Source organism: Ceratotherium simum, chromosome 2, assembly GCF_057802395.1.
Source record: "Ceratotherium simum simum isolate JZ-2026a chromosome 2, ASM5780239v1, whole genome shotgun sequence".
In the NCBI taxonomy this organism is placed as follows: domain Eukaryota; kingdom Metazoa; phylum Chordata; class Mammalia; order Perissodactyla; family Rhinocerotidae; genus Ceratotherium; species Ceratotherium simum.
In genome coordinates this window covers 74,918,846-74,979,793 of record NC_141901.1, presented here as the reverse complement: position 1 = coordinate 74,979,793, position 60,948 = coordinate 74,918,846, and the positions used below count along the sequence as shown (strand labels likewise).

Here is a 60,948-nt window from a genome sequence, read left to right as displayed (position 1 = left end):
TATAAAAGTTATAAATTCACAATGTAAAAATAAAACCCTGGAAGAATATATGCCAAAATTAACAGTATTTCTAGCTCATTGAGGAATTAAAGATTATTTTTTACACAGTTTGCTGTTTATTACAAATTTCTTTTTAGTGATATGGAATTATTATATTTTTACACCAAATACAATTTTATTAATATTTAAGCATTACAAGATGTGTTATACTACCTCTTCTACTCTATCTCATTGTAAAAAATTTTTATACTGTTGTGGTAAGCACTATTAACATGAGATCTACTCTCTTAACAATTTTTTAAAATTTTATTTATTTATTTATTTTTGCTGAGGAAGATTCACCCTGAGGTAACATCTGTTACCAATTTTCCTCTTTTTGCTTGAGGAAGACTAGCCCTGAGGCAACATCTGTTTACAATCTTCTTCTATTTTGTACGTGGGTTGCTGCCACATCATGGCTGCTGACGAGTGGTGTAGGTCTGCACCCAGGAACTGAACCCAGGCCACTGAAGCAGAGTGCACCAAGCTTAATCACTAGGCCATGGGGCAAGCACCCTCTTAACAACTCTTTAAGTGTACAATACATTATGGTTGACTAGAGGTACAATGCTGTACAGCAGATCTCTGGAGTTTATTAATCTGGCTTAACTGAAACTGTATGCCCATTGATTGATAACTCTTGATTTCCCCCTCCCTACAGCACATGGCACCATGATTCTACTCTTTGATTCTATGAATTTGAGCTTTTTAGTTACCTCGTATAAGCGGAATTATGCAGTATTTGTCTTACTGTGGCTGCATTATTTCACTTACTGTAACGTCTTCAAGGTTAATCCATTTTGTTGCATATTGCAAAATTTCCTTCCTTTTTTAAGGCTGAATGGTATTTTATTGTATGCGTATACCACCTTTCCTTATCCATTCATCTGTTGAAGGCCTTTTAGATTGTTTCCACATCTTAGCTATTGTGAATAGTGCTGCATGAACATGGGAGTCTTAATATCTCTTCCATGTCCTTATTTCAATTCTTTTGGATAAATAACACAGTGGGATTGCTGGGTCATATGGTTGGTTGACTTTGAATTTTTTGAAGGCACTCCATACTGTTTTCCACAGTGCCCGTGACATTTTGCATTCCCACCAACAGCATGCAAGTGTTCCCTTTACTCCACATCCTCACCAACACTTGTCTTTTGTTTTTTGGTAATAGCCATTCTGACAGGTGTGAGGTCATATCTCATTGCACTTTTGATTTGCATTTCCTTGGTAATTAGTGATACTGTGCATTTTTTTGTATGACTGTTGGCCATTTGTATGTCTTCTTTGAAGAAATGTCTATTCAGGTCCTTAACCCATTTTCTCATTGAGTTACTAGGTTTTTTGCTGTTGAGTTGTAACAGTTCCTTATATATTTTGGAGGTTAGCCCTTTATCAGATATATGGTTTGCAAATATTTTCTCCCATTCTGTAGACTGTCTTTTCACTCTGTTGATTATTTCCTTTACTATGTAGAAGCTTTTCATTTGATGTGGTCTCAATTGTTTATTTTTGAGGTTTTTTGCCTGTGATTTTGGTGTCATGTCTATGAAATCTTGCCAAGAGCACTGTTTTGAAGATTTTCCCCTAATTTTTTATTTTAGGAGTTTAATGATTTCAAGTATTACATTTAAATCTTTAATCCAATTTGAGTTGATTTTTGTTTATGGTGTAAGATAAGGTTCCCAATTCATCCTTTTAAATATGGATATCCACTATCTCAAACATCATTTGTTGAAGAGACTGTCCTTTTCTGCTTTTCTCATTGTGTATTCCTCTTTTTTGTTTGTTTTTGGTGAAGACCATGGCCCTGAGCAAACATCTGTGCAAATCTTCCTCCATTTTGTGTATGGAATGCTGCCACAGCATGGCTTGATGAGTGGTGCATAGGTCCGTGCCCAGGATCTGAACCAGTGAACCCAGGGCTGCTGAAGCAGAGTGTGAAAACTTAACCACTATGCCAAGGGGCCAGGCCCTCATTGTGTATTCTTGACAACCTTGCCAAAGATCAGTTGACTGTATATGCATGGATTTATTACTGCACTCTCTCTACGCTGGGCCCTGGGGTGGGTGAGTCCACATACACGAAGCCTGTAAGAGCTATTTCTCAGTTTGTTGTAGCCTTGTTGGTCTCATGAACATGAGCCCTGTTGGCTTTCACAGTTAGATGTTTTGAGGCTCGTCTCTCTGGTGCAGGTCTTAAAAGTTGAGGTGCTAGACATGGGGTTCAAACCCTTCAATCCTCAAGGAGAAGCTCGGGGTTTTGAGTCCCTTCCTAATTAAGGGTCACTGCTCTGGGGGTGAGGTTTATTGTGAGATTAAGATGTTAAACATCAACCATAAGGTCAGAAGACAACGGAATATTAAATTGCTGGAAGAAAATAACTGTCAGCTGGATTGCATACAGGCTAAACTAAATGATCATGCCACTGTTAGGGTAAAATACATTTTCAAACATGCAAATATAAGGAGAGTGCTTCCTACTAAGAAATCCTCACTAAACAAATTTCTAAAAGCCAAACTTTAAGATCAAGAAAAATGATATCAGAAGAAACGTCTGACTTGTAACAGGTCACCTAGAAAAAAGATAGTGAGGAAAATATGGGTATTCTAAACATATATTATAGCACTTTAAATGAAATTTTTACTCTTTCATGGAATTTTGAAGGGCCCCAAAGGGTATAAACAATAGTTGCAGTACCATCAATTGTGAGAGTCCTAAGAGATTTAAATAGTTTTTCATAGCTCTTAGACCAAATTTCAACTCATGGTTATATAAGAAGAAATGTGGAGACAGATCAGAAGAGATTAGTAGTGGAGAAATCCAATGGAGAGAGTTATTGGTGTGTGTTGATATCCCCTCCCTTTCTTCTCTCCTCCCCCTCCCCATGGAGCAATGAGGGGTGTTGTTTCTCACTCTCTCCACAAGTTAAGTAGAGTTAAGATCTTCAAAGATCCTACTAGAAAGCTAACATGTGCTCCTTGGAGTTTGGGGACATTCGCATCGGTGCTCGACTCATGCCTAAACACTTCCAGTGGTCAGAGGCTGGCTGGAGTGGTTTGTGGCAACAGAGGGCAGGGAGAGGATTAGAGCTGGGAGCAGCCTACCCTTCCAGTGTTAAGCAGGTGCATATGAGGTTTTCTCCTGAGTGGATTCACTGGGTGGAGGGGGAGGTGTCTCTGGACTTGGGTCATCTTGAAAGAAAGCCAGCCCAAGATGTCTCAATAGCAGGTGCAGTGACCTTAACACAGAGAGTAAATCTGTGGAAAAAAGTGAACCACAAGAAGAAAGTGCTACTGGGAGGTTTCAGCAGGGAGATCAGCAAAGAACTCAAATCATCCTTATAGGTAAAAGATGGAAGTCACACCCAGAGGAACCAAAGCCAGCTTAGTAATGTATCATGTAAGATGGTTTCCTTTTCCCTAATTCCCTGGACTTCAAAGTCACAACTCAAAAGTATCATAAACATGAACTAGTGTGCCTAGAGGGAGGTAGAGCTGGGAAATGAGAAGGAAACAAACATACTTCTTCTGTACTATGTGCTTGTAAAGCTGATCAGACCCTCGGGGGTGAAGAGGGGAGTTGGAAGCAAGAGGAAAATCTCTGAATCAAATTTGAGAGGGAGATTTTTAAATTTAGATCGAGTTGAACTTTTTATTTTATTTTGAAACAAAGATTATTCATTAACCTGAGAGTGACTAATAAACTAACGCAGGAAAGAATGATCCAATAAAGTAATTTAAAGGGGCATTTTTGAGCAAGAATAAAATTGTTTTCTGCTTATATAGACCTAGATACAAAATGTTAACTGTTTAAAAAGTAATAACAATATCTTATTTATTTATTTATTTTTTTGTGAGGAAGATCAGCCCTGAGCTAACATCCATGCTAATCCTCTTCTTTTTGCTGAGGAAGACCGGCTCTGAGCTAACATCTATTGCCAATCCTCCTCCTTTTTTTTTTTTTTCCCCCAAAACCCCAGTAGATAGTTGTACGTCATAGTTGCACATTCTTCTAGTTGCTGACTGTGGGACGTGGCCTCAGCATGGCCGGAGAAGCGGTGTGTCAGTGCGCACCCGGGATCCGAACCCCGGGCCGCCAGTAGCGGAGTGCACGCACTTAACCGCTAAGCCACGGGGCCGGCCCCAATATCTAATTTAAGGAGTAAAATAAGCTACAGCTTAAATAGAAACAAAATGATATGTCAGATGGTGTGTGTTGGGGGCATTTGTTCTGTGGTCTTTTAAGGCTTTGTTAAGTATGACTGTCAAAAGATAAGAGTAACCTAAAGAATGTTAATAAAGTGTATGACTTACAATACTGGAAAAGTTAAAAAGAATATTGAAATATCATGGTACAGAGAAAAGATGAAAGTGTTATATGTGATGTACATGAAAATACTATTAAAAGTATTTTTATTTTAGTCCTAACATAAGATGTCTTTCAAGAGATCTACCCAGAAGAATTGGTTGACTTTAACACAGATGGAAATTTCTCTCATTATGAGTCTCTATTTTCCATAGTAGAAGATAAACAACTCCCATTCCTAGACTTTCCAATGGTGAGGCATGAAATTTAGATTCAGCCACACAGATGCTTCTCTGTGAGACTGAGATGGAGAAGTGAGTAACCCAAAGGTGAAACTTTTCGTGGGGGAGTTTGTTTACTACAAACGTGAAGGTGGAGGCGTCCATTTACCCAGAGCTGAGATTGGTGGAGCTTCTGCCATTTGATCTGGAGATCTTTGTGCCAGGTATTAATGGATGTGCTGTTTTCTCTTGAGTTGCCTTCACTGTGTGTTTGCTATTGTTCCTGGTGAAATAGCAGTAGAGGTTGGCTCTCTTGCTGTCCTGGAGAATCTGTGTGCTACCTAATAGTCTTAAAAATCAATTTCTTTTTTATTTAAGTTAATGAGAAAATTCTGTTGGTTGCAATAAAGAACCCCTAAATGATACATATCCTGACAGAATTGTGGTAGGTTAGTATTTTTGTGTTAATGAATTATTCTTGATTTTTCCTCTGTTTCTTGTCCTTCGAGGCTAGATGGTTACCCCAAATGACTCCCAGGACATGAGGTCATAGCAGAGGGGAAGAAAGAAACTTGGAGTCAAGTTTTAGGTTTGAAGGATTATGCATCTCAGAGGAATGAAAAGGGATGCATTGAGCTTGAGTTAAAATTCCCTATCTGTGACTGCAGAAGTTATTCTCTGAATGAAAGTTTGGGGGAAAAACTAGGGAAAGGAGAGTAGAAGAGACAGATATAGAGTGGCCAGGAAATGGGACAGTAATTACCTAGAGGGATGTTATAGACAGAGAAGGAGGAGCATCCACTCATAAATCCATTTCTCACAGAGGCAAGCGCTTCCCCTACCAGTGTCCAGGATTCCCATCAGTGCCCACAGACCATGCAACTCTGCCCAACTGAGTACTGTGCACCATCTGCACCCTGAAGTTAATTGTCCCAGATCTCCCTTATTGGAAGTCATCAAGTAACCCAATGTCTACTTGGCAAGAGTAATGCTCAACTGTGCCCCATAGCTTTGTTCAGTCCCATCACATTTGTCCTGTGTTCACAACGCTCCAACGCTACCCTAGGACTAAAGTAAAGCCTTGAGTAATAGCATGGGGCTGAGGATATCTAGAAGGGTGGTGTATGTGTGGGAAAAATGTCTACCCTGAGCAGAACCTGGCTGGTATCTCCCCATTGTGAAATGCATCCCAATTATACAATTTAACGTCTCTCTGGAGTCAATATTGCATGCTTTCAAATATATGTTCCAGTTAGGGAAGACACTAATCACTAGCACTATAATCAAGCATGAATTGAATCACTCTAAGTAACACAGTACCTTGATACTTTATTTCATCTTTGCAAATTTTATGGCTCAAGGAATACGCAAGCATCATGATTTCAAGTTTAGTTTAGGGGTAATTGTTTGGTGTTCTGAAGTTGCTCATTCAACTTATTGCTAGTGGAGGAGAGCTGGTTAGGAAATTATGTTCCCAGGATTTTTAGAGTATGTTACATCCTGGAGATGATTCTCTGCTTCTCCTCCTCATAGCCTCTATCTCCTGCTGAAGTTTCCTGCTTTCGTTCTGGAATCCCTCGTTGAGAAGTTGTTCCTGTTCCTAAAAGAGAAAGTGGAGACTGAACTCGCACAACTTAAAACATTTCCCACACTTGCCAAATTATTTCCCCTGTCAGTACCCACATTAATCCCTCATGAGTTTTTGAAACTTATTTTTGAAATCCTCTCCTCCCTTAACTTCCATTATATCAATCTCTACTGAGTCTCCTATGCCTGCCAATAATTTTTGTGGGCTTTCTTTAGGTGTAGAAATGTTTTTTGCTTAGAGTTTCTAAAATATCAGTGATCCAGAATTATATTCTTAGCCCTCTTCACCTGCATACAGCACAGTTTTTCTGGAGATAAAATCATTTTTTCCCTTCAACTCTGATCTACATAGTGTGGACTCAAATATATATCTAAGAAGGTAAAGAAGATGAGTGAGCTCCAGTGGGAAGGTTACTACATGATTCAGAATCACGGCAGATGTTTAGTAGGGAATTTAGTACAAGTCTCCAATGTTTGGTGGCAGAGGTAATAAAAATAAGTAGAAGAGAACAGGGCCTGCATCGGTCCATACTGTATTTCTGAGTGTACATCCAGACTCGACATAGGCTAGGAGTAGGGCCTGGAGAACAGGAAGGAACTGGAGCCTGGGTATTTAATTATCTGGTTAATTGTGTAGACCGTCATGAAGTCTTCATATTTATCAAAGTGCCTTCAGAGATAGTCATAACAGGCATGGCAGAAACAAAAATCACTCTCGATGCCACTCAGTAGGAAAGACAGGCCAGATATTTTTCCACAAGATAAGACCAGAAAAGTTGATTATCTCTCATGAAATTTTAATTTCCTCATTTGAAAAATGAGAATGTAATAGTATCTGTAACATAACACGAGGATTTGATCACGAATGTCTGTGAAGCCATTGTGCAGTGCCTGGCAATGAATAGCTACTGTTTATTAATGACTTAGTAATGCAGGATTCTATGAGATTCTATCCTGCAAATAAATAGCCTTTAGTAACCAGAAATTGTCAGGGGCGGAAGCTGTAAGATACTGAAATGTCTACTAGTGTTTGGGTCAGAAAAGCCTTTAATCTGATGTAACGCTCTTAACTTCCAAGCAGTGTCTTTGAGTCAGCACAGTGGAAGATAAAGTGGAGATGACACAATCGAATACCTGAAGTTTGAGAGCAAGAGTCCTCTTTTGCTCTGCCATCAACTGGGCCCGATCGCTCTCCATCTTCTCAGTCAATTGTTTCAGATGTTCCTGATAACTCTTTTCTTTCTCTTCCATCATCTGCTCATTCATCTTTTGCATTTCCTCCAACAGTTTCTTTGCAGCTTCTGCAGATTCAGCCTTTATACGCTCCACTGAGGAAGAAAAATAAGCAGACAAATATGTGGATTAAATTTTTATAGCTTTATTTTACCTTTCACCTTTTTTTCTATGTTTGTTTTATTCCTATTTCTTTGGGAAAACATCTTATAGTTTTTGCACTGAGTAACCAGAAGACAGATGATCATAAATACCAATTAAGGAAAAAATCCCCTAGAACTACGAACTATATTTGCTATTTTTTGCTCTCCAATGATAATTCCATATGGACAATATGGCTAACATTAACATTTCTAGGGCTTTCCAACTATCTAGTGTGTTTTCAGCTATTCTTACCTTCAACCTCTTTTTCCTTTTCTGAGAGTGACTGATCAGTCTGTAGAATTGCGTCAGCCACATCCTCCTTGGACTCCAAATATTTCTTCAGTGTCTCTTCTGCCTAGTGATGCAGAGGAAGTTAGAATTAGGAAACTGTGGGTTAAAGCAAATGGAGCCTATGGGTTAAAGCAAAACCCAGCAATACATCTGTTCATTCAATTTAATTTTACCGCCCATGTAATAATCATTTTAGAATTTATACAGCATTTCAAACTAAACTGGCCTAAAACCCCACTCTGCATCCTCCCCTCAAACCTGTTTCATTCCAAATCACCCCAAGTTTAGTATTGTAATTAGCAACTCTGATCTTCTAAAAAAGCCTGTACAGTCACCCTTGATATTTTTTTTCCTCACACATCCCAAATAAATCATCAGCTAATCGTGTTTGCTCTAGCTTCAAAGTAAAACCAACCAGAACCCATCACTTGTCACCTGCTCCTCCCGAAAGCCCTGGTCGTAGAAATCGCCATTTCTGCCTGGACCACTGCATTAGCTTCATAATTGGTCTCCCTGCTTCCACTCTTGCTTCCCTACAGTCCACTCTCCTCAGAACAGCTATTATTATGCTATCTCCTTTTAAGAAAGATCACATCACTCTTATGTTCAAAACCCTCTGCTGATTTTCCAACGCTTTCCAAGTAAAGTTCATACCTTGCTCAGTGTCTCTAAGGTACTACCTTGTTTGGCCTCTGGCCTCTGACCACCTCTCTGACCTCATCTCCTGCCACCTTTTCGTTTGCTCACTGCCCTTCTGCCATATTTCTTGCTATTCCTAGAACAGAAATCATTAATTCTTCTGGAATTTTCCATTGTTTTAAATTTTCTTCCCCTAGATGCCTGTTTGGCTCACTCCCTAACATCTTTGAAGAGTCTACTGAAGCATCACCTCATCAGAGAGGACTTCTTTAAAAACATACATTCAAAATAGTACATTTCTTTGCTCTTCTCTACCCTCTTTTTCTTTTGGGCACTTGTTGTTGCTGTGATAGTGACTGCTAGAGTCATCCTAATGTTGTTCTCCCCTTTGTTCTTAGCACCATAACTCTGAATTGTTTCCCCACTGGGCACATTGTGGGCCATTATAAAATGTTGCATTTTTTATTGAACATCCCTGGTAGCTGAAATGCCCATATGATGAAATTCTGGCCAATACCACTTAAGCAGAGGTGTTATATGGTACTCTGTGCAAATCATCTTAAAAAGAGTTGACCCAGAGACCTTTCATCCTTCTGTTTTTCCCTTTTCTTTCCACCTGTAATGTAGAACTAAGGAGTGAAACTCCAGCACCCATCTTAGACCATAAATTGACCTTGAAGATGGAGGCCTTGTGCTAAGGTGCTGCAGGAGAAAAAGGAAGGGGCCTGGGACTGAGATGGTTGTGGAGTTGTCATAGCAACCTGGACTTCATCTTCCTCACTCTTGTAAACAAGAAAGAAAGAAACATTTGTTCTTTTTTCCGCCATTCTCATTTCTTTTTTGCTTTTTTTAAAATAATATATACCCAAACATACTTCTAACTTACATTACCAGATAGAACCTAATAGTGAAGAGCACAGAGTCTGCTGTGTGGATTTGTATTCCGGCTGTACCACTCTTTATCTGTATGTTCTTAGGTGAGTTCTTTTACTTCTCTGTGTCTAAATTTTCTTATTTATAAGATGAGGATATAAGATGAGGATGTATACTTCATAGGGTTGTTGTGAGAACTGAATGACTTAAGCCCATTCATTTCCTGAAATGTGATAAGCTCTACGTAAGTGTTAACTGTTGTTATTATCATTATTTTTGTCTGTAAGCTGTCATTTGTTTATTGCTGGTAAATAGTTTGATAGAACTTGTTTTTTAATTGCCTTAACACCAGAAACTTGACAAGACCTGGCATATAGTTAGGGCTGAATAGATAATTGCTGGATGATTGGGTGACTAAATTAATGAATGAATTCTACAAACATTTTTGAGGACTTCATCTGTGCCTCCAAGGAGGAATCTGCTCTTCATCCCATGGTTGCCTCTCTCATGGAATAAATCAGTGAATGGATGAAAGAAAGGCAGAGGCACTATGTACCAAACATATTTTGCTTGTTCCCACTGTAGTTTGAAAGAGTCATCTCAGCAAGTCCCAGAAATGGTGCTCAGTAGGCAGTTACCTGTATCCCCTTCCTGGGCACCTGGTAGTACTTATTCTTCAGCTCCTGTTTCTTCTGAATAAAGAGACGATAACCTCCTGGTTTAGAAAATGCCCCCTGCTTCACTTCTTCTTCTAGAGGACCGAAAATATCCTTAAGTAAGCCCAGGCAATAATCTGATGACACTTTCATGTTCTGCTTACAAAAGTCATCTCGCTTTGCTTCTAACCAGGCCTGTGAAGTGAGAAAAGAGCACAGATGGTACAGTAAGCCAAGAGGAGGCTATTAATCAGACACAGATTACTAAGAAATGCTTCTCCTGCAGAGACTGTGGCATATAACAGGGCCACACCCTTCACCTTGCTGTGAGATTCTAGAATATTCCTAAGAAGAGTGTTGATTTAAAAAAATATATCTACGTCTATGTTTGTGATGATCTGAAGCTCTTTTCCTGCTTCAGAGAACAAATCCCAAAGCACAGACACTGCTCCATATGAAACTTCTCTTTTCAAGTCTCTGATTTCGTGATAGTTTCAGGAGCACAAACGTCAAAGTAAGGCAGGCCTGTGTGGAGTTCCTGATTCCACCAGTTTGTGGCTTTGTGACACTTGATCTTTGTGAATTGTGGTTTCCTTGTTGGCAAAACAGGGGAAATTATATCCATTTCATAGATTTCATGTCAGGATTATATGCGGTGATGTAAAGTATTAAGCCCAGTGATTTTTCCATAAGTGCTCAGTAAAGGGTCAATGATTATTGGTGCATTCTTTAAAATGAGAATATTCTTGTATATTTGCTCAGTTTAAGGCTAATGAATCTTATGAAGATCGTACCCCAGGTATTTTCACTACTGAGAAAGTCTAATAGAACAGCATATTTACCTACATTGAATCATTCAAGAAAACTCAATTATCAAGCTTTTTTTTTTAGTCTAGAAGGATGTACATTATCTGCTGAACTTGACTATCTAGTTTCGTGAGAACCTCTGAACGCAGCAAGATGTAATTTGTAAACTCTTGCCTTGCATGCCAGGGTAGGGATTGTCACTTGTCAACTGACTATTTGCCATGCAACAATCCTTCCTTAATTTGGAAGGACTCAGACTTGAAAACATTTTCAAACAGCATTCTCACGATTGGTTTTTGTTTCTTGACTTTCTTAATGTTTTACTGTTGCGTTATATTAAACACAATTTAATTGTGCACTTTTAGGGTTTTCAAAAAGAATGAAATTCTCCCAGATTATTAGCAGGGAATACGAAAGCACTGTGTCTTTGATTAACTTTAAAAGAGAAAATAAATTAAAATAATCTGATATAAATAGAGTTTTACAATTTACCTATTTGTTTAAAATATGGCATCCAGAGGAGGAAAATAAACGTAGTCAGTTATGGTACCATAGTCCACAGGCCTAAGGCTAGGAGTGTTCTATTCTTTTAGCAAAGATTGCAAACGAATACACATAACTAAGTGCTATATCCTTGGGTCTAGGAAGAGCCACTCAAATCAAGGATGGCCCAGATTTTTCTGCCTCCCACAAACTAGAACAGCAAATATACCCCTAATTCTTTCTGGAACTTTTGGTCCACATCCTTGAAAGACTTTTTCATGAAGACTTCGATGGCCTCTTTCTCACTGGCCCTATGCAGGTCCAGCAGCTCCTGGAGGGTTTCCGTGGGCAGCTGCACCTTCTGGCTCATCTGCTGGTCATAGTGGGCCATGGCCTTTTGCACTGCGGCCGAGTTCTCTATCTGGGCCAAGGTCAGGACCGCGTTCTCCATGCAGGGCAGATCCCCGCTGCTGATGGCATTGACGTAGGTCAGCACCAGGTTCTCCAGACCTACCAAAGGGAATTAAAAAAAAAATAGTGAATATCTGTTGGTGAGAGAAAGGAATAAACCATATTCTGTTTAGTCCTGAGAATGTAAATTAAATTATTTTATTATTTGGAATCAACTGCTAGAGTATTTTGTATGCTTTTCAAGTGTCACAAACAATAGTTTTAAGGATTCTCTGAAGGAGAAAAGTGATGGAATATTTTGTTAACCTCTAGGTTCAGAAGTGTTTAAAGCTTCTCTTTGCTCTTCCTTCCCTCACCCAAAAGGAAGAGGTTGAAAGGAATAGATCAGAATAAGGATATTGTGGGACCAAAATACTAGGTCTTGATCTTTTCTTAGCCTTCTAATCTCTCTCTTTTTTCCTGCCTTCTTTTCCCCTCCTTCCTCACTTCTAATTCATGAAAACGGTCAAGGAGAAAACTTAGCTTGTGAGTGTGTGTGTGTGTGTGTGTGTGTGTGTGTGGTGCAGGCCACTAGTCCTGTGTCTGGCCTAGATAAATGGGTCTTCCTAGATACTCTCTCATCAGAGCTACATGAAGTGTTACCAACTCATCTAGGTTTATCCTGAAAACTGAAAATCTCACATCCCAGGAAATCTCAACCTTGGGAAAACTGGAGTGGTTGGTCACCCTACAACTAGCAGTGCTCTGGGACTCAATCCTGGGCCTTCTCTTCTCTTTCTATAATTTTTAGTACCATTTATATGGATAGTTGTAGATTTTGTTTCTGCTTTGACTTGATTTTTAAGCCTTAGATTTGTATATTGAAATATCAACACGATATCCATTCCTGAATACATGAAAGGAAAATTAATAGCAAAGAATCTAAATCCAAACTTTATCTACTCTGAAAAACTATTCTTCCCTGAGACATTCCTCTCAAATAACATCCATTCAAGCAGTTTCTTAAGTTCAGAACCCTGGAGTCAGGCTTGACACTTCCTTCTAATTTCCTCCACACTTCCATATTCTCTCCATTATCAAGCTTTATGGATTTGACATTCAAAATATGTGTGCATTCTCTCCATTTGGACCATCTCCATTGCCATAATCTTAGCCTGACATAATCCCCATTTATTACTAAAATATTGCATATATCATTCATCTTCTCATTGCCTCCTTTACATCCCTCCAACACATTATCTACAAAATACTCAGAAGGATAGTTTTAGTATATATGTTAAATATATATAAATTAGATAACTTTGTAAAGTTTCTTTTTAAATTAGATAACTTTACCTCTCAGCCTAAAATTCTTCAAGATCCTCCCATTGAGCTTAAACTCTAAACTCCTACCAGTCCTTCAAGTACTGCCCCCTGCATACTCTCCAGTCATGACACCACTCTTATTCACTGTACTCTTGTTCAAATCACACTGTTCTTTACTTTCCCGAATTTGCGGAGTTCTTTCTTGTCTCAGGCCTTCTCACATGATATTATCTCTGTCTGCAAAGCTTTTCTGACTGGTCTTCTGGTTACCTTCTACTCATTTTTAATTTATCATCTTACATGTCACTGTCAGAGACAAATATTCTTTTCATTTGAATCTAAATTATCTCCCACATGCTTACACTCCTTACTCTCTCATAGCAGTCTATTATTTTGATTTATTGTTCTTGTCACTATTTATCATTATGATTTAAAAAAATTAAATATCTTTTGCTCCTGTTGTGCTGGAATGAGGATAGAAATAAAATATTTTTATCTCCCACTACACCCCATGTTTAGTGCATCGCAGGCATTCCTAATCAATACAAATATTTCTGAACAGATGAAGAAGAGAATTGTGCTAGACTTAGTGGCAATGCCTCACATACATGGAATATTTACCTTTTCATGACTTAGTCAATCTATATAGGTCTCCTGGAAGGACAGAACATAATTAGGCAGCTGAGAAGTTGATGGAGAAGGTTACTACACTGGAATTGGATTCTGCTTCTTTTTCTTTATTCATCTTGCTTGTATGAATATTAGATGATATAGATAATAGTTTTCGTTCCCATGTAAAGTTCATAATGTGATCCTTGTGGTGTGTTTTCTTTGGCATCATTAGATTATGTTTTTGTCAGAAGTAACCCTTATGTCTCCCTCTTTGTTCTCTACAATGGGCAAAAGCAAAGTCCAGGTAAGAAGCGGGGAGTGAGAGGAACTTACGAGGTCCATTGACGGTGATGCCGCCGGAGAGAGTCTTGGGCGTGGAATGGTCGAGGATGTAGGAGCAGAAGTCTGCAACTTGTTCTCTGAATTCGGGGTTCAGATCTTCCTCCTGTAGCTGCTCCAGTTGGGCAAGGTACTTCCTCTGAGCAGGACGGTCAAAGATGAAGCACTTCTTCTTTGGGAAGAACTTTCGGATGCACAACCGAGGTTCATTAAAGCTTTTACTTTTTTCATCCTTACCTAGAGGAATGAAACCTAGAGGTAGTACAACTTCAGACTAACTACCTCAAATATACGACCCTTCAACTTTGTAATTTGCACAAACCCTGTGTAAAGAGATAAAAATTTACTAATAATGGATCAGAAATTAAAAAATTAAAGGGGTAGAGAAATTAAATTTCTTTCTCCAAGAAGAAAGAGGTAGCAAAATTAGAGCTGATTGATTCAGCCAAGGAATGTTTTCATTTCCTCTAACAGACCAGCCAGGGTAACACATTATGAAATTTTAATTTTAAGCACCTACACACAAATAGTCATTCTGATATTGTTTTCTCTTTTTATGTTACCCAACTATCAGTCCCAGTAACCTGGCTTTAGCTTCAGTGACAGCTCCAGGTACTCATCAGCAGTGATGGGTTGTCCATTTGCTTCTAGCTCCAGGGAGAAATCTCTGAGAGTCCACACAAAGGTTGGAAAGAAGCTAACAAATTCAGCTGAGTCTTCAACCTCACTGTTATCAGGTGAGGATTTTGCCTTGATTAGATCTGTCAGCTCTGTCACATAGCTGAAATGCAAACATAGGAAAACTGCAGAAAAGAAGTAGAACTTTTTATGCTGTATTTTCTCTGAATGCTTATTTAAGATAACTTTTTTCTTAATTAGCTCATGCATGCATTCATTCATTCATTCCACAAACATTTATTAAGCACTTATTTGAACCAGGCCCTGTCCTAGAGACTAAGAATATTGCAATGAATGTGACAATGCTACCATCATAGAGCTTACATTCTAATGAGGGAGACAGACGATAAACAAGCAAACAAAAATGTAATAAAATATGAGATATCGATAATAATTGTCTTGAAGAACAGTGAACCAAGCTAAAGATTAGAGAATAACTGTGTGTCTCTGCATGTGGTGCTGGTTTATGTGGTTGTTCAGGTGAATTCTCTCTGAGCTGATTGCTGAGCACTGATCTGAATGAATTGTAGGAGCCAGCCATGCACAAATCCAACGGAGGAACATTCCAGGCAGAGGAAATGGCCCTTGCAAACCCTTAGATAGGAAATCACTGAGTGTGTCTAACATATAGCAAGAAGGCCAGTGTGGCTGGGGCAGAAGTCCTAGAATGGATGGGGTCCAGACCATGTAAGCTCTGTAAGCCATAGAAAGAGTTTGAATTTTAACCTAAATTGAATGGGAAGGCTTTGATCTGAGACGAGATATGACCTGATGCTTGTTTTTAAAGCATTATTCTGGCTGGTGTTGCGTCTGTGAGAGGCAAGAGTGTAAGCAGAGAGAAGGGTTAGGTAGTTAAGGAGGTAACTCAGACGAGAGAAGGCGGAAGCTTAGACTAGAGGAAGTGGTGAGAATTGGTCAGTCTGGGTAAGTACCTTTGACAGTGGAGCTGACAGGACTTGCTGACTAATAGTTTCTAGAATATGAAGAAAGGAATTATCCAGGATGAATCCTAAGTTTTTGATCCAAAAACCTGTGTGAATGCTTTGGAAGTTTATCACGATGGTGAAGGAGTACTTTTGGACAGGAAAATTAAGAGTTCTGTCATTTTACATGTTAAATTTGAGATGTCTCTTACACATCTAAATGGAGACATGTAAGTGGCTAGATATACAAGTTTGCACCTGATAGCAGTGGTCATGATTGCATACACAAATGCTATGGCAATTGACACATAGGTACTACTGGATAAGATTGCTGGATGAGATTGCCTAGGGACTGAAAATCTAGGGAAAATAGATGTCTAAGAATTAAAGAATTATAATGTTTAGAAGCCAAGAAGAGAAAGAAGATGCGAGAAAGTAAACAGGAAAAGTATAGCCAATAAGGAATGTTTAATATTCAGAAAACTGTGGTATTCTAGACACCAAAAGAACCCAGTGTTTTAGACAAGAGGTAGAGATTAACTTCATACAATGCTATGGAGGGGTCAAATAATATGAAAACTAACCATCTGATACAGGATCATGTAGGCAATGTTGACCACAGCTAATTCAGGCTTGAAGCTAAATTTATAGAAATGTTGAAGTTGTTGGGTAATGATCAAAACTGGGTCATATAGGAGAGTGGAGGATAAAGATATGAAGATGTGATGGAACTGAGACGCCAGATGTTAGATGAATTTCTTTTGGTTGTTAAAGTCTCTAAGAATACAGTGAACTAGGAGCTAAAATTTTTAACAAGTTAAGGGTGTGTTTTTAGGGAAGTTGGCAGATGACTGCAAGCAAAGGATAGCATAGTCTCAGTGTATGTGCTTCAAAGAACTTCTCTTTCTTTTCTGCGAGGAAAGATTCACCCTGAGCTAACATCTGTTTCAAATCTGCCTCATTTATTTTCCTCCCCAAAGCTCCAGTTCATGGTTGTATATCCTAGTTGTAAGTAATTCTGCTTCCTCTGTGTGAGGGGCTGCCACAGCATGACAACTGACTGATGGGTGGAGTGGTGCGCCGAACTTTTAACCACTAGGCCATCAGGGCTGGCTCAAAGTTCCTCTTTTTAATAAGAGAAGAATGAGAAGGTATCTGGAAACTCTTATAGGGAACAAAGAGGTTATCTCACTTTTTTGGGACCTATGATATGCAAGCTATGGGAGAAAAAAAATTACCACTTAAGACCACTTGAGATGTCTATAGGGGAAACAAGGTCCGCAGGGTATAGACGGAACACAGTTAGAAGGAAATATTTAGAGAAGATGGTAAGGATATAGAGATTTGCTGAATAAGAGCATGAGTTCTAGAGTATGTTGAGGGTTTCTCAATGGAGATTAAGTCAGATAGAGAATTTGCAGAGCCTTGTACAGCTAAGTGCCTAAAGATAATGTGTGACCAGAAAGGCTTGGACTTCTGGGGGTGGTTGAAGTAAACTGAGACGTTGAGCATAATGGGATTAGTTAAGGAGGGGACATTTGAATTCTTCTGCAGTTGCCCACAGCTGTACCACGTAAAAATATGATGGTGTTATTTTCTAGATTTAATGTTGTTCTGGCCCACAAAAAGGATACTGCAGTTGGTCCATGGCCTGCTGGTTGATGGTTCCCACACTGTTGTATACAAAGGTGCTGCTCAGGAGGACAGCCAGGGCAAAGATCCAAGAATCATTCTGGTTGTCTCCCTAAAAGTCATTGTAAAAGCCATATAGAAGAGTGACTAAGAATACGTGATTTCAATTCAGATGGACAAAGTCTGAACTCAGCTCTGTCTCTATTTAACTGTAGAAACTTCTCGAGGCAAATGTTTTCCAACTGTACGATGAATTTATGAACTTTAAATTCCTGGTGTCGTGAAATTTAAATAAGGCATTGTGTATAAATATACATGATAGTGTAAAGCACATAAGCACTTAGTAGTAGCTATTATGATCAAGTAATAAAATTCAAACAGATCTCCCGAACTTAGATTCTGATCCTATTCCGTTCCCATGACATGTCATGGTAAGGAACTTTTCAGACAGTAGTTAAAATATGCCCCTTAATAAGAGTTTTCTAAGTCTAGTACCTTTAAGAATAATAATGTATGATCCTATATGAACATAGATGTTGTCATCAGATCTTATACTTCGCTTTTCTTACTAGTCGTGCAACTGTGTGTAAGGTCACTTTTACCATCTCTCCCATTGTGAAAAGTCTGACGTGTTTGTAAAATGTCTAATGAGGTGGAGAGTCACCTTTAGCAGCCTCGCCAAAACATTTTCCTACAATATTAAAGAAAAATGACTAAAAATATCATAGGCAATTATTTTGCGGGTTGCACAACCTATCATTTGGCCTTACTGTCCACTCTCAATGCTTATATGTGTGGCCAGGTGGGCTTCAGCATTGAAGGCAGGCAACAGCTCTTGAATTAACCTGTTACTCTCACAATTTATGCTTACTGTCCTCACATAAGGCTCCCTTTGGTTGGCTTCAAATTAGACCCAAAGTCAAACCTTGACCACTACCAAGTAAATGAAAAGAATAACACATTAATATAAGTTTGAAGCATAAATCAAGGTGGGGAGGGATAGTGCAAGGAGGGCTACTGATATGATATAAGTAGGATTTAAAAGATTTCTTTTTTACCTTCTCTACATCCCCCAGGCCCTCGGTGTCAAGCAGAACTAGAGTGTGGTTTGGCTTCTTGGGATGAGGCACACACCACATCCAGATTCCCTTCGTGTGAGACTGCACCGTGGACCCCAGGGAGAAGCCTGAAAGGGGGAGTGGGGATAAGAGGACGTGGAGTTTTAATATCAGGTGGATCAGGAAATTGAGATAAAAGTTAACAAAATCAAAGTTAAAAGAGATAAATGAAACCACGATCAGTATCAATCTTAACTACAACCAGAAAAATAGGGAAATTAGAATATCCAATACAAACTGAGATATTGATTTTATCTTAAAGATCATTATAAGCTTGATGTTAATACACAAACATTTTAGTAAGTATTTTCTAGTTTATTATTATGTGTATTAATTTTCTTTATTACTACCTTGTTCTTTCCAGAAAGACACATTTATACTTTAAAAGGGGAAATGAAAGCAAAGTGGGAGGAGTGAGTTGACTCCTATCTTCCAGTGCAGAGTAAATGTAAGGAGCCCATCAGTGCATTGAAAGTTAGGTTTCAATACTCCTCGCCATCTCCAACTTTCTCTCCTCGCATCACTGTACTCGGTGTTGGCAGTGTATGTGGACAGAGGGGACTCGGCAGAGCTTTGCTGGTGCCACTCACCCTTTTTCTTCCCAGCCAGCTTGTTCATCAGGTAGGACTTGCCTGTGCGGTAGAGGCCCACGATAGCCACCACCACAACAGGCTGTGAAATGGCAGAGAGGATCTTCAGAGCTTCCTGATTAGCCACTAGTCGCCCGTTAGTGTTCTCAATGAGGCACAGGGGTTCTGGCATGTGGATCTCTGAGGCCATGTTCACAGTGTTCCTTTGCCTGCAAGGGAAGAGATGGGATGACTTAGAGTTTCCAGTCTAAGTAGATCAAGAACTTTCACCAGGTTATTTTGCATTTGGAAGATAGAGGCATAAAATTCCCCAACATAGCCAAAAGTTTTGTGTGCAACAGTGAGATAGACAAGGGGAGCCATCATTTTAGAAAGTTACCAAAGTATTATCAAAATAGTCCATTGAAAAGAATATTGGTATGACAGTGACTTATCAACACTCAACCACTTTCACAATCAAAATTTTTTGTTTAATTTACCATCGAAAAGTTTCGTTTTGGATTCTCATTAAAACTTTACACTATACATTAAATGGAGAATACAATAGGATTTAAAGAAATTTATTTTACATTTTGGCTATATGTAAGAAATTCAATCTTATTTTATTTATTCATTAATTCTTAAAATGAATAAACACATACATGAATAAATGTTTCATTCTTTGGTGTGTGCCCTTTTTGACAATTTCCAGATATTTTAAATGTGTGTGTGTTTCCACTAGTTATGCTTTTTTTCGTTGGAATGAAGGTCCACAGAACTCCTCACACTGCCATTCTGGAAGTGGAACCACTATAACTCACCGTTCCAAATTTTATAAAAATATATAGCCATGTGAAACACATGACTAGGGACCCTTCCAAAGCCTTGGAATGGGCTTGTGCAAGCAAGGGGCGCTGAACCTTAATCTTCATTTACAATAAGTTAGCCTCCAACTAAGTGGGGGTATGACCGCACAGTTGCAAATACGGAATGTTGCTAAAAGTAATGTGTGTTTGTATGTGCGTGTAAGGGAACAAAAGACTGTGAAATATGAATGAAAATATCAGGAGGCAGATCAGGAGAGCTAGAGAGGAAGTTGTTCAAAGAAAAATCTATAATTTCCAGCTGTACAGTTCTAGGTTTTCTGTTTTGTTCCATTTTTCCATTTGGTAGAGGAGAAGGAGAATGAGGAAGAGGGATATGGGATAGGGTGGGATAGGGAGGGGGAGGGACAGGGAGAAGGGGAAAAGGAGATGAAATGAAGAGGGAAAGCCATCAAACAAGTAGGTGAATGAAGCTAGTTCTGTGCCAAGGAATTCAGGGGAGGTGTTTTCAGAAGGCAGGATCAAAACTGCATGACAGCACAGAGAGGTCAAGGTAAACAAAGATGTTGGCTTTAGTGATGGGCTCCCATAGAGTCTTGAAAGAGGAAGCTTTTGAGTAAGGTAGTTGGGCCCAATTTTCTTCAACAGCATCAGATGACTGTTGACACTGCATCTCATTTAATATTCTTTCCTTCTCATGAAAATAACACACTCATAGCCCTTTCAATTTCTTAGCTGCAGTCAGATCAGTATCAAGCAAGTTCCATCAAAGACAATGATAATTTAATTGTGTCTCCAGTCAACACGGACAATATCAACAAAGAAAAAGACAATCCTAATGCATTTCCACCTCTCAGTTTAACCCCACATCTGCCGGTGCCTAATTCAACACAAGCACAATAGTGACACGTAGGGACAAGTTGCCACTTGATAGTGCCAGGATTTCATCTGATCTCTTGTCTCACATCAGGCTCAGCTGCAGCCTTTCTTGATGCTGGTCATTTTTTAGTAAACGTAACTGGCCCTTATAAACCCTTTCCCACTTCTGCCTCAATCTTATCATAGGCTCCATTTCCCAGAGCAAAACTCCTTTAGTGCTCCATAGAAAGCTGCTTTGTGAGAAAATAGTAAGAATTCTTACCTGTTTTCTCCCCTCAGTTGATGTGGAGTGGTTATGCAATTTCTCTGTCTCTCACTGGAACGTTGGACTTTTATTTCAATCGTCCAATGTTGTGAGGTTTCTGGATTTCCTTTAGAGAACAGATACTTACAAGCAAAGCAACTTTTATAACAGATATAGAGGAATATGAAACTGAAAGCACTAAGTACAAACCAATAATTCAACAACCATAAAAGGAATTTATGGAAATTGTGTACAAGGGTTTAACACGATTTCTCAACTAGAATCTTTATATGTTTTTTTTAAAGAGATCTTAGCGATCATTTGCTCTTAAAAAAAAAGTCCATTAGATGTTTAAATATAGTAGAATGTAGTTCAAGATTGGGGGTCAGTTTGAGGAGCCTAGAATGAGGAAGCATCATATTAACTTTTAGGTCTAATTTCCTTTAATAATGGTCACACTCAGAGTGGAACTGGTTCCTTATTTATACACGCAGTAAGTGAGGACAAGGACATGTCTTACACACTATGTCATAAACACCCAGCACCTAGCCCAGCACCTGGTACTGAATATCCAGTGTATAGGTAGGAGGGGCCTCCATGATTTACACACATGTTCCAGGCTCGGTACTGACTTCTTCACATGGCTTGTATAACCCATATCTAATAACAAACATTTCCCCATGATTTTTTAGAAACTGAGGCACAGAATGATTTAACGTCTTGTCCAAAATCATAGGACAAAAGTAATCTGAAGCGAATCCTTCTTGATCCCAAACCCTCCTGTTAAGCCACTTTACTATAAGTTCTGTCTTTCTGTGTTTGCTGAGTGAATAGCAATAGTAGAAACAGCTTTATTTCCTGATTGTTTTCCAAGAGCTAGATATGTTACAGGTCTAATTTGATCCTGACTATAGTCATGTGAAATAAATGGCCTTGTCTCCATTTTACCTTGAAAACAGGGAAGCTGAGAGAGGCAGAACCAGAAATTGTAAGTAAGAAAGTTAATATAACTATCCCTATAAATTTATTCTTTTTCCTTCAGCTTCCTTAAAAGACATAAAGTTATATGAATCAATAATTATAGCAGCAGTATAGTATAACTCCAATATAGTATTACTAGAGTTGTAACATATATATATATATATATATATATATATATATATATACATATGTCAGCACAAAAAGGGAGAAGAGGAAATAGAGCTATGGAGTTATAGGAGTAACAATTCTGTGTCTTACTGGAATTAATTTAGCATAAATTTGAGACATATTCTGAGAAGTTATATATATATATAAATGGTTAGCCCTGGAGCAACCACTAACAAAACAAGGGATCTCAAACTAATATCCTTTCACTTTAAGACTCTGGTAAAAGAAGAGAAAACTAAATCTAAAGCAAGCAGAAGAAAGAAAATAATAAAAATTTTTGTAAATGAATGTACTGAAATTAACAAAATAGAGATAGAGAAAAATCAATGAAACCTAAAGCAGGTTCTTTTAAAAGACCAACAAAATTGACAAACTTTTAGCTAAACTGGCCAAGCAAAAAAGAAGACTCAAATTAGGAATGAAATAGAGGACATTACTGTTGACTTTACAGAAATAAAAAAGATTATAAGGCAATACTGTGAACAACTGTATGCCAAAAACTGTATGCCAACAAATTAGTTTAAAAAAGTGGACAAATTCCTAGGAAGACACAAACTACCACAACTGTCTCTAGAAGAAATAGCCCATCTGAATAGACATAACAAGTAAAGAGATTGAATTACTAATCAAAACACTACCACCAAGAAAAGCTCAGGCCCAAATGGCTTCACTGGTGAATTCCACCAAACATTTGAAGAAGAATTAATACCAAATCCTCACAAACTTGGCAAAAAATAGAAGAGGAATGTACCCCAATCCCCAAACGCTATCTTACCACATTTACTTTCACTCTGGATGAACTATTTGAGAGTTAGTTAGCGACATATTCCATCTTTACTCCTAAATAATCCAGCATGTATTTTCTAAAAAAAAATTATTTTACAGAAGCATAATATATTTATGCAATGTTCTTCTGAGATCATACACTTTTTTTGTAGGTGCTTTTGTAAAAAGCTGGAATTCTGCCCCTTCCCCTTGGGAAGGGACACCAAATGTCTGAACAGACATTTTAGACCTGTCATTGCAAATGTAAAATGGACATGTAGCTCTAAGAAGTGAGTAGTTAATATCTTTTATCTATATGCCTATCTATGTTATTGTGAAATGATGAATGTTTGAATCAAGACTTGTAGCATCCTTTGGTATCCTTCTTTAAGCTTCTAAGTCGAGGGATTGGAGTCATTCTGTTAGGACTACTTAGGTCTACATTTGTCCCTGAGCTAATAAACAATATTCAACTTTTAAAAACTTTTCAAATGATTATGAGATCCTAGCTAGCCTATTCCAGAAGTAAAATTTTGCATATGGTGTTCAGTTAGTAAATTATTTTCACCAGGACAGGCGTTACTTATAAGATGGTTTTCAACCTGGGTGAATATATCAAGAACCCTCAACTATGTTGAAGACTCTACAGGCTTGAGTTTACTTGAAAACCGTGTAAACCAAATATAAAAGCATTTACCAGTGCCTTAAAATTCACTATTATTTTGAATGCGTTGTTGCAATTATTACATTTTAAAATGAGGTTTGCTCGACTGGAGGTCATGATGAAAAGTGACGTTCTTCAAATAATGGAAATTTCATGGGAATCGTCAAACTACTTGCTGAATTTGATCCATTTATGCATGACTACTTGAAAAAAATGCCAAAATTAAAAAAACAAGTGTAGTACCTGTATCTAAAATAGATTATGATGAATTAGTCAAAATAAAAGGAAAACATGTATAAGGTGAAGTGTTAGAGTCCAAATACGACTCCATTGTTGTAGATTTTTCATGATTTTGAAAAATACTCATCAATTGGTGATTATTGTGTGCTTAAGTAATTTCAGAAAACCCTAAAAATTTTGTGTTTTCCCAACTGAAATAATTTATCTGTGACTTTATTCAGCAAAACGAAGCATGTTCTGGATAATGTAACTTGCCATTGAACAATATTTGTGGGCATTAGTATGACTATGTCATATGACAATGCAGCTACTATGAAAAGCAAGGACAAAGGGCTGCGTGCACTTTTTATACACAATAATAAATAGGTAGAATGTGCTATGTGGAGCTCACTAACTTTATCAGAGAATAAGCTAGACTTCTAGTACCTGAAGTTATTGGATCTTTAAGTATCTTTCCAGTTATGTTTTCTCTTTGGGTTAGTCTTGTGTTGTAGAAGGAATGTTTTAAGCACACAGCTCAACTTCTTTTCAATACCTTAAGTGGGAAGAATGCTTCCTTTTGGCTCTGACGAGGAAAATCTAGAATGGCTGGTGGAGGAGGGAGATGAAGGACATCAATTATAGCCTTGTGACAAGTTGCAGGAGCAAAGTGTATGACATGTACCACTAGTTCATGTGTATTAAGTCCTTTATAGAATTGCAGATGGTGACCAACTTGAAGATGTAGTGATGGATTGAATTTAACACAGGGCACAGTGATCAGAGTGGTGCAAGGGGTGAACAGTTTTAGATGCATCTGGAGCACTGACTCACATCCTCTCAGTCTCACCTCTGATCCCTGCTGTGTCTGTAGTGGACAGTGCAGAGAAGGGCTGAACTCAGCTCAGGCTGACAGCATCTTGCTTTAGGATGTGTAACACCCATCTCCTCACAAGAGATTACAGGGGTTATGAGATTGCGGTTTCCCACCCTCTAACTTCCCTCTCCTGGCCTCTCTCGAACATGCTAGGCATGATCTTTCCCTGGGTCCTTTGCACTTGGTGTTTCTTCTGTGACTTATGCTGTTTCCCCAGGTATCCAAGTGACCCATTCTCTTACAGCTTTAGGTCTTTGCTAGAATGTCAATTCATTGATGCTATTTCTGACCCCCTATATAAAAACTGGCGTACTCCAAATTGTCAGCACTTGCTCTCCGCTGTCCCTGCTTCACTGTTCTGTATAGCAGTTGTCATCTGACATTCTGCGTGTTTTACGTTTTAGTTTATTGCCTGCTAGAATGTTATCTCCATGAAGGCAGAGATTTTTGTCTCTTTTTGACCGCTGAATCCCTACTAATTCAAAACAGTGCCTGACACATAATAAGCCTTCAGTAAGTATTTGTTGATTGAATGAATCAAAACTGTGGAAGTGAACATATTGGTTAAAGGTTATATTCCTTTTTTTTTTTTTCCTGAGGAAGATTCACCATGAGCTAACATCTGTCGCCAATCTCCCTTTTTTTGCTTGAGGAAGATTAGCCCTGGGCTAACATCTATTGCCAATCTTCCTCTACTTTGCATGTAGGTCGCTGCCACAACATGGCCGCTGAGTGGTGTAGGTCCACACCTGGGAACCAAACCCAGGCTGCCAAAGCAGAGCGTGCAGAACTTAACCACTAGGCTATGGGGACACCCTCAAGGTTCTGTTCCCTTTAAAGACTTTTGAGACAAAATGAAATTTACCTCTGGGAATATTTACATCCCTCCTACTTCTCCAAGTGTGTATAAAAGCATCTGTACTCTCACATCCTCCTGAAGAGGTGGAATCACACTTTTTTTGTGTGTGTGCATGAGGAAGATCAGCCCTGAGCTAACATCCGATACCAATCCTCCTCTGTTTCTTTTTGCTGAGGAAGATTGGCCCTGGGCTAAGACCCGTGTACATCTTCCTCTACTTTATATGCGACGCTGCCACAACACAGCTTGACAAGCGGTGCATGGGTCCATGACCTGGAATGCGAACCCCCGGGCTGCTGAAGGGGAGTGCGTGAACTTAACTGCTATGCCACCGGGCCAGCCCCAGGACTTTTTCTTTTAAACGTTGGGTATAAGGAAGCTATATTTCCTCACTTTCCAGTGTACTTGGATTTGCAGTCTCTAGAATACTTATGTTATTCTAAAAGATAGTCACAGATCAAATTAATTTTCATGTTAGTATTATTACATTGAATATCCCTATATGTATACACGTTTAGTGGTTTCAAATGTCCAGAATTCTAGGTCCCAAGAACAGACTCTGAATTTCAAGTGTGGAATGTTTTTATATTAAGCTGCTTTTCATGTGAAGAACTCCATGGAGCAGGTTCCAGGGTACTCAGCAGCAGGGACTCATTTATTCAACTGGGGTCACTGACTCACATTCAATGGAGGCAAGACCAGCAAGTTAGAAAAACAATCTGCAATAAGTGTCTGTGTACAAAGAGTGTACGTATTGTGTGCACAGCACTGTGCTAGGTACTGAGGGATATATGAAGATTAGTTACATATAGTCATTGCCCTAAATATGACTTAATCTAGTGGGCGAGATTGACTTGCACTCAAATAATAAAAGCAAAGGAATGGATGGGAGAAGGAGGGAGGGGCAATGATGACTGAAGCAGCTAGTCTCAAGATCTCAAAATGGAACATTTGAAACTTTTACTTATGAAGAATTTACTTGGATGTCAGTTATATGAATTGGATTGAATTTTAGTTTTTTAAAAAATGGATGACAGTGGTTCTTATTGATATTTAAATTTATTTCTCAATTATCTATTTTGTTCTGTTGTCTGTCTATCCTAGTAAACTCAGTACACACTTTATTTTTTTATTATTTTTTTTATTGCAGTAACATTGGTTTATAACATTGTATAAATGTCAGGTGTACATCATTATACTTCTATTTCTGCATAGATTACATCATGTTCACCACCCAAATACTGATTACAACCCATCACCCCACACATGTGCCGAATTATCCCTTTCGCCCTCCTCCCTCCCCGCTTCCCCTCTGGTAACCACCAATCCAATCTCTGTCTCTGTGTGTTTGTTTGTTGTTGTTGTTATCTACTACTTAATGAGGGAAATCATACGGTATTCAGTACACACTTTAAATGACTATCATTTATATATTGTTTTAATAACATAGTGGATTCTTTTCCAATGCATTGTTTTGGCTCCTCTTGCCAACCAATTTTCCCCTGTGAAAATTAGGATCACTTTGTGCAGTTCCTCCAGAATTGGGATTATATTGGATACAACAGGCAAATAAGAACTGATTGAGAGATATTATATTTAGTTAATTGCTTTCATTTTGAAATATGGATAATTGCTCTATTTATTTAAAACCCTTTTTTAGTCTTTCAGTATTATTTGGTAGTTTTCTATATTTCTATTCAAATTCAAATTATTTAAGTATATTGCTGCATTATTTTTCCTTTTCTCTAATTGTAGTTAAAAAACCAATAACATAAAATTTACCACCTTGAGTTTTCAAAACACGCTGGCTAGTGCCAGACACCAGAGCTTGCAAGAATGAGCAACAAAAGCAGACTCTCTCAGCTTTGCCTCTGCTCACCCCCAGCAGTGGCCAGTGAAACCTGCAACCAGAGGATGCTAGAACCACAGCAGAACTGGTGACCCCACCCCCCCTGGTGGCACTCCCAACATCAGCTCCACCAGCAGCAGGTGCTGCAAACAAGCCCCCATGCCCCTGGGCCCCTGGCAGTGACAGTGACACCTGTGAAACCTGTGTCCCTGGCAGTGGTGCAATCAGCACCTCCAGACAACCTGAGAGAAGCAGCACAGTTGGTGCATGGGGCCACAGCATCCAAGCCCATGGAGGACCAATGGAGAGCCAGCAGAGGAACAAGAGACCGAGGTGACCCTTGAAGCAGGAGAAGTGCTCACAGCCTGGTGACCCTGGAGGCAATACCTGAGACTGCAGTGATATCATAAGCAGCAAGTCCGCAGCAATCTCAGAGGCACAAGCAGCACAAGGAGGGCACTGATGATGCCTCTAGCAGATGCAGTGGAGAGAGGAAAGTGAAGGCTCTCATATACAACCAGAAGCAGCTCAGAAACAAAGTAACCAAAGCCATACCCAAAGAAAGGTGGTTACTACCACAAATGCCCCAGCAGAGGATCAATTCATCAAATACCATGAAGAAATACAGTGACATGGCAGAACAAAAAGAGAATGACAACTCTCTAGGAACCAAACTTGAAGTCACAGAAGACTACAATCTGACAGAGAATTCAAAATAGCTGTCATAAAGAAACTCAACAAGTTACAAGTAAACTCAGAAAGACAGTTCACTGAGCTCAGGAATAAAATTAATGAACAGAAGGAGTACTTCATCAAAGAGATTGAAACTCTAATAGAAAACCAAAGAGAAATTCTGGAGATAAAGAAAACAATTAACGAGATGGGAAAGAATGTAGAAAGCATTAAAAATAAAGCAGACGATATGGAGGAGAGAATTAGTGAGCTCAAAGATAGACATCTAGAAATGATTCAGTTGGAGGACGAGAGAGAACTAAGATTTTTTGAAGAAATGGAGAAATTCTTCAAGAAATATCTGACTCAATTAGGAAAAGTAACATAAGGATAATAGGTATACCAGAAGGAGAAGAGAGGGAGAAAGGAGAAGAGAGCTTATTCAGGGAAATAATATCTGAGAACTTCCCAAACCTGGGGAAGGAATTAGACATGCAAGTACATGATGCTAATAGAACTCCTAATTACCTTAATGCAAAAAGACCTTCTCCAAGGCATTCAATATTAAAACTATCAAAAGCCAATGACAAAGAAAAAATATTAAGGGCAGCAAGAGAGAAGAAAATAGACTACAAAAGAGCTCCCATCAGGCTTTTAGCAGATTTTTCAGCAGAAACCTTACAGGCTAGGAGAGAGTGGAATAATATATTTGAAATACTGAAAGACAAAAACTATCAGCAAAGAATACTCTACTCAGTGAATTTGTCTTTCAGATATGATGGAGAAATAAAAGCTTTCCCAGACAAATAAAAGCTGAGGGAGTTCATTGCCACAAGACCTGCCTTATAAGAATTGTTGAAAGGAGCCCTCCTACCCAAAACAAAAAGGCAAAGGTTTACAAAGCTTTGAGTAAGGGGATAAATAGACCGAATCAGAAAATTGAAGCTCTATATCAGAATAGGTTAGTAAACACTTAATTATAACATAAAAGATAAAGGAAAAGAAATCATCAAAAATAACTATAGCCACTTTAATCCGGTCACAAACTCACAACACAAAAAAGGATAATTTGTGGCAACAAAAGCATAGAAGGGGGAGAGGGAAAGGATGGAACCTGCATAGGCTAATAGAGATAAGAGGCTATCAGAAAAAGGACTATCTCATCTATGAGATCTTTTATACAAACCTCCGGGTAACAAGAAAACAAAAAAGCACAGCAGAGTCACAAATCATAAATAAAAAGAGAACTGAGAGAAGCATCACAGAAAACCACCAAACTGAAACGGTAGTCAGAAATACAAGGGGAAATAAACAACGGAAATATAGAACAACGGGAAAACAAAAGATAAAATGGCAGTATTATGCCCTCATTTATCAATAATCACTCTAAATGTAAATAGATTGAATTCACCAATCAAAAGACACAGAGAGGCTGGATGGATTGAAAAACAAGATCCAATATATGCTACCTCCATGAAACACAGCTCAGCTCTAAAGACAAACATAGGCTCAGCATGAAGGGATGGAAGATGATACTCCAAGCAAATGGCAAGCAAAAGAAAGCAGGTGTAGTCATAAATATATCAGACAAAACAGACTTCAAGACAAAAAAGATAATGAGATGAAGGTGGGAATTATATAATGATAAAAGGTACATTCCATCAAGAAAGTATAACACATCTTAATATATATGCAACTAACACAGGGACACAAAAGTATATAAAACAACTATTAACAGACCAAAAAGGAAAAATTGACAGCAACACAATAATTGTAGGGGCCCTTACACCCCACTTACATCAATGGATAGACAATCCAGACAGAGTGTCAATAAGGAAACAGTGGCCTTAAATGAAACACTAAACCAGATGAACTTAATAGATATATATAGAGTATGCCATCCCAAAAGAGCAGAATACACATTCTTCTGTAGTGCACATGGAACGTTCTCAAAGATAGACCATATGTTGGGAAACAAAGCAAGCCTCAATAAATTTAAGAAGATTGAAATCATATCAAGCATCTTTTCTGACAACAATGCTATGAAACAAGAAATCAACTATGAAAAAAGCTGGAAAAGTCACAAATATGTGGAGACTAAACAACATGCTACGGAGCAACTATTGGATCAATGAAGAAAACAAAGGAGAAATAAAAAAATATCTAGCAACAAATGAAAATGAAAACACAACATACCAACTCTTAGGGGATGCAGCAAAAGTGGTCTTAAGAGGGAAGTTTATAGCAGTACAGGCCTACCTGAAGAAATAAGAAAAATTTAAAATAAGCAATCTTACACTATATCTAAAAGAACTAGAAAAAGAAGAATAAAAAAAGCCCAAAGTCGGTAGAAGGAAGGAAATAATAAAAATCAGAGCAGAAGCAAATGTAAAGAGACTAAAAAAACAGTAGAAAGAATCAATGAAACTACGAGCTGGTTCTTTGAAAAGATAAAAAAAAATTGATAAACCCTCATTCAGAGTCACTAAGAAAAAACTAGAGGAGACTCGAGTAAATAAAATCAGAAATGAAAGAGGAGAAATTACAATGGATATTGTAATTCCATTGTAATTCCATCGTGGAAAGGCAAAGGATTATAAAAGAATACTATGAAAGGCTATTTGCCAACAAATTGGATAACCTAGAAGAAATGGATAAATTCTTAGACTCATACAACCTCCCAAAACTAAATCAAGAAATAGAGAATCTGAATAGACCAATCACAAGTAAAGAGATTGATACAGTAATCAAAAACCTCCCAAAAAACAAAAGTCCAGGACCAGATAGCTTCTCTGATGAATTCTACCAAACAATAAAAGAAGATTTAACACCTATCTTTCTCAAACTCTTCCAAACAATTGAAGAGCACAGGATGCTTCCTAACTCATTTTATAAGGCCAACAGTATCCTGATACCAAAACCAGACAAGGACAACACAAAAAAGGAAAATTACAGGCCAATATTGCTGATGAACATAGATCCAAAAATTCTCAACAAAATGTGAGCAAATCAAATATAACAATACAGTAAAAAGATCATCCACCATGATCAACTGGGTCTTATTCCAGGGATGCAGGGATGGTTCAACATCCACAAATCAATCAACATGATACACCACATTAACAAAGTGAGGAATAAAAGTCACATGATTATCTCCATAAATGCAGAGAAAGCATTGGACAGGATCCAACATCCTTTTATGATAAAAACTCTCAATAAAATGGGTGTATAAGGAAAGTACCTGAATATAATAAAGGCTGTATATCACAAACCCACTGCCAACATCATACTCAATGTTGAAAAACTGAAAACTATTCCTCAGAGAACAGGAATAAGACAAGGAAGCCCATTATTGCCACTCTTATTCAATATAGTACTCGAAGTTCTATCTGGAGAAATTAGGCAAGAAAAAGAAATAAAAGGATCCAAATTGGAAAGGAAGAAGTGAAACTGTGACTATTGGTGGATGACATGATTCTATATGAAGAAAACCCTAAAGAATCAACGAAAAAACTAGTAGAAATAATCAACTACAGCAAAGTTGCAGGGGAAATCAATATACAAAAATCAGTTGTATTCCTATACACTAACAATGAACTATCAGAAAGAGAAATCAAGAATATGATCCCATTTATAATCATAACAAAAAGAATAAAATATATAGGAATAAATTTAACCAAGGAGATAAAAGACATATATTCTGAACACTATAGGACATTATTGAAAGAAATTGAAGATGACATAAAGAAATGGAATGATATTTTGTGCTCATGGATTGGAAGAATAAACATAGTCAAAATTTCCATTTTACCTAAAGCAATGTACAGATTCAATGCAGTCCAAATCAGAATACCAATGACATTCTTCACAGAAATAGAACAAGGAATCCTAAAGTTTATATGGAACAACAAAAGACCCTAATAGCCAAAGCAATCCTGAGAAAAAGAAACAAAGTTGGAGGTATCACATTCCCTGAATTCAAAATATGCTACAAAGATATAGTAATCAAAACAGTATGGTACTGGCCCCAAAACAGGCACACAGATCAATGGAACAGAATCAAGAGCCCCAAAATAAAACCACACATTTATGGATAACTAATCTTTGACAAAGGAGCCAAGAATATACAATGGAGAAAGGAAAGTCTGTTCAATAAATTGTGTTGGAAAAACTGGACAACGGTGTGCAAAAGAATAAAAGTAGATCATTGTGTTACATCATACACAAAAATTACCTCAAAATGGATTAAAGCCTTGACTGTAAGACCTGAAACCATAAAACTCATAGAAGAAAATATAGGCAGTACACTTTTTGACATTGGTCTTAACAGTATCTTTTTGAATACCATATCTGACTGGGCAAGGGAAACAAAATAAAAAATAGACAAATGGGACTACATCAGATTGAAAAGATTCTGCATGGCAAAGAAAATCATCAACAAAATGAAAAGACAATCCACCAACTGGAATAAAATATTTGCAAATCATATATCTGACAAGGGGTTAATTTCCAAAATAGATAAAGAACTCATACAACACGACAACAAAAAAACAACTTGATCAAAAAATGGGCAGAGGATATGAACAGACCTTTTTCCAAAGAAGATATACATATGGCCAACAGGCACATGAAAAGATGTTCAACATCACTAATTATTAGGGAAATACAGATCAAAATTACAATGAGATATCACCTCACACTTGTCAGAATGGCTATACTTAACAAGACAAAAAACAAAAAGTGTTGGAGAGGATGTGGAGAAAAGGGAGCCCTCATACACTGCTGGTGGGAATGCAAACTGGTGAAGCCACTATGGGAAACAGTATAGAGATTTCTCAAAAGATTAAAAATAGAAATACCATATGATCCAGCTCTCCTACTACTGTATCTATCCAAAGAACATGAAATCAGTAATTCAAAGAGATTTATGCATCCCTATGTTCATCGCAGCATTATTTACATTAGACAAGACGTGGAAGCAAGCCAAGTGTCCATCAATGGATGAATGTATAAAGAAGATGTGGTATATATATATATATATATATATACACTGGAATACTACTCAGCCATGAAAAAGACAAAATTGTGTCATTTGCAACTACATGGATGGACCTTGAGGGTATTATGCTAAGTGAAAGAAATCAGACAGACAAACACCACATGATTTCACTCATATATGGAAGATAAACAAACAATGGATAAAAACAATAGGTTAGTGGTTACCAAAGGGAGGAGGATGGGGAGAGGACATAAGGGGTAAAGAGGCACATACGTATGGTGATGGACAAAAACTAGACTATTGGTGGTGAACATGATGCTGTCTATACAGAAACTGAAATATAATAACATACACCTGAAACTTATACAATGTAATAAGCCAATATGACCTCCATAATATAAAATAATAATAATAATCAAAAAAGAAGAATGACGAAGTACAAAATAAATATTAGTGAGACATAAAACTGGTCAAAACAAAACAGAAAAACAAATTTAAAAAATGGTCAAATATTTTCAACAAACTTATGAAACTAAATACAATAATAGAATTGTTAAAAAATGAACTTTGCAATGTTGTCAAAGTTTAAAAACAATCTATAAGTCATAAAATATATCCATCAAACTAGAAAATGGGAGAAAGCAAGAAAACAGGCTAGACTTATGTTACATAGGGGATGGGTAGACTATAGATATTTTGACACTAAAATTGAGAAAATAGGTTTAAATATGTGTTGTGTATATATGCAATATGCACAGGAAATGAAGTTCCTAATGGAACAAAAATTGGATATTTAACTTCCAAATTATTAGAGCAACTATGATAGATTCACCTATGTGGTTCATATAGCAAATGAGAGGGAAGTAAAAGAAATAGCAAGGAATATATCTCTCTCTTCTTCCAGAAACAAGCCCCTTCATGTTTTGGGCAGATCACTTTTATTCATTGCTGCATTGTATTTTATTCGGTACTCCTGAAATTTACACAGTCTTATAAGCCAATATGACCTCAAGAAAATAATTTTTAAAATGTACAGCACGTTCATTTATGTACATAATACTTGATAATGATAATAAATGACCATGTTAGAGGTTTATGCATTTACTATATTATACTTTTTATTGTTATATTAGAATGTACTTTTTCTTATTTATAACACATGGACAGAGAGAACTGTTTGGTGGTTACCAGGGCCAAGGGAGTTGGCGGGTTGGCACAAGGGGTGAAGGGATACATTTTTATGGTGACTGACAAACAATAATGTACAACAAAAATTTCACAATAAAGAAAAAAGTTCATTGTAAAACATTATGCTGTGTTATGCTGGCAGAAGCCTCATACATTTCATGTTTACCATGTCTCTTGATTGCATCATTCTGTCTTGTGCTTGATTTAATCTCATGTTGTTATGTTCATCATGGCCCCTAAGTGTACAAAATCCATAGCTAATGTTGTCAGTCAGAGGCCACATTGAGTGATTGATCTGGAAATGAAATGAAAAGTGATGAAGGACTACAAAGTTGGAAAATCAGTGATGGTTATTGCTCATCAGATCCAGTCCACCATAGCTACGATCTTGAAGAATAAGAACAAAGTGATGGAAGCTGTTAAAGGATCTGCTTCACTGAAGGCAACGGACCAACAAAAATTTGAGAAGGGCCGGAAGAAGAATGCATAGCTAAAGAAGAGGCAAGAGAAAAGGCAACAGCAGAAGAAAAAGAACTCCTAAGAAAATTCACAGTGAAGGGTTTAGCAGAAGCTTTTGCAGACCTCAACAAGATCCTTAAAAAGTTTGAAAACATGGACTCCCCATACTGAAAGGTTTTCATTAAAAGAGAGGAATGTTCATGGTGCATTATCTGCTTAGAAGCAAATCTATGATGAAAAAAAGAAACAAACCAAGCAAACCGCTATGGACATATTTCTAAAAAGAGTGACACCTCCTCAAGAAGAGCCTCAGGCTGGATCTTCAGGAGCTATTCCAGAAGAAGGCATTGTTATCATAGGAGATGACAGCTTTATGAGTGCCATTGCCCCTGAAGACCTTGCAGTAGGGGGGCAAGATGTGGAGGTGGGAGACAGTGATATTGATGTTCCTGACCCTGTGTAGGCCTAGGCTAATGTGCATGCTTATGTCTTAGTTTTTAATTAAAAAGTTTAAAAAGTAAAAGAAATAAAAATTTTAGAAATAGAAAAAAACCTTATGAAATAAGGATATAAAGAAAGAAAATAGGGGCCGGCCTGGTGGAGCAAGCGGTTAAGTGCGCGCGCTCCACTGCGGCGGCCCAGGGTTCGCCGGTTCAGATCCTGGGCGGGCACCGACGCACCGCTTGTTAAGCCATGCTGTGGCAGCGTCACGTGTAGAGTAGAGGAAGATGTTGTAGATGCAGAGTATACGGCATGGATGTTGGCCCGGGGCCAGTCTTCCTCAGCCAAAAAGAGGAGGATTGGCATTGGATGTTAGCTCAGGGCTGATCTTCCTCACAAAAAAAAAAAAGAAAAGAAAGAAAATATTTTTGTAGAGCCTTACAATGTGTCTTTTAAGCTAAGTGTTATCACAAAAGAGTCAAAAGGTAAAAAAATGTAAAGGTTTATAAAGTAAAAATTATAGTAAGCTAAGGTTAACGTTGAGAAATGAAAAATATATATATTTTTATAAATTCAGTGTAGCCTTAGTGTACAGTGTTTATAAAGTCTACAATAGTATACGATAATGTCCTAAGGCCTTCATATTCACTCACCACTCGACTCACTGACTCACCCAGAGCAACTTCCAGTTCTGTAAGCTCCATAGATGCTAAGTGCCCTATGCAGGTGTACCATTTTTTAATCTTTTATACCATATTTTTACTGTACCATTTCTACGTTTAGGTATGCTTAGATACACAAATACGTACCATTGTGTTACATTTACTTCCAGTATTCAGTACAGTAACATGGTAGACAAGTTTATAGCCTAGGAGCAATTGGCTATATAGCCTAGGTGTATAGCAGGCTATACCATCTAGGGGTGTGTAAGTACATTCTATGATGTTTACACAACGATGAAATCACCTAATGCAACATTTCTCACAACATATCCCTGTAGTTAAGCAATGCATGACTGTATCTGTGCCTGATTTGGTATCAGGTAATTCTTGCCTCATAGAATGAATTTGGAAGTGAGCTCTCCTTTTCAATTTTTTGGGAGAGTTTGAGAGAGATTCCTGTTAATTGTTCTTTAAATGTTTGGTAGATTTCACCCATGAAGCCACATGGTGCTGGGCTTTTCTTTGTTGGGAGGTTTTGATTGTTAATTCAATCTCCTTACTAGTTATTGGTCTGTTCAGGCTACTATTTCTTCTTGATTCAGGCTTGATAGGTTGTATCTTTCTAGGAGTTCATCCATTTATTTTAGGCTACCCAATTTTTTGATATAATTGTTCATAATTGTCTCTTATAATCCTTTTAATTTCTGTGGCATCAGTTGTAATATCTCCTCTTTCCTTTCTCATGTTAGTTATTTGAGTTTTCTATCTTTTTTCTTAGTTTAGCTAAGGGTTTGTTAATTTTCTTGATCTTTCAAAAAAATACAGTTTTGTTGATTTTTCTGTTGCTTTTCTACTTCTATTTTGTTTATCTCTGCTCACATCTTTATTCTATTCTTTATTCTGCTAACTTTGGGCTTAGTTTATTCTTCTTTTTCTAGCTCCTTGATGTATAAAATTTAGTTGTTGATTTGAGCTTTAATCTAAGCATTTACCACTCTAAAATCCCTTTTAGTACTGCTTTCACTAAATCCCATAATTTTTGGTATGTCATGTTTTCCTTTTTATTTGTCTCAAGATATTTCTTAATTTCTCTTGCGATTTCTTCTTTGACCATTGGTGTTTAAGAGTATGTTGTTAGGGCCGGCCCCGTGGCTTAGTGGTTAAGTGTACGCCCTCCGCTGCTGGTGGCCCGGGTTCGGATGTCGGGCACACACCCATGCACCCCTTCTCTGGCCATGCTGAGGCCGCGTCCCACATACAGCAACTAGAAGGATGTGCAGCTATGACATACAACTATCTACTGGGGCGTTGGGGGAAAAATAAATAAACAAATAAAATTATAAAAAAAAAAGAGTATGTTGTTAAATTCCATAGTTGTTGATTTTCCAGTCTTTCTTGGAGGTTTATCCCTGTGTACTTGAAAAGAATGTATTCTGTTGTTGGGTGGAGTGTTCTATATGTCTGTTAGGTCCAATTAGTCTATAGTGTTGTTCAAGTCCTCTCTTTTCTTATGGATCTCTGTCTAATTGCTATTTACATTTTTAAAAGTAAAGTGTTGATGTCATCTACTATTATTGTGTTGCTGTCTACTTCTCCCTGCAATTTTGTCAATGTTTGCTTCCTATATTTGGGAGCTCTGTTGTAAGGCATACATATATTTACAACTGTTATATCTTCTTGGTGAATTGACTTTTTACAATTATATAATTTCCTTCTTTGTCCAGTTTTTGATTTAAAGGGTATTTTGTCTGATACAAATATAGCCACTCCTGCTCTCTTTTGGTTACTATTTGCATGGAGCATCTTTTTCCATCCTTTTTCTTTTAGCCTATATGTGTTCGTAGATCTAAATTGAGTCTTTTATAGCCAGCATATAGTTGGATCTTGCTTTTTTTAATCCATTAAGCCAATCTATGTCTTTTTATTGAAGAGTTTAATCAATTTCCATTTAAAGTAATTACTTATAGGGAAGGATTTACTATCGCCATTTAGTTGTTTTCTGTATGTCTTCTAACTAGTTTATCTCTCTTTTCCTCTCTGATTATGGTCTTTTTTGTTTCATTGGTTTTTTGTTGTGGCATACTTTGATTCCTTTCTCATTTCCTTTTGTGTATCTTCTACAGATATTTTCTTTGTGGTACCATGGAGAGTACATAAAACATCTTAAAGTTATAACAATCTATTTGAAACTGATATCAAGTTAACTTCAATTGCATATGAAAACTCTACTCCTTTTTATCTCGACTCCACCATTTTATGTTATTAATGTGATAAATTACATCTTTTTGTATTATGTATCTGTATACATAGATTTACAGTTATTCTTATATTTTTGTCTTTTAAATTCTATACAAGAATTAAAAGAGCTTTATGCAGCAACATTTCAACATTACAAGATTCTGTATTTGTCCATATATTTACTTTTAACAGAGAGCTTTATATTTTCATGTTGTTTTGTGTTGCTATGTAGTTTCCTTTTGTTTCACTTTGAAGGACTTCCTTTAGCAGTTCTCACAAGGAAGGTCCAGTGGTGATGAACTCCCTCAGGTTTTAAGTATCTGGGAAAGTCTTAATTTCTCCTTCATTTTTGAAGGATGTATTTTCTGAGTATATTATTCTTGATTTGCAATTTTTCAGTTTTAGTCCTTTGAATATATATTTTATATATATATATTTATTGCTTGTGGTTTTGGTGTTATACAAGACATTAGGGTTCACTCAGTTTTGTATGTTCTATTGGTTTGGACAAATATATAAGTGACATGTATCTACCATTATAGTATCATACTGAATAGTTTCACTGCTCTAAAAGTCCTCTGTGCTCTGCCTATTCATCTCTCCCTAACTCTAACCCATGGCAACCACTGATGTTTTTACTTCACACATAGTTTTGCTTTTCCAGAATGTCATATAGTTGGAAACATACTTTATGTAGCCTTTATTATTGTCTTCTTTCACTCACGTGCATTTAAGTTTCCTCCATGTCTATTCAAGGCTTGATAGCTCATTTGTTTTTAGTTCTCAATAACATTCCATCATCTGGACATATCACCGTTTATTTACCCACTCACTTCCTGGAGGACATCTTGGCTTCTTCCAAGTTTTGGAAATTATCAAGAAATCTGCCATAAATATCTGTGTGCAAGTTTTTGTGTATATGTAAGTCTTCAACTCCTTTGGGTAAATACCAAAAAGCATGATAGCTGGATTGTATGTTAAGAGTAAGTTTAGTTTTGGGCCGGCCCCATGGCTTAGCGGTTAACTGCTCGCGCTCCGCTACTAGTGACCTCGGTTCGGATCCCGGACGCACACCGACGCACTGCTTCTCCAGCCATGCTGGAGGCCGTGTCCCACATACAGCAACTAGAAGGATGTGCAGCTATGATATACAACTATCTACTGGGGCTTTGGGGGAAAAAAATAAATGAATCAAAAAAATTAAAAAAAAAAAAAAAAGAGTAAGTTTAGTTTTGTAAAAAACTGCCAAGCTGTTTTCCAAAGTGGCTGTACCATTTTGCATTCCCACTAGCAATGGATGAAAGTTCCTCTTGCTCCACTGCCTCACCAGCATTTGGTATTGTCAATGTTTTGGTTTTTGGCCATTCTAGCATGAGTGTTTGTATCTCATTGTTGTTTTTAATGTGCATTTTCCTAATGACATGTGATGTGGAGCACCCTTTCATATGCATATTTACCATCTATCTATCTTCTTTGGTGAGGTATCCCTTTGGGTTTTGGGACTATTTTTTAAATTGAGTTGTTTTCTTATCATTGAGTTTTAAGAGTTCTTTGCATATTTTGGATATCAGATATGCCTTTTGCAAATAATTTCTCCCTGTATTTTTCATTTCATTTTCTTGACAGTGTCTTTTGCAAAGCAGGTATTTTTAATCTTAATAAATTCAGCTTAATACTTTCTTTCATGGATTGTGCCTTTGGTGTTTATCTAAAAATCCACTGTCATACCCAAGGTCATCTAGGTTTTGCCTATGTTATCATTTAGGAGTTTCATATTTTTGCATTTTACATTTAGGTCCATGATCCATTTTGAGTTACTTTTTGTGAAGGATTCAAGGTCTGTGCATAGGTTTATTTTTTTTGCACGTGGATGTTCAGTTGTTTCAGCACCATCTGTTGAAATGACCATCTTTGCTCCATTGTTTTGCCTTTGCTCATAATGGGAGAAATAGACAGCAAAGTGATAATATTAGGACAATTTTATCAATGGATAGGTCATCCAGGCAGAAAATCCATAAGAAAACATTGGCCCTAAACAACACATTAGACCCGACGGATTAACAGACATATACAGAAAATTTCATCCAAAAGCAGCATAATACACATTCTTCTCAAGATACATGGAACATTCTCCAGGATAGATCATATGTTAGGTCACAAAGGAAATCTTAACAAACTTAAGAAGATTGAAATCATATCAAACATCTTTTTTTTTCATAGTCACATTTATTTTTGATACAAATGTATGTAACACATGTCTTGACAGTAGGCCCACCCACCACCACACAGGTAGAGCCTGGCCCACTGGCACAGAAGCAGGATGTGGAGAAGCACTGGTAGGAACTGCCATCTGCATCTCCAGCCTTTGGAGGCTGCAGCCTAGGTTCCAGATACCCAGAAACGCAGGTGCTGCATCTCGAAGGTTTCAGGGAGGAGGCTCTCAGCTGAGTTTGGGACTCTGGGGAGCCAGCCCCATGCTCAGGTGCTCTCAAGCATCTTTTGTAACCACAATGATATGAAACTAGAAATCACTTACAAGAAGACACCTGGAAAATTCACAGGTATGTGGATATTAAGCAACATGCTACTGGACAACCAATGGGTCAAAGAAAAAATCAAATGAAAAATAAGAATTAGGTCAAGATGGCGGCGTAGGCACTCTGAACTCACCTCCTCCCGTGGACACAGCCAATTTACAACTACTCGTGGAAAAATTACCCCTGAGACAGAACTGAAAACTGGATAAGAGGAACTCCTGCAACAACGGACAATCCTAACTGGGGTAGAAGAGGCAGAGACTCCCTTCTAGAGAAGAAAAATGCCGCCTTCAAAAGCCGCCAGCTTCAGGGCTGCCGGGAGCAGCTCACAGGTACGCAGCCTCCCTGGAGGCACGGGGCCCTGAGCCGGGGAGCGCCCCCGCTGTGGGCATTTTGTGGGCCCAGCACAATCGAGACCAGCGGCATAATATCTGACTTTGCCTGCTACTAAAGCATTGGGGAGCACCCCCAGAAAACCCGGTTCACAAAGAAACTAAAACTGGCTCTTAAAGGGCCCGCGCACAAACTCATCCGTTCCAGAAAGCATCCTAAAATCACCAGAAAGAAAGGTGCACAGTGCTTCGGTGACAAGAGACTCACCTAATAGGCCCTGAGTGCATCTCGGTGAGGGGTGAGACCTCTCCAGGGACGGGGACATTGGCGGCGGCCACTGTTGTGGCCTGGTGTGAGCGTGCTGACACAGACGCCATTGGAGTTCTCCCTGAGACCTGCTAGCCCAGGGTCTGCTCCACCCGCTAGAGCAACGATTTAATCCAGCTCAGCCAGGGCAGGCAGCCCACCCTAGAGACTGGCCCCACCCAACAACAAGCCCTCAGGCAACGTGTGGGCCTGCATAGATTGGTGACTGGATTCTCTGCAGCCTGGCAACTGAGCTGACTTGAGCGGGGCAGGGTGTGCACAAGGAGCGGGTGGAGAGTGTGGGGTGGTGGCGGAGTGTGTGGGGCTCCCGCCGTGGAGAGACTGGGTCCGCTTGGGGAGGTCGGGGCGCTCACACGGGGCAGGACTGTGTTGACTGTGTGTGTGGACCTGTGGGCAACAGGGCTTGTCAGCTGCAGAAGACTTGTGCTTCTCAAAGACCCACATAGGAGGTTTGCCCCACCTTCCAAAGCCTGAAACAATTGGGTGCTCCTGTGCCTAAGGGCAGCCCCACCCAGCTGCAATCCTCAGAGAGCTGACAAGAGACCTAATAGGCCAGAGGCTTACAGCAATTGTAAGGCCCTGAGCCTAACAACCTGCCACACTGGGGGCCTACTCACTTAAAAGAAATACTGCAACACAAATGTGGTATTAGAACTTGCAGCCAACTGTGCTGGGGCTCCCCACACCTGATAAAGAGACTGAAGGGCCCACAACAACTACAAGCAGCTGAGCATTACAACAGCTGGCCAGGAGCATAACTCAGCCTCCCTGGGCGCCTATAGGGAGAGCTAACAGGCCACAATAGAAGGACACACGTAGCCCACATAGGGGCCACCCCTGGAACATTGAGAACTGAGGGAAGCACACTGGAAGCCTCCTAAGGCATCACTTACATAAGGTCACCTATCCAAGAGCAGGAGACGTAGCTGACCTACCTAATACATAGACACAAGCACAGGGAAAGAGGCAAAATGAGGAGGCAAAAGAATACATTCCAAGTAAGGGAACAGGACAAAACCCCAGAAAAGGAACTAAGTGAAACAGAAATGAGCAACCTACCTGACAGAGAGTTCAATCTAAGAGTGTTAAGGATGCTCACTGATCTGGGGAGAAGAATAGATGAACTCAGTGAGAATGTCAACAAAGAAATGGAAGATATAAAAAAGAACCAATCAGAAATGAAGAATACAATACTGGAAATGAAAAATTCATTAGAGGGACTCAAAAGGAGAGTAGAGGATAAAGAAGAACGGATCTGTGAGCTGGAAGAAAGACTAGAAGAAATTACCCAAGGTGAACAGGTAAAAGAGAAAAGAATTAAAAAGAGTGAGGACAGTCTAAGGGACCTCTGGGACAACATCAAGCGCACTAACATCCGTGTTATAGGTGTCCTGGAAGGAGAAGAGCGAGACAAGGGGGCAGAGAATCTATTCCAAGAAATAATAGATGAAAACTTCCCTAACCTAAGGAAGGAAACAGACATCCAGGTACAGGAGGCACAGAGAGCCCCAAACAAGATAAACCCAAAGAGGCCCACACCAAGACACATCATAATCAAAATGTCCAGAATTAAAGAAAAGAGAGAATCCTAAAAGCCGCAAGAGAATGTCAAGTTACATACAAAGGAAACCCCATAAGGCTATCAGCTGACTTCTCAGCAGAAACCTTACAGGCTAGAAGAGAATGGCACGATATATATATAAAGTGCTAAAAGGAAAAAAGTTACAGCCAAGAACACTCTACCCAGCAAGGTTATCGTTCAAAATGGAAGGAGAGATCAAAATTTCCCCAGATAAGCAAAAATTAAAGGAGTTTGTCACCAAGAAACCAGTGTTACAAGAAATGTTAAAGGGACTGATTTAAGGGGAAAAGAGAAGACCACAAATAGGAAAAATTATCTATTTCCACGATTAGAACGTAATGGATACAAATGCACAAAAAAGAGGTTAGATATGATATCAAAAACATAAAAGGAGGGAGGAGGGTAGTTAAAGAGTACAGCTTTCAGACAGAGGTCAAACTAAAGTGACCATCAATTCTGTATAGAAGAAGTAAGGAACAGAGAAGGACTACTAAAACACTGAGAAAAAAAAAAGTTAAAAAATGGCAGTAAGTACATACTTATCAATGGCTACTTTAAACGTCAATGGACTAAATGCTCCAATTAAAAGGCATAAGGTGGCTGACTGGATACAAAAACAAGACCCATATATATGCTGCATACAAGAGACACACTTCAGACCTAAAGACACTCACAAACTGAAAGTGAAGGGGTAGAAAAAGATACTCCACGCAAATGGCAATGAAAAGAAAGCTGGGGTAGCAGTACTCATATCAAACAAAATAGACTTTAAAACAAAAACGGTAAAAAGAGACAAAGAAGGGCATTACATAATGATGAAGGGAACAATCCAACAAGAGGATATAACACTTGTAAATATCTACGCACCCAATGTAGGTGCACCTAAATATATAAAGCAATTATTAACAGACATAAAAACAGAAATAGACAGTAACACAATAATAGTAGGGGACTTTAACACTCCACTTACACCAACGGATAGATCATCCAAACAGAAGATCAATAAGGAAACATTGGCCTTAAACGACACACTAGAACAGATGGACCTAGTAGATATATACAGAGCATTCCATCCAAAAACCGAAGAATACACGTTCTTTTCAAATGCACATGGAACATTCTCCAGGATTGATCACATATTAGGCCACGAAACTAGTCTCCATAAATTTAAGAAGACTGAAATAATACCAAGCATCTTTTCTGACCACAACGGTATGAAACTAGAAATCAACTATAGGAAGAAAATCAGAAAAGCCACAAATACATGGAGATTAAACAAAATGCTACTGAACAATGACTGGGTTAACGAAGAAATCAAAGAAGAAATCAAAAAATACCTGGAGACAAATGAAAATGAAAATATGACATCCCAGAATTTATGGGATACAGCAAAAGTGGTTCTAAGAGGGAAGTTTATAGCAATACAGCCCTATCTCAACAAACAAGAAAAATCTCAAATAAACAATCTAACAATGCACCTAAAGGAACTGGAAAAAGAAGAACAAACAAAGCCCAAAATCAGTAGAAGAAGGGAAATCATAAAAATCAGAGCAGAAATAAATGAAATAGAGACCAAAAAAACAATAGAAAAAATTAATAAAACCAAGAGCTGGTTCTTTGAAAAGATCAACAAAATAGACAAACCTTTAGCTAGACTCACCAAGAAAAAAAGAGAGAAGGCACAAATAAGTAAAATCAGAAATGAAAGAGGAGAGGTTACAACAGACACCTCAGAAATACAAAAGATTATAAGAGAATACTATGAAAAACTATAAGCCAACCAACTCGACAATCTGGAAGAAATGGATAAATTCTTAGAATCATACAACCTTCCAAAACTGGATCAAGAAGAAGTAGAGAATTTCAATACACCAATCACCAGTAAGGAGATTGAAACAGTAATCAAAAACCTCCCCAAAAATCAAAGTCCAGGACCAGACCACTTCCCTGGTGAATTCTACCAAACATTCAAAGAAGACTTAATATCTATCCTTCTCAAACTCTTCCAAAAAATTGAGGAGGATGGGAAGCTCCCTAACTCATTCTACGAAGCTGACATTACCCTGATACCAAAACCAGACAAGGACAACACAAAAAAGAAAATTACAGGCCAATATCACTGATGAACATCGATGTGAAAATCCTCAACAAAACAATAGCAAATCGCATACAACAATACGTTAAAAAGATTATACACCATGATCAAGTGGGATTTATTCCAGGTATGCAGGGATGGTTTAACATTTGCAAATCAATCAACGTGAAACACCACATTAATAAAATGAAGAACAAAAATCACATGATCATCTCAATAGATGCAGAGAAAGCATTTAACAAGATACAGCATCCATTTATGATAAAAACTCTGAGTAAAATGGGTATAGAAGGAAAGTACCTCAACATAATAAAGACCATATATGAGAAACCCACAGCTAATATCATCCTCAATGGTGAAAAACTGAAAGCTATCCCTCTAAGAACAGGAACCAGACAAGGATGCCCACTCTCACCACTCCTATTTAACATAGTATTGGAAGTCCTAGCCAGAGCAATCAGGCAAGAGAAGGAAATAAAAGGGATCCAAATTGGAAAGGAAGAAGTGAAACTGTCACTATTTGCAGATGACATGATTTTATATATAGAAAACTCTAAAGAATCCACCAGAAAACTTTTAGAAGTAATAAACGAATATGGTAAAGTTGCAAATACAAAATCAACATACAAAAATCAGTTGTATTTCTGTACACTAACAACGAAGTAGCAGAAAGAGAAATTAAGAATACCATCCCATTTACAATTGCAACAAAAAGAATAAAATACCTATGAATAAACTTAACCAAAGAGGTGAAAGATCTGTACACTGAAAACTATAAAACATTTCTGAAAGAAATTGAAGAAGACACAAAGAAATGGAAAGATATTCCATGCTCTTGGATTGGAAGAATTAACATAGTTAACATGTCCATACTTCCTAAAGCCATCTATAGATTCAATGCAATCCCTATCAAAGTTCCAACAACATTTTTCACAGAAATAGAACAAAGAATCCTAAAATTTATATGGAACAACAAAAGACCCCGAATAGCTAAAGGAATCCTGAGAAAAAAGAACAAAGCTGGAGGTATCACACTCCCTGATTTCAAAATATACTACAAAGCTATAGTAACCAAAACAGCATGGTACTGGCACAAAAACAGACACACAGATCAATGGAATAGAATCGAAAGCCCAGAAATAAACCCACACATCTATGGACAGCTAATCTTTGACAAAGGAGCCAAGAACATACAATGGGGAAAAGAAAGTCTCTTCAACAAATGGTGTTGGGAAAACTGGATAGCCACATGCAAAAATGAAAGTAGACCCTTACCTTACACCATACACAAAAATTAACTCCAAATGGATTAAAGACTTGAATGTAAGACCTGAAACTGTGAAACTTCTAGAAGAAAACATAGGCAGTACGCTCTTCGACATCGGTCTTAGCAACATCTTTTCAAACACCACATCTGACCGGGCAAGAGAAACAACAGAAAAAATAAACAAATGGGACTACATCAAACTAAAAAGCTTCTGCACAGCAAAGGAAACCATCAACAAAACGAAAAGACAACCTAACAATTGGGAGAAGATATTTGCAAACCATACATCTGATAAGGGCTTAATCTCCAAAATATATAAAGAACTCATGCATCTCAACAACAAAAAAACTACCAACCCAATTAAAAAATGGGCAAAAGACCTGAACAGACATTTCTCCAAAGAAGATATACAGAAGGCCAACAGACACATGAAAAGATGTTCAAAATCACTAACTATCAGGGAAATGCAAATCAAAACTACAATGAGATATCACCTCACACCCGTCAGAATGGCTATAATTAACAAGACAGGAAACAACATGTGTTGGAGAGGATGTGGAGAGAAGGGAACTCTCACACACTGCTGGTGGGAGTGCAAACTGGTGCAGCCACTATGGAAAACAGTATGGAGATTCCTCAAAAAATCAAGGATAGAACTACCATATGATCCAGCTATTCCACTGTTGGGTACTTATCCAAAGAACTTGAAAACACCAATTTGCAAAGGTACATGCACCCCTGTGTTCATTGCAGCCTTATTCACGATAGCCAAGACTTGGAAGCAACCTAAGTGCCCATCAAGGGCCGAATGGATAAAGAAGCTGTGGTATATATACACAATGGAATACTACTCAGCCATAAGAAATGACGAAATCCAGCCATTTGTGACAACATGGATGGACATTGAGGGTATAATGCAAAGTGAAATAAGTCAGAGGGAGAAGGTCAAATACCGTATGATTTCCTTCATTAAGAAGTAGATAATAACAACAATAAACAAACACATAGGGACAGAGATTGGATTGCTGGTTACCAGAGGGGAAGGGGGGAGGGAGGAGGGTGAAAGGGATAATTCGGTACATGTGTGTGATGTTGGGTTGTAATTAGTATTTTGGTGGTGAACATGATGTAGTCCATGCAGAAATAGAAGTACAATGATGTACACCTGAAATTTTTACAATGTTATAAACCAATGTTACTGCAATAAACAAAAAATTAAAAAAAAAAGAAAAATAAAAAAATATCTTGAGACAAATGAAACATATCAAAAGTTATGCGATGCTGCCAAAGCAGTTCTAAGAGGGACGTTTATAGCTATAAATGCCTACATCAAAAAAAGAGACACATCTCAAATAAACAACCTAACTTTACAACTCAAGGAACTAGAAAAGATAGAACAAATTAAACCCAAAATTAGCCAAAGAAAGGAAATAACAAAGGTCAGAGCAGAAATAAATGAAATAGAGACTAAAAAGACAATAGAAAATATCAAACTAAGAGCCAGTGTTTTCAATAGATATACAAAATAGACAAACCTTTAGTTAGATTCACTAGGAAAAAATGAGAGAAGATTCAAATAAATAAAATCAGAAATGAAAGAGGATACATTACAATTGATACCACAGAAATATAAAAGATCCTAGAGACTATGAACAATTATATGCCAACAAACTGGACAACCTAGAATAAATGGATAAATTCTTAGAAACATACAACCTATCAAGACTGAATCATGTAGAAATAGAAAAGCTGAATAGACTGATTACTAGTAAGGAGATTGAATTAGTAATCAAAAACCTTCCAATGAGCAAAAGTCCAGGACCAGACGTCTTCACTGGTGACTTCTACATAACATTTGAAAAAGAATTAATGCCAATCCTTCTCAAACTCTTCCAAAAATAAAATAGGAAGGAACACTTCCAACTCATTTTACAGGGCCAGCATTACTGATACCAAAGCCAGATAAGGACACTACAAGAAAACTATAGACCAACATCCCTGATGAATACAGATGCAAAAATTCTCATCAAAATATTCACAAACCAAATTCAACAACACATTAAGAGCATCATACACCACGACCAAGTGGAATTTATTTCCAGGATGCAAGGAAGATTCAATATATGCAAATCAATCACTGTGACACATGACTTTAATAGAATGAAAAATAAAAATTGTATGATCATCTCAATGGATCCAGGAAAAGCATTTGACAAAATACATACTTTAACATAAGAAAGGCTTTATAGACAACAACCCACAGTTAAAATCACACTCGATGGTGAAAATTGAAAGCTTTTCCTTTAAGATCGAGAACAAGACAAGGGTGCTTACTCTCATCACTCTTATTCAACATAGAACTGGAAGTCCTATCCTTGCCTTTTCTAGGCAAGACAAAGAAACAAAGACATACAAATTGAAAATGAAGTAAAATTTATGTTATTTGCAAATAATACAATCCTACATATAGAAAATCCTAAAGACTCAACCAAAAAACTATTGGAATTACTCAATGGATTCAGTAAAGTTGCAAGATATAATATCAACATACAGAAATCTTAGATACAGGCATACCTCAGAGATATTGTGGGTTTGGTTCCCGACCTTTGCAATAAAGCAATATTGCAATAAAGCAATATAGCAATAAAGTGAGTCATAAGAATTTTTTGGTTTCCCAGTGCATATAAAAGTTATGTTTACACTCTACTGTAGTTTATTAAGTGTATAATAGCATTATACCTGAAAAAAAATGTTCATGCCTTAATTTAAAAATGCTTTATTGCTAAAAAATGCTAACCATCATCTGAGCCTTCAGTGAGTTGTAATCCTTTTTGCTGGTGGAGGATCTTGCCTCAATGTTGATGGCTGCTGACTGATCAGGGTGCTGGCTGCTGAAAGTTCAGAAGGCTGTGGCAATTTCTTAAAGTAAGACAACAATGAAGTTTGCTGTATTGCTTGACTCTTCGTTTCATGAATGACTTCTCTGTAGCATGTGATGCTGTTTGATAGCATTTTACCCACGGTAGAACTTCTTTCAAAATTGGAGTCAATCCTCTCAAACCCCGCTGCTGTTTTATCAAGTAAGGTTACGTTATATTATAAATCTTTTGTTGTCACTTCAACACTCTTCACAGCATCTTCACCAGGAGCAGATTTCATCTCAGGAAACCACTTTCTTTGCTCATCCATAAAAAGCAATTCCTTATCTGTTAAAATTTTATCATGATACTGCAACAATTTAGTCACATTTTCAGAGTCCACTTCTAATTCTAGTTCTCTTGCTAGTTCTACCATATCTATAGTTACTTCCTCCACTGAAGTCTTGAACCCCTCAAAGTCATCCATGAGGATTGAATTCAACTTTTTCCAAACTCCTGTTAATGTTGATATTTTGATCTCTTCCCATGAATCATGAATGTTCTTAATGGCATCTAGAATGGTGAAACTTTCCAGAAGGTTTTCTATTTGCTCTGTCCAGATCCATCAGAGGAATTACTATCTATGGAAGCTATAGCCTTATGAAATGTATTTCTTAAGTAAGAAGACTTGAAAGTCAAAATTGCTCCTTGATCCATGGACTGCAGAATAGATGTTGTGTTAGCAGGCATGAAAACAACATTAATCTCATTGTGCATCCCTATCTGAGCTCTTGGGTGACCAGGTGCATTTCAAAGAGCAGTAATATTTTGAAATAAGTCGTTTTATTCTGAGCAGTAGTTCTCAACAGTGGGCTTAAAATATTCAGTACACCGTGTTGTAAACAGATGAGTCATCCAGATTTTGTTGCTCCATTTATAAAGCACAGGCAGAATAGATTTAGCATAATTCCTAAGGCCCCTAGGATTTTTGGAATGGTAAATGAGCAATGGCTTCAACTTAAAGTCACCAGCTACATTAGTCGCTAGCAAGAGAGTCAGTGTGTCCTCTGAGGCTTTGAAGCCAGGCATTGTCTTCTCCTCTCTAGCTATGAAAGTCCTACATGGTATTTTCTTCCAATATAAGGCTGTTTTGTCTACACTGAAAATCTGTTGTTTGGTGTAGCCACCTTCATTAATTATCTTAGCTAGATCTTCTGGATAACTCGCTGCAACTTCTACATAAGCACTGGCCACTTCTCTTTGCACTTTTGTGTTTTGGAGATGGCTTCTTTCCTTAAACCTTATGAATCCACCTCTGCTGGCATCACACTTTTCTTCTGTAGCTTTCTCACCTCTCTCAGCCCTTGTATAATTGAAGAGAGTTAGAGTCTTGCTCTGGATTAGTCTCTGGATTAAGGGAATGTTGTTGGCTGGTTTGATTGTCTATCCAGACCACTAAAACTTTCTCCATATCATCAAGGAGGCTGTTTCACTTTCTCATCATTTGTGTGTTCACTGGAGTAGCACTTTTAATTTCCTTCAAGAACTTTTGTATTCACAACTTGGCTAACTGTTTGGCACAAGAGGCCTAGCTTTCAACCTGTCTTGTCTTTCACCATGCCTTCCTTACTAAGCCTAATTATTTCTAGCTTTTGATTTAAAGTGAGAGATGTGCGATTCTTCCTTTCACTTGAACACCTAGACACCATTGTAGGGTTATTAACTGGCCTAATTTAAATATTGTTGTTTCTCAGGGAATAGGGAAGCCTAAGGAGAGGGAGAGAGATGGGGGAAGAGCCGGTTGGCAGAGACGTCATAATGCACACAGCATTTATCAATTAAGTTCTCCATCTCATCTGGATGCAGCTCATGGTGCCCGAAAACAATTACAATAGTGACATCAAACATAATTGGTCACAGATTACCAAACAAATATAATAATAAGGAAAAATTTGAAATATTGTAAGAATTACCAAAATATGACACAGAGACATGAAGTGAGAAAATGCTGTTTGAAAAATGACACCAATAGATTTGCTCAATGCAGGGTTGCCACAAATCTTCAATTTGTAAAAAAACACAGTATCTGCAAAGTGCAATAAAATACAGTGCAGTAAAATGAGGTATGGCTGTATGTCGTCAAATTGGTGAGAGCCAAAAATAGTAATTTTTGACCATGCCATTGCCCTTGGCAATAGGTTCACCTGCAGCTTCATAAAATGACTGGCTCTCTGTAGAAAGATTTAAGAGAATTGACTGCCTTGTAGTTGCTCTTGAAAAAGAACAACAGCAAAAGGAAGGCGCTGGAACTCTCAAATATGCTGTTTCTCCCATGGACCCCTCCAAATTGCATATACTTCCTTTCCTTATGTTTTACAACGGTCTTATATAAAGGGTTTCCAGCCAGAGAAACAATCTCTTAGTTGAATTCAAGGCTACTGGAAATGGTATTTCCTGTCATTGTAATTCTGTTTGAAACTGAAAGCAATGAAGAGCTGCTTATACAATAGGCTCATTTCTAAGATCTGCTCCTTTTCTGTTGTAGTAAACCTAGAATTTAATTTTTAAAAATATAAACTCATAGCGACTGCATGAGAAGCATCCAATGAGAACTAAATAAACCGTTGTTCCTGAAGATGTCTTCAGAGCTGCCATCCTTCTTGCACTGAGATCTACCTCCATTTCATGGTCCATGACAGTTGAATGGCATGTGCAGCCGCTGCTTGCTTGGAAATTCACCAAAGCCTCAGAGCCTCAAAGCGCCTAATTTACTTTAGGCTGTGTGCCGCTGTCTTCTTGTGACATATTTTGCCACGGAGTTTCCAAAGCAATGTTGCCTGTGCACTATTTGCGACTCTTAACAGTTTTTACACACAGCCTTCTTGTCACTTGTAGGAGAACAGCTATTGGGATAACATATAAAAAGATAAAACAATGATTTATTATGTTAATATCTGGCCCTAAAGTCATTGATGGAGAGAGAAATGTGTGTGTTTGTAAACATACTTTGAAATACTTTTTGAAGCGGAGAGGTGACTCCAAGGATATAAGTACAGATCTTCCTCCACTTACAATGGGGTTACATCCTGGTAAACTCATTGTAAGTTGGAAATATCATAAGTTGAAAATGCATTTAATACACCTAACCTACCGAACATCATAGCTTAGCCTAGCCTACCTTAAACGTGCTCGGAACACTTACATTAGCCTACGGTTGGGCAAAGTCATCTAACACAAAGCCTATTTTATAATAAAATGTTGAATATCCCATGTAATTTATTGAATACTGAACTGAAAGTGAAAAATAGAATGGGTGTATGGGTACAGAATGGTCGTTAAGTGTATTGGTTGTTTACCCCCGTGATCGTGTGGCTAACAGGGAGCTGTGGCTTGCTGCCACTGCCTAGCATCACAAGAGAGCATCATAGCACATATTTCTAGCCCTGGGAAAGACCAAAATTCACAATTCAAAGTACAGTTTCTATTGAATGCATATTGCTTTTGCACCATGGTAAGTCGGGGACCATCTGTATCAGCAGAAACTCAAGCAATAAAAAAAGGACTGTTAAATAACCTTGTTAGAGAAATTTTGTTTATAAAAGCAAAGTAGTGAGAAGAGGAAAGAAAACAGAATATGGTATAGGTGAGAGTAGAGTCAGCAAGGCAGAAAAAGGCATTATGGGTTTTTGTGGACTGAACAGCTGTGGTTTCCCTCCAAGTTTTGCCAGGCAAAGAAATCTTAGGAAAAAGATATCTTCCCCCACCCACAGCTTCAATAAAATTTAGTACACTCATACTTGCTTTATGGATTGTCTTGCATTTGTGAGTGGGCATTATAGGAGGACCTACATACAGCTCTGTCTCAGATTAAATTACCAACATTCACCATGATTGGCAAAAGTCATGCGGCAAGGGATCAGACAATGACCCAGCATGGTCTCAGCTAGCCCTTGAAAACACCCAAATGTCACAGGGAAATAATGAAAATTACTCCTTGATCTGCTTTCTGTTTTGGGAAGGCATGCAGTTAGATGTTATGTTTGAGTTAGAGAAATGTGTGTTTGTTCCAATAGGTGATCCTAGGAGAGCAAAGAAATCTGTCAGGAACCAGCGCATGAAAGAGAGCTCTGAAAGTGAATTTCCAGGGAAAGGAATTGAGGTCCATGCCAGATATTCATGGACTGCTCTAAGTTCTTCACTCTGTCTCATGCATCAAAACAGAATGTACTTGATATTGGGTACATTGTATGAGATTGCCTCTGAAATCAGACAATATTGGAGGATAAGCTCTAGCCAAAAATGAAAGATGGTCATAAGCAGATATTTTTGTGTATATATATACAAACACACACACACAAACACATGCAGATATAAAGATCTCCCCCCAAGAAATGATTACATGAAAAAGGATGTAGAAAACAGATACATACATCATTTCTTAACAAATGACATCATTTTCTTAACAAAAATAACAAAAGGTAATATCAAAATGGCCAGTAAACATGACTATTGAGTCATAAAAATGGTTCAATTATATGAATCATTAAAAACCACAACATGTAACTATCACACATCTGCAAGATGGAAAAAAAGTCAGACAATATTGAGATTTGAGGAGCTGGTGGAGCACTTGGAATGCTCATACGTTAATGATAGAATATAAATTAGTACAACTCTAAAACTGATGGTCAGTATCCACATGTGGTGAACACATGCCTTTTATAGCAACCCATTCCCATAAATATAAACACAAAGAATATGCACATATGTGAACTAAAATATATATACAAGAATGTTCATAACAGTGCTATTTATAATAGCCATAAAAATGAAAGCAGTCAAATGTTCATCACCAGTCGAGTGGATAAATAATTTATGAGATATTCATACAATAAATACTATAAATGATCTACAGCTACATGGAAAAGTGTAGACTAATGTCACAAGTATAATATCGAGTAAAAGTCACCAGATACTGAAGAGTACATACCTTAGGATTCCATTTATATAATGAAGAAGTAGGGTAGTGGTTACTCTTGACGGGACAGGGGAAGTGTTAGAGGCTGGTTGGGAGCAAGAAAAGGGCTTTAGGGAAACTATCATGTTCTGACTTTTTATTTGGCTGTTGGCAATGTGAATATGTCTAGTTTGTGAAAATTCATAGACCTGTACATTTTGGAAGTGTGCAGTTTTTAATATGTATATTTACGCTGCAAAGAAGTTTATTTAAAAACATATCTAGGAATAAATCTAACAAAATATGCGAGGAATGTATGCTGAAAAATATAAAATATTACTGAAAGATTTAAAAGGGCAAATAAATTGTGGGACATATCATGCTGATGAATTGAAACTATTTTTTGTGTGTCATTTCTTCAAATATTTATCTATGGATTTAATACAATTCCTAGATGCACACATGTAAGGAGAATTGACTCATGACAACTGTAGCAAAAGAATAGTCTTCCCAATAAATGCTGCTAGGCCAATATTACATACACAAGAAAAAGAATTAAACTTGATCCTTATCTTCTGACATTAAAAAATTAATTCTGGGTGGACTGTAAATCCCAATGTGGAAGACAAAACAATAAAGAGTTTAGAAGGAAAACAAAGAGATTATTTTCATGTCCTCCAGGTCACGAAATAGGACAAAAAAATCAATAACTTGAAAACAAGTAATTGAGAAATTTAATGTGTTAATTTTAATAATTCCTGTTCATTCTAAGACACCATTAAGAGAATAAAAGAGAAAATTAAATATTAGCAGAAAAAATGATAGAATACAGGATATATAAAGCAGTCTCCAAATCAAGGAAAAAAAAAGACAACCCATTAGAAATATAAGCAAGAGTACTGAATAGACACATCAAAAGAAAGATATGCAAAAAGCAGTAGACATGAAAAGGTATTGAACCTCCCTAATTATCACAAATTAACAAAGAAAAGAAAATTAATCCTGCAATTAAAACTACACACTTACCAGAATGACTAAAACTTACAAGTCTAGCATTTCTAAGTCATGAGAATGTGGAGTATTGGGAATTCTTACACATTGCTCGTGAGTGTATAAATTTGGACAGTCACATTGAAAAACAGATATTACCAACTATAAAATGAACAAATACTTACCCTATGACCAAATAATTTCACTCACAGTTATATGCGGAAATATTGTTACTAAACCCAAGAACTTGGGTGAATCTAAAAATATAATGCCAAAATAAGATGACTCATCCTGTATAATTCAATTTATGTAAAGACAAAAAGAGACAATAGCAATCTATGGTGTTAGAAGTCAGATAAACGTTTCTGTACGAGTTATGTTACCGCATAACAAATTTCCTCAAACCTTAGCAGCTTGAAATAACAATATTTATAATCTCAAAGCTTCCTTAGGTCACAAGAATCTAGGTGTGGTTCAGCTGGGTCCTCTGCTTCAGTGTCTTTTACAGGCTGTAATCAGGGTGCTGACTGGGATTGCAGTCATCTCAAGGCTCAATGGGGAAGGATCTGCTTCCCGAGGTCACTGATGTGGTTGTTGGCAGGGCTCATTTCATTATTGGTTGTTGAACCTCAATTTCTTGCAGAGTGTTGCCTGAAGGCCACCCTCAATTCATTACCAAGTGGGCCTCTCCATAGTGGTAACTTGCTTCCTCCATGTGAGCAAGCCAAGAAAGAGAGAGCATGAGAGAGAGAGAGAGAGAGAAAAGAGAAAGAGCAGGGGGAGAGAGAGAAAGAGAGGCAGCAAGAGAGAGAGTGTGTTATCAATATGGAAATCGAGTGTTATCAATATGTTACTAGTCATAGAAGTAACATCTCATACTGTTTATGATATTCTAGTCATTAGAGGCAATTCACTAGGTTGAGCTCACACTCAAGGGGGAGGCGACTGCACAAGCGTGTGAATAATAGGAGGCAGGGATCACTGGGAACCAGTGTCAGAAATCGCACACTACAGTTTCTTTGTGGAAGGGAAGGAGTTCAAGCTTCTGGGAGTATTTATAAAATCTTATTCCTTGACTGATATGATGGCAAGGACACGTCTACTTTTGAAAATCATCTACTGTAATATTATAATTTGGCTATTCTTTATATATGTGAAATTTTGATTAATGATTTAGAAAAAAAAATCCTAAGACTAGATTAGATCTAAGAGGGTAAGAGTGAACATCATTGGCAAGTTAGGAGTCTAGTATAGAATTCCAGGTGAGTGATGATATGGACTTGAACTAGAAACAGTGAGATTTTTGTCTGACTTTAGATGTGTGTCAAATTTAGAGTTGACAGGACTTGCTGTTGGACTGAATTTGAGGCCTGAGAGAAAAATGGGAATCAAGGATGAATTGAAGTAGTTATTATTCACCAAGATGAGGGAAACTGTGAGGATTAGATTTAGGATCACAGGAGACAATCAAAAGTTTTAGTTTGGTTATGTTAAGCTTGAGATACTTATAGGACAAGATGTGGGGACGTCAAACAGGGAATTGAATTTAAATGCTTGAAACACAGGAGTGAATTTAGAGCCAAAAATATGAATTCAGGCATCATTTTTACAGATTTACTGCAGCCCTGGAACTGGAGGATTGGATTAAAGAAAAAAAGGCTCAAAACAGAAGAGCCACAAAATTTGGAGATCAAGAAGTAGAGTGAATCCAGAAAAGGAAACTGAAAAAGTATGTCCAGTGAAATGGAGGAAAAAAAGAGTATATGATAGAAAAGCAGCCAGAAAAATAAGATGCACCAAGAAGGAAGTGATTAATATCTTCACCAAATGTGGCTACAACATAAAATAAGATGAGGACTGGAAAATCAATCATTTGATGTAGCAACCTGGAGGTGGTCTTGAGCGGGGCTGATTGTGGGGGATGCTCCACACTGAGATTATGAAGGAGTTGTGGTTACTGGCAAGGAAAATGTCCAGGCTGAGATAAAATGATGGAAAAGACTTTGTTTTTTTGTTTTTGTTTTTATTCCGGTTCTCCGTTGTTTATTAGCATCCCTGCACAGAGCAACGTGCAGGAGCCGGCCCCTTGCTGGGGTGGGGCACAGTGCCCAGGGGACCCGGGGAGACAGACAGACGCAGCCCCCAGCCCCATGTGGGAGGGGACAGGCTGCTTTGGCAGCAGACTTTAGACAGTGGCGTTTTGGCTGATCGGCTGCTGGGGACCTTGCGGGGGCTCGTGGTCCACACAGAGAAGAGACCCGGACGACACATAGCACAGGCTGCCTCCGCCCAGCGAGCCGCGAGGGGAGGGCGCGGACGGCGTGAGGGACACTGCACACTCCCTGAAGACAGCAGCACCCTCTTGGCGCTGAGAGGTTTTGGAGAAACTCTTTGCTGGGGTTTGGGTGGCCGCGGGGAGGGGCGGGCGGGGCGGTTTGTGGGGACTTGCCCCACAAACCCTCCTGGGCACTCAAATTCTGCACCTGCGTCATTTGTTCACTGGATGGGAGCTGTGGGGGGCACGGCTATCTTTGAGAATGTTGTAAAAGCGTTAGTCCCTCTCCTAAGATCAAAAGTGCACGTGCACACACAAAATTTGGTGAGCAACGCTAGGGGTCCACACTCCGCTACTCTGCCACCCAAGTCCTCGATGGAAGCTGCTGGAAGACTATGCTGTGGGCCTGGAGCAGCTGCTCACTGAAAGGATGAAACCTCGGAGGGCTGGAGGAGAAAGAACAGGAGACTCGAGAAAGACTCGACAGGCTGCCCCTCCCACCTGCAGTGTTAACTGCCTGCTCGCGGAGAGGAGAGAAAACCAACCCGGGCCTGGACACCTGCCCTCCAGTGTACTTCTAATATGCATGTCACTGTATTTAATGTAAAATTTAGAAAATTAATGTAATATAATATATAAATTATAGACATATACAACGTAATTATACAACATAAGTTAATATATAATTATATATAATTGTTTATTAATTATGGCATACTTTTCGGTAATATATAATATAGTAGTATTTTTATTTAAATATATAGTAGATATACACTATAATCATATATAATTTTTAAAAATTATGTAATTTTAAATAATTACATGATATGTAATTATATAGTATATATAATTTTTATATAATACATAATATAGATGTATTACTTATATATACATAATATAGATGTATTATAATATATATAAGTAAATGCCCAGGCCGAGACGAAATGATGGAAAATATGAGGAGGCTGAGGAACTGAGAGGTGAGGGTATTCGATGTTTGTGTACTGGATGCTAAATGCCCCAAGATTTACACTAAGAGAAATGGTGAAGAGAGAACAGCCAGGGGCTAAAATCTGCAGTGAACGAAGGGGTTGGGAGATCCAGGATACCTGGAATGAGGTTTAAGAAGTAGTATAGTCCAGTGATATGTGCTGTAAAGACACTTTGTATGTTTTGTTCTTGTTGTTTTGTGTTGGTTTTTTGAGGGGGGGATGGAGGGATTAAAGAAAGAGGATTAATGATCTGGAAGCCAAAATGAGGAGCAAGAAGGGCATCTAATCTACTTCGCGTCCAGCTCTGTCAAATTAGGAATGTGGAGAAAAAACACTTGAGGGAGCTGCGGGTAAACCAAGTCTGCAAACCCATTCTGCTCCGCATCAGCCTCATCAGTTCTCTATGCATTACTTCACCATCTTCTCAATGGGTATATTAATATCCAATTCATAATGATTTGTGAGAGATAATTGAGATAATGTGTATAAAACTCTTATCACATTGTTATGGTCATTAGCATTTAAAAATTACCTCTTAATTAACAATTAAATAACAAAGATATTTCCTCGATTTGATACTTAAGTTTTCAGGTTACAAATTTGTAATAATTCATGATCCTTTATGTTATTATTAATTCTTTGATTAATTTCTCTTTTCGTAATGCATACACTTGTAAAATGTCTAATTAGGATTAGAGGATACACAATGTATCCCTATATAGTAAAGCTTACTATAGCTTTACTTCTCTGTTAAATAAAAGTGAATTAAATAAAATTGTTAGATCCATGGCTTTACAAACACCATATTCTAATCAAATGACTTCTCTATTTTTGTCCAGTGCTCACACTGTGTGAACAGTGTAGGGGCACAGGGCAGTGAAGACTTCAAAAATGTTGAAATTATCCTTTATTAGAATTTTATCCTCATACAATGTTGGGTGATCAGTCTGGATTTGGTCGGGAAAACAGGGTCACTACCAAGCATTACAGCAGGAATTATGTGAATATAGGGCTAACTTAAATGACAAAGGGATCCAGGGGTATGAAGTTCTGGAAAGAGGAGATTCGGGGGAGGATAAAGAAATGATTACTAACCAGTACAGCCTGAAGCATTGATGAGGGTAGAAAGTTGTAGTTTGTGGAGAAGTCTGAATATTGTGCCATCTGGTGCCAAAGGGAGCCTGGAAAGGTCTGCTGAAACATGGCATTTGACTGCCGCTGTGTATGAAGCCACAACTGCTCAAGAATAACTGTGCTGTCTCTACTTCCATCTTCCAAATCTCCTTTGATGCTTTTATGTAGAATGTATAAAGAACTCTTACAACTTAATAATAAAATACAAATAACCCAATTAAAAAATGAGCAAAGGATCTGAATAGACGTTATTCCAAAAATATATATATGTATATATAAATGCCAATAAGCACATGAAAAGATGCTCAAAATCATTGCTTGAGAGGGAAATGTAAATCAAAACCACAATGAGACAATGGACAATGGAATACTACTCAGCCATAAGAAACAATGAAATCCAGGCATTTGTGACATCATGGATGGACATTGAGGGTATAATGCAAAGTGAAATAAGTCAGAGGGAGAAGGTCAAATACCGCATGATTTCCTTCATTAAGTAGTAGATAATAACAACAATAAACAAACACATAGGGACAGAGATTGGATTGGTGGTTACCAGAGGGGAAGGGGGGAGGGAGGAGGGAGAAAGGGATAATTCGGTACATGTGTGTGGTGATGGGTTGTAATTAGTATATGGGTGGTGAACATGATGTAATCTATGCAGAAATAGAAGTACAATGATGTACACCTGAAATTTTTACAATGTTATAAACCAATGTTACTGCAATAAACAAAAAATTAAAAAAAAAAACACCACAATGAGATACCATTTTATACCCATTAAGATGGATATAAGCACAACGACAGATTAGGAAAAGTGCTGGCAAGGATGTGAAGAAATCAGAACCTTCATACACTGCTGGTGGGAGTATAAAATGATATAGCCAGTTTGAAAAACAGTCTGGCAGTTTTTCAAAAGTTCAAACATAAGAGTTACTATCTGACCCAGTAATTCTACTCCTAGGTATATACCCTTGAGAAATGAAGCCAGTTACAAAAGACCTATGTATAATTATAAAGACCTATAATTCTATTTTAATATGAAATGTCCAAAGTAGGCAAATCCACAGAGAGTGAAAGCTGATTAGTGGTTGCCCAGGGCTGGAGGTTGAGGAGAACTTCTGGTAATAGGATACTAGGTTTGTTTTTGGGGTGATGAAAATTTCTATAACTGATTATAGTGATGGTTGCACAACTCTATGCATATACTAAAAACCATTGAATTGTACCTTTTGAGTTTGTGTTATGCGATTTATATCCCAACAAAGCTGTTATTTTTTTAAAAGGTCATGTAAACTGCAATCATACATACTGCTACCTCTTTCCACTCCTCTCCGTCTCATTTTTCCTTGTGTCATATGGCATTGGATTGGCTTTGGAATTTTTGTGTATTTGCTAAGGACAGTTGAGGTTAAGATACGTTTCGTTTGGGTTCAGTGGGATGTATATTTTTTGGGTTTGCAATTACTTTCATGAATAGTGAAATCTTTTCTAGCTGTTCCAGTGTAGTAAGGGCTTGCAGGAATTTTCCTACTGCTGAGTGTGTATTATGATGTGAAGGTGCAGGGCCAGAGGCCACACATGGGACCACATCTTAAGGTACTCAGCACTAGTGATACGTGAGTAGTGGATGCAAAACAAGGTTTGAAATGTAAAGAATCACAGCCAGGCTGTGCAAAAATTTTCCAATCATAAGTTTTATAACCTCTTAAATGAGGAAATCAGTTCTTCTTACCAATGTTTGATC

The 60,948-nt window shown here is 37.9% G+C and overlaps 1 protein-coding gene across 2 annotated transcripts; it reads right to left on the bottom strand.

Moving 5' to 3' along the window:
• Positions 1 to 5,879: 5,879 nt before the first annotated feature.
• On the bottom strand, positions 5,880 to 41,133 carry LOC147918059 (guanylate-binding protein 2-like). 2 transcript variants are annotated; one of them, XM_087447871.1, is made up of 12 exons: positions 40,992 to 41,089; positions 20,832 to 20,940; positions 18,888 to 19,096; positions 18,238 to 18,365; positions 17,182 to 17,291; positions 14,531 to 14,727; positions 13,941 to 14,183; positions 11,509 to 11,789; positions 9,972 to 10,184; positions 7,783 to 7,885; positions 7,288 to 7,481; positions 5,880 to 6,166 (listed from the first exon to the last, which is right to left on the bottom strand). In XM_087447871.1, exons 1-12 carry the CDS (start codon positions 41,047 to 41,049, stop codon positions 6,050 to 6,052), a joined length of 1,962 nt encoding a protein of 653 aa, XP_087303997.1. In that variant the 5' UTR covers positions 41,050 to 41,089; the 3' UTR covers positions 5,880 to 6,049. The 2 variants fall into 2 exon arrangements, with proteins under 2 accessions (XP_087303997.1, XP_087304003.1); XM_087447877.1 differs by lacking the exon at positions 20,832 to 20,940 and having other exon boundaries at positions 40,992 to 41,133.
• Positions 41,134 to 60,948: the final 19,815 nt, after the last annotated feature.

What these genes read in the sequence shown, in the direction of transcription:
- LOC147918059 (XM_087447871.1), bottom strand. Translation starts at nt 41,049, where the DNA reads ATGTCCCCGTCCCTGGAGAGGTCTCACCCCTCACCGAGATGCACTCAG. An exon ending in ATGCACTCAGGGCCTATTAG is followed by an intron (nt 20,941 to 40,991) that starts GTGAGTCTCTTG and finishes TGTTCTCTAAAG; the next exon opens with GAAATCCAGAAACCTCACAA. An exon ending in CAGGCCATGGACCAACTGCA is followed by an intron (nt 14,728 to 17,181) that starts GTATCCTTTTTG and finishes TTTGCATTTCAG; the next exon opens with CTATGTGACAGAGCTGACAG.